This window comes from Pristiophorus japonicus, chromosome 10 (genome assembly GCF_044704955.1).
Source record: "Pristiophorus japonicus isolate sPriJap1 chromosome 10, sPriJap1.hap1, whole genome shotgun sequence".
In the NCBI taxonomy this organism is placed as follows: Eukaryota; Metazoa; Chordata; class Chondrichthyes; family Pristiophoridae; genus Pristiophorus; species Pristiophorus japonicus.
Window position 1 is genome coordinate 90,493,629 of NC_091986.1, and position 72,089 is coordinate 90,565,717.

General features: G+C 41.8%; 3 protein-coding genes across 8 annotated transcripts; 1 reads left to right on the forward strand and 2 right to left on the reverse strand.

The window, feature by feature from the left end:
* The first annotated feature begins 3,868 nt into the window (after positions 1-3,868).
* Positions 3,869-34,503, forward strand: slc10a2 (solute carrier family 10 member 2). The gene is made up of 6 exons (XM_070891451.1): positions 3,869-4,281; positions 13,028-13,146; positions 13,255-13,343; positions 26,457-26,632; positions 29,360-29,517; positions 34,253-34,503. Exons 1-6 carry the CDS (start codon positions 3,884-3,886, stop codon positions 34,501-34,503), a joined length of 1,191 nt encoding a protein of 396 aa, XP_070747552.1. The 5' UTR covers positions 3,869-3,883.
* Positions 34,504-36,087: 1,584 nt separating this feature from the next.
* Positions 36,088-54,954, reverse strand: nepro (nucleolus and neural progenitor protein). Of its 6 annotated transcripts, none has more exons than XM_070891882.1 (9): positions 54,855-54,954; positions 43,372-43,526; positions 43,014-43,090; positions 42,803-42,934; positions 40,006-40,083; positions 39,513-39,895; positions 39,288-39,352; positions 37,742-37,986; positions 36,088-36,738 (listed from the first exon to the last, which is right to left on the reverse strand). In XM_070891882.1, the coding sequence occupies exons 1-9, from the start codon at positions 54,937-54,939 to the stop codon at positions 36,279-36,281; spliced, it is 1,680 nt and encodes a 559-aa protein (XP_070747983.1). In that variant the 5' UTR covers positions 54,940-54,954; the 3' UTR covers positions 36,088-36,278. The 6 variants fall into 6 exon arrangements, with proteins under 6 accessions (XP_070747983.1, XP_070747987.1, XP_070747982.1 ...); XM_070891886.1 differs by having other exon boundaries at positions 43,372-43,408; positions 54,855-54,938; XM_070891881.1 differs by lacking the exon at positions 54,855-54,954 and adding an exon at positions 53,242-54,661.
* Positions 54,955-60,253: 5,299 nt separating this feature from the next.
* On the reverse strand, positions 60,254-68,419 carry tex30 (testis expressed 30). The gene is made up of 5 exons (XM_070891889.1): positions 68,315-68,419; positions 66,308-66,538; positions 65,715-65,766; positions 65,381-65,586; positions 60,254-60,916 (listed from the first exon to the last, which is right to left on the reverse strand). The coding sequence occupies exons 1-5, from the start codon at positions 68,348-68,350 to the stop codon at positions 60,749-60,751; spliced, it is 693 nt and encodes a 230-aa protein (XP_070747990.1). The 5' UTR covers positions 68,351-68,419; the 3' UTR covers positions 60,254-60,748.
* Positions 68,420-72,089: the final 3,670 nt, after the last annotated feature.

The following is a 72,089-nucleotide window of genomic DNA, read 5'->3' on the forward strand; positions in this document are numbered from 1 at the left end:
CAGAGGCGAGGGTGCCATTCACTAAGTCACGGCTGCCACGAGCAGTGGCGAGCTCCCTCTTGGAGGAGGGAATCCTGTCTGTTCTCTCAGGTGGATGTAAAAGATCTCACGGCACTATTTGAAGAGCAGGGAAATTCTCTCTGTCCTGGTTAACATTTGTCCTTCAACCAACATAATTAAAACAGCTTAATTGGTCATTTATCTTATTGCTGTTTTGGGAACTTGCTGTGCCCAAATTGGCTGCCACCTTGCCCCTCATTACAATAATAACTACATTTCAAAATTAAATCATTGGCTGTAAAGCGCTGTAATATTCTGTGGTGATGAAAGGCACTATATAACAACGTGTATTAATACAACTTGTATAAATACAAGTTCTTCTTTATACCATTCCTTAAATTGAAAAGCTGTTTGCCAATCAAAAAAAAATGTTCCTTTCCATCTGACCAACATTTGTGGCTGTACTCGTGTTTTTCATTTCATTTTCCCAAGTGAAGAACTATTTAAATATTTGGAGACATCTGCTGGATAAACCATGAACAGTAAAACTACCATTTCCTTATTATATGAAATACCTGTTGATATGGCTGAAATGAAAATGCACATAATGTTACTTTATAACATGCACTGGAATTGTGGGAATTGTGGGAAAGATTTGCACAGATTTGGGAGACAACGTTCAAGGACTTTGGAGAGGAAAGAGAGGTTGGAGATAGGGCGATTGTTTGCAAGGATGGAGGGGTCAAAGATTGTTTTTTTGAGGAGAGGGGCAATGACGGCAGATTTGAGGGAGAGAGAAACAGTACCTGAGAAGAGAGAACCGTTAACAATGTTAGCTAACATGGGAGCCAGAAAAGGAAGTTGGGTGGTCAGCAGTTTGGTGGGAACAGGGTCGAAGGAGCAGGAAGTGGGTCTCATGGACAAGATGAGCACGGAGAGGTCATGAGGGGAGATCGGAGTGGAACTGAAGAAAGATGCGAGTTCAAGGCTAGGGCAGGGGGGAACCTTAGAGGAAGTTTGGCCTGGTGGGCTAGGAAAGAAAGGACATGGCAGAGGCAGCTGAATGGAAGGTCTCAAACTTAGAGACAAAGAAGTCCATGAGCTCCTCACTCTTATTGTCGGAGGTGAGGGTGGAGGAGACAGGGGAGAGGGGTGTAAGAAGCAGTGGAGAATTGAAGCCGGGGTTTATCTTTGCATTCCAGAATGATTCTGAAATAGTGAGCACGTTGGCAGATGAATGTAAGACCCTCCAATCAATGGAAACAATCTGTTTCTATTTACATAATGTTAAACAACTCTATCAAATCACCTCATATCATCCTCTGTTGTAACAAAAACCCCAAGTCTTGCTTTATATTTGTATGTCCTCATACCCAGGCTGTATCCTAATGAAATTAAAACAGAAAATGCTGGAAATACTCAGCAGGTCAGGCAGCATCTGTGGAGAGAGAAACAGAGTTAACGTTTCAGATCAATGATCTTTCTTCAGAACTGTTGCTCTGCGCTGTATCCTCTCTATTACTTCAACATCCTTCCTAATGTGTGGAGCCCAAAACTGCACACATTACTCCAACTGTGGTTTTGCTAAGGTTTTATATATGTTCAGCATTACATTTTGACCAAGCTCCCTGGTGTTTCAAACAGATGGCACGTGTTATTTATCCTAGTCATGTATTTGTGAATTTAATCTCCCTATTGGTTTGTGCATCTGTCCCTGTTCAATCTGTTTGGTATTCTGGTGAGCTATTTCCCACAACTAAAATTATGGAATATTAATTTCAAGGAGTCCAAGACTGAACCTAAAATTAAAGTACAAAATAAATCTGAATGTTTGTCTTTTGTCTGAGCCATTCATCTGATCGGCACTAAAATACTGTTAGTATATCAATCTTGTTCGTCATACATGATAGACGTTGAAAAATTATCAAACTGAAGGACATTTCCTCATTTCAGGTGCTGGTACATTATGCTGTTATTACTTTAGTGTCCAATCAGCTGTATCTTTAGGTAATTCAACTCTGAGATGATATCACCTGATTATCATAGTTAAGCTATAAAAATAAAAAGGCAGTGCTAATTACACTTTACAGATGTAATGATATGTAACCCTTTAAGGACTGTAGTAACAGTTCTATATCAACATTTTAAAAATCTATTTTTGTATTTTATTGATATATGTAAATAAATGGAAATGTCTTGAAAATGTCACTGTGTGCTATTAATATAAAACATGCTAATGTGTTTGTCGGAAATTCCTTTTCTTACTATTTTAATAACCCCATTAAGCCATTTAAATTAATTAATGCCTTTGTTGGAGTAGCAAACAGAAGTTTAATTTGAACATATCTGCACTAAATCAAATTTATAATAAAAAAATGTATTCCTCTCCACTGGTATCAAACAAGGTTCCATTTTTTTTCAGGTTGTAATATTTCTGTTATGTCTTTTAAGTTGAGCTGAAGGATTTTTTGAAATGGAAGCTATGGTTGCTGCTTCTGTCAAAAAGTATTTTGTCTTTTTAGTTTGAGAGTCTAGAGGCATGACATGTTTGTTCATGACAGATTTAAAACTGATTTTTGCTGCCTGCTTTCTGTTCTGTGTGTATGTGATGGGCTGGGAAAGGTGAATATTTTGTTATCTGGTTCAGAACCCCAGTAGCTAAACAAGTTATGAATTCTTTACAGAACAATGGATGTTTTATTTGTAGTTCCTATCAGACAACCATCAACTGTGAGCTTTCAGAAGCAGTTATCATCCCTAATGCCTGGGTCATCAAAAGAATAGCCTTCATTTTATGACAAGAGCCCAGAGTGATTGATCTGGTAATCAAACGGATGGTGGGGTTGGGGGAAGAGAGGATGAAAAGTTACAGTCTATTGGCCTGGAAGATTTAACAAATTAAAAACTTGTTTATCGGGATGTTAAAAAAAGGATCCACAGCTTCTTCAAATAAATTTGATTAGTGATGAAAAATCTCTTTTGTTTTGAGATGTGAGAAACTTCTGAGCCAGATATATCTAAGCAGCAGCAGCAATTCACTAAGATCAATTGTATTTTCACGTTATTGTGGAAAAAAATATCTGATCCAAGTTTTATCCTTACATATAAGTGACTATAAAAATATAAAAATACTTACACACTAGGGTTAAGTATTGTATTGCTATTTTATCTGCTGATTTAACTTGGTCTGTATATATTTTTATTTTACTTTATCGTTTAACCTGAAATATATGGTCTGGCAGCACATAGTGTTTTCCCAACTATTGAAGAGATGAGTAGCATACAGTGGAATCATGCAATATTTCTGTTATAACCCACTAGTAAAAAAAATATCGCTTGCTGACTCTAAGGTATGCTAAATCTCATTCACTGGATGCGTAAGGTTAGTTCTGATCCATAAGGGGGCAGGGTCTGCTTATAGAAGCAGCCTTTTGCAATAAGCACAAATCTTAACACTTACTGTAAATTAAAACAGGTTATTTGATTCTGTACATTTCCCTATTACTACCATGCAATACTCAGCTGTATAAATAAATCAAAAAATAATTTTTCACCAATAATGCCTGCAGAGTACTTTGAAAGCTAAAATGCAGTACTCAAGAGGGTTAACAATTTATGATCGAACTCTCTCATATAATGATGACATTCATTTCTTTATATTTCTAATGACCAAACCTATAAAATATGAGTAGTGTTTATTACATTGTTTTATTACTGTCTAACTATATTAAAGGGGAAAGCACATTCAGCTCCTTCTCTTTATGTTGAGGATATTGAGCAGATTGCCTCCCAGCTCCTTGCGTCCTTCTGTTTCTCTCCTTTGTTTCTGATTAGAAACAACTATTCAAAGAGCTGTGGTCCCGAGAAGACAGAAGCTATAACTATGGAGACAGTGAGAAGCCTAACAAAGATTTATTCATTCTGTACTGAACATGCCACCAATTGCAAAGACGCATCGTGTCTGTTGCCCCTTGACAATTTTAACCAGTTTATGAGCCTTATTTTAAGTACTGTGCTGACAATCCTGTTGGCTTTGGTTATGTTTTCCATGGGTTGCAATGTCGAAGCAAAGAAACTTTGGGGTCACATTAAGAGACCATGGGGTATATGTATAGGCTTTATTTGTCAGTTTGGTATTATGCCCCTCACAGCCTTTCTGCTGTCAACGGCCTTCAACATTCACCCCGTTCAAGCAGTTGCAGTATTAATAATGGGATGCTGTCCTGGTGGAACAGGTTCAAACATTATGTCCTATTGGATGGATGGGGACATGGATCTTAGGTAAGAAGATAACTTCACTCTAGTGTTATTGTGCTATATTTTTGCAGTAAGACTAACTATGCTGCTGAGTAATCCATTGCATTGACGTGATGTTTTATCAACATATTAAATGCAGTAATTTTCAAAATGACATTGTTCTGCTTTTTGTACATTAATGGTATCTAATCCAAGATTTGCTTCTTCTGAGGGATTGTGTATTGTTAGATGACTGTATCGGTGCCGTTTCCTGTTCTCGCCCTGAACTAGAAAATTTCATTCACTTTGCATTCAATTTCCACCCTTCCCTCACCTTCACATGGCCCATCTCTGACTCTTCCCTTCCCTTCCTCGAATTTCCTGTCTCCATTTCTGGGTATAGTCTAGCCCACTGACTCACACAGCTACCTGGACTACACTTCCTCCCACCCCGCATCCTGCAAGGACTCCATTCCATTCTCCCAGTTTCTCCGCCTCCATCGCATCTGCTCTGATGACGCCGCCTTCCACATTAGTGCCTCTGATATGTCTTCCTTTTTCCACTCCACTGTGGTTAACATGGCCCTCAACCATGTCTGTTCTATATCCCGCACTTCTGCTCTCACCATTTCCCCTCCCAGAACCACGACAGGGTTCCCCTTGTTCTCACCTTTCACCCTACCATCCTCCACATTCATCATCCTCTGCTATTTCCGCCTCCACCAGCGTGATCCCACCACCAATCACATCTTGCCTTCCCCTCCCAGCATTCCAAAGGGACCGCTCCCTCCACAACACCTGGTCCACTCCGCAATCACCTCCAGCACCCCCTCCTCTTCGCACGGCACCTTCCCATGCAAGCGCAGGAGATGCCCTTTGACCTCCTCCCTACCCACTGTCCAGGGCCTCAAACACTCCTTCCAGATGAAAGAGCGATTTACTTGTACTTCTTTCAATTTAGTATACCGTATTCACTGCTCTCGATGTGGTCTCCTCTACACTGGGGAGACCAAACACAGATTGTGTGACCACTTTGCAGAACACCTTTCTTCAGTCCGTAAGTGTGACCCCGAGCTTCTGCTCGCCTGTCACTTTAATTCTCTGCTCCACTCCCACTCTGAGCTCTCCATCCTCGGCCTCGTCTGCTGTTCCAATGAAGTTCAACGCAAGCTCAAGGAACAGCACCTCATCTTTTGTTTAGGCACTTTACAGTCTTCTGGACTCAACATCGAGATCAACAATTTCAGACCATAACCTCTGCCCATATTTCTTTTGCCTTTCTTTTTATAAAAACAAACCCCAAACCCACCCCCTTTTTTTTTCCTTTTTCCCATGGCAGCTGGTGATGATTCTGCCATTCACACCCCATCTAGACTGATCTTTTGTTTCCTAACTTGTGCCTTTACCATCTCATTTTTGCCCATCATCCCTTTTGTCTCTTAAATCTCTCCTGCCTTCCACACTATCACAGACCTTCCCTTTTGTTCTTTCGTCCTCTCTCTCTTTCAGTGCCCCTGCACTTCCTTAAGAATCTGTTACATCTCGAACTTTGAGTTCTAACAAAGGGTCACAGACATGAAACATTAACTCTGTTTCTCTCCACAGATGCTGCCTGCCATGCTGAGATTTCCAGCATTTTCTGTTTTTATTGTATATTGTTAGAGATTGACATTAATGAGAAGACTGTCATAAAATCCAAATTTATTGTTTGATAGCTTATCTACTGTTCTCTTGCATATTGGCAATGGTCAATATGGTTCAAATTGCTGACAATTGTATTGGTCACAAAGTGTTTTAGGCCTTGTGGACCTAAAACTCATCAACTGAGGTTTTCTGTGCTCACCAGCCCATGTTTTTCTGCTCATTCACTTTACTGGATAGAGAATCGCAGGCTGATGAGTGCACAAAACCTCGGCCAGCATGTCAACTGTATCAGATATATTTGACACACTTCCACACGTATGACCCATACATACCTAATCCTCATGACAATAATAGTTTTATCCAGATTTATACTAACTTTCCACATAATTCATCTCTAATAATGATTCTATTCTGTATTAGACCTGCCTGTCATGTGAACTATTTACTATTAGTGGAGATAAAATTGTATTTTCACATTGCCTATGCATTAAAACTTCACTGAGGTACATTGTAGGGATCGACAGATTTTTACTGCACCCACTAAAATGAACAAAATAGTGCATGCAGAGTGAACAGATACCATTATACAGCTTCATTCCAAATAAACAGGTAAAACATAAATCACTTTAGTTTTAATGAGTTATTGCATGAATTTTATAGTTAAGTGCGGAACTTTAAAAAAACAATCAGAATATCATTATTATTTGTTTGTCTGCATTATGTGACACATTTCAGAAATCTCTTTGCGTCCTTTCTCTCCAGGAAGGCTCTGACTCACATGGAGACACAATTTCACAATTGCCGTTACCTTTCAGGACCTCACTCAGACTTCATGCGTGAGCTGAGACAGTATTAACAGCTATTTGCAACAAAGCTCAGTTCTTTGCTTATCTGACATCCACACAAGCAGATTTGCTATCAGGGGTCACTGGACAACAATCAACAATAGGAATACTTCCCTGGCCTGGAAACAAAACCAAATGTGGTCCTTGTTCAGTTGACGATTTCTGAATTACCTAAGAATAGAAGGATCCCAATCTGCTCATCCAGCCCTCTCTGTTTAGTTAGCCAGGGCAACCCAGTGGGTAGATTTTTAAACTTGTCACCTGGTTCTAAAACTGGTGTTGCAGATCGGACAAATGGAAATAAAAATCAGGTCATTTCTATAATGGGCCCTCGATCCAGAATTCAGGTTTTATGTCCAGGAAGCAAGTTGCAAATCTACCTCATCATTTTTTTAATTCAAATTTCTACCCTCACTCCATATCTTTAATACCCTTATCTCCTAAGTGCATATCTATATCCCTTTCCAAGACTTCAATACATTCTATGTCTATGCTCTTCTGGGCGCAATACATTCTACATTCTCACAATATTATGATCAGTTTTTCTGCACCTGTCACTTTAATTCTAATTCTAAGATTATGACCGTGTGTTGATTCGATTATTCTCGTGCCTGGCCAGAAACATTGACCCATATGTTCTCTCCATGTATACTGACCAACCTGCTGTGTGTTTCCAGCATTTTCTGCTTCTTTTTCAGATTCCTAGCATTTGTAATATTTTACATTTGTCTGTATTAAATTTCAATTACCATTTCCAGAAATGATCCAGATCACATGTTGCACCCTATGGGCCCAAGCTTGCCCAGGAGTTGCTCCGTTTTTTTTGGAGCAACTAGATTTTTTTTGAAGTATCTTAAAAATTGCAATTCTGCCCATTTAATTTGCTCCAGTGTAAGTGAGTTAGTTAGGTTTTTTTTAAGTTTCGTTTTTTTTCCAAAAGGGGGCATTACATTGAAACAAAGAACATAGGTGTAGGAGCAGGCCATTCGGCCCTTCGAGCCTGCACCATCATTCAATATGATCATGGCTGATCATGCAACTTCAGTACCCCACTCCTGCCTTCTCTCCATACCCCCTGATCCCTTTAGCCGTAAGCCGTAACAGCCACTTACGCCTGTTTTGGCCAAGAGGAAATTAATACAATAGTAAGGAAGGACATTAGCTTGGATGATGTGGAATCTGTATGGGTAGAGCTGCAGAATACCAAAGGGCAGAAAATACTAGTGGGAGTTGTGTACAGATCACCAAACAGTAGTAATGACATTGGGGACAGCATCAAACAAGAAATAAGGGATGCGTGCAATAAAGGTACAGCAGTTATCATGGGCGACTTTAATCTACATATATGTGCTAACCAAACTGGTAGTAGTACGGTGGAGGAGGATTTCCTGGAATGTATTAGGGATAGTTTTCTAGACCAATATGTCGAGGAACCAACTAGAGGGCTGGCCATCCTAGACTGGGTGATGTGTAACGAGAAAGGACTAATTAACAATCTTGTTGTGTGAGGGCCCCTTGGGGAAGAGTGACCATAATATGGTTAAATTCTTTATTAAGATGGAGAGTGACTAGGGTCCTGAATTTAAGGAAAGGTAACTTCGATGGTATGAGGCGTGAATTGGCTAGAATAGACTGGCGAATGATACTTAAAGGGTTGACGGTGATAAGCAATGGCAAACATTTAAAGATCACATGGATGAACTTCAACAATTGTACATCCCTGTCTGGAGTAAAAATAAAACAGGGAAGGTGGCTCAACCGTGGCTAACAAGGGAAAATAGGGATCGTGTTAAATCCAAGGAAGAGGCACATAAATTGGCCATAAAAAGCAGCAAACCTGAGGACTGGGACAAATTTATAATTCAGCAGAGGAGGACAAAGGGTTTAATTAAGAGGGGGAAAATAGAATACGAGAGGAAGCTTGCTGGGAACATAAAAACTGACTGCAAAAGCTTCTATAGATATGTGAAGAGAAAAAGATTAGTAAAGACAAACGTAGATCCCTTGCAGTCAGAATCAGGTGAATTTATAATGGGGAACAAAGAAATGGCAGACCAATTGAACAAATACTTTGGTTCTGTCTTCATGAAGGAAGACACAAATAACCTTCTGGAAACACTAGGGGACAGAGGGTCTAGCAAGAAGGAGGAACTGAAGGAAATCCTTATTAGTCAGGAAATTGTGTTAGCGAAATTGATGGGATTGAAAGCTGATAAATCCCCAAGACATGATAGTCTGCATCCCAGAGTACTTAAGGAAGTGGCCCTAGAAATAGTGGATGCATTGGTGATCATTTTCCAACAGTCTATCGACTCGGGATCCATTCCCATGGACTGGAGGGTAGCTAATGTAACACCACTTTTTAAAAAAGAAGGGAGAAAGAAAATGGGGAATTATAGACCGGTTAGCCTGACATCAGTAGTGGGGAAAATATTGGAATCAATTATTAAAGATGTAATGATAGCGCATTTGGAAAGCAGTGACAGGATTGGTCCAAGTCAACATGGATTTATGAAAGGGAAATCATGCTGGACAAATCTTCTAGAACTTTTTGAGGATGTAACTAGTAGAGTGGACAAGGGAGAACCAGTGGATGTGATGTATTTGGACTTTCAAAAGGCTTTTGACAAGATCCCACACAAGAGATTGGTGTGCAAAATTAAAGCACATGGTATTGGGGGTAATGTATTGACGTGGATAGAGAACTGGTTGGCAGACAGGAAGCAGAGAGTCGGGATAAATGGGTCCTTTTCAGAATGGCAGGCAGTGACTAGTGGGGTGCCGCAGGGCTCAGTGCTGGGACCCCAGCTATTTACAATATACATCAATGATTTAGATGAAGGAATTGAGAGTAATATCTCCAACTTTGCAGATGACACTAAGCTGGGTGGCAGTGTGAGCTGTGAGGAGGATGCTAAGAGGCTGCAGGGTGACTTGGGCAGGTTAGGCGAGTGGGCAAATGCATGGCAGATGCAGTATAATGTGGATAAATGTGAGGTTATCCACTTTGGTGGAAAAAAACAGGAAGGCAGAATATTATCTCAATGGCGGCAGATTAGGAAAAGTGGAGGTGCAACGAAATCTGGGTGTCATGGTTCATCAGTCATTGACAGTTGGCATACAGGTACAGCAGGCGGTGAAGGCGGCAAATGGCATGTTGGCTTTCATAGCTAGGGGATTTAAGTATAGGAGCAGGGAGATCTTACTGCAGCTGTACAAGCCTTGGTGAGGCCTTATCTTGAATATTGTGCTCAGTTTTTGTCTCCTCATCTGAGGAGGGACGTTCTTGCTATTGAGGGAGTGCAGCGAAGGTTCACCAGACTGATTCCCGGGATGGCAGAACTGACATCTGAGGAGAGACTGGATCGACTGGGCCTGTATTCACTGGAGTTTAGAAGAATGAGAGGGGATCTCATAGAAACATATAAAATTCTGACGGGACTGGACAGGTTAGATGCAGGAAGAATATTCCCGATGTTGGGGTAGTCCAGAACCAGGGGTCACAGTCTAACGATAAGGGGTAAGCCATTTAGGACTGAGATGAGGAGAAACTTCTTCATTCAGAGAGTTGTTAACCTGTGGAATTCCCTATCGCAGAGAGTTGTTGATGTCATTTCTTTAGATATATTCAAGAGGGAGTTGGATATGGCCCTTACGGCTAAAGGGATCAAGGCGTATGGAGAGAAAGCAGGAAAGGGGTACTGAGGTGAATGATCAGCCATGATCTTATTGAATGGTGGTGCAGGCTCGAATGGCCTACTCCTGCACCTATTTTCTATGTTTCTATTGAAGCAAGTTTAGACAGCTAAAAGTTACTCCAAACTAACTTAGACCAGCGTTGTGGCCACTTGTGGGAAGTGAGAGGACCTTGAAAAGCACTAAACACCTTCACAAAACACTAAAGAAGCATAAGTACATTTAAAGCACCAAGCACTAAACAAAGCAGTACATTTAAAGCACCAAGCACTAAACAAAGCAGTACAATTTAAAGCACCAAGCACTAAACAAAACACAAAAATAAGCCTTCAATAATAAAAAATACAAGGAAGCTGAGAGGACCGGCACCTAGCACCAAGACTTACAAAGCACTAAACAACTAGATTAAAAATGGATTGGTAAACTAGCAAATACACTATATCAAGTCCTGTAAATAAGAGTTTTCCAAAGGACATTTTGATGAGTGGGTTTATTCTATCCACTGAAGCACAATGTGTTTTACTTCCTTGCAGAATGTTTTTATATGGTATTCTTGTACCAACAAAGGCACCTTTATCAAAAGGTTGCAAGAATGTTTTATATGACATTTAAACTATTTATTTTTTTAGAATTTTATACTCTAAATCTCTGTTTGTTGTTTGTCTTGTTTAGTCTTTAGTTCCAGTCTGACAGGCTTTGCTGTTGGATTTGGCTTACACTACCTCTCCCAAGATCTAACAATAAAACTTTGTTTTTTTAAATATTTGCTGGTTTGTAATGTTAAAAAAAATGTTCATGGGGAGGGGAATTTAATTTATCCAGAGTAATGAAACTTTTCTTCTTAAATGTGAAACCATTGGGATAGATTTACATATTTATGATCTAGATTAGTTTTATTCCAATTCCATTTTTAACTCTCATCAATTATCTGAAAATATTATAACCCAACATTATGACTTGCTTGATTTGGGGGTTTTATTTTGAACTGAGCATTTATGTTAGACAAAATTATGCATATTCAAGAACTACATACTCTAGCAACTGTGCCAGAGGATTTCTGCCAGCATGCTGATAAAACACCTTAATGGCCATCCCTTAAGTACTTTGCAATCTGTCAACATAATTTCAATTTAATTACAAATAGATATTCTGGTAGCTGATCTGGCCTCCGATGAAGGAGCCCATTCAGCCAGGGCTAGGGGCAGCATGCTTCGGGCCCTTCCCACACAGCCTGCAGAGCACAAGCAGAGATTGTGGGGGCGAGGTGCTACTGCACATGCGCGCACACTCTAGCACGCATGTGCAGAGATCCCGGCACTGTTTTCAGCGCTGGACCTGGATCTGCCCCCCACTGCTTGTGTTGCCAAGGGCCTGCGATGTTCCAGGAGTGGGGAGAATACTGAGGTAAGTTTTCGGCACGGTTTTTCTTCTACAAAGTCGCCGCACCTCATGGAGGTGAGCCATTTTAATCAGGGGGGGGCATGGGGGTGGAAAACTTGAGTCCTATGTTTCTATTGCTTTCCCTATTTTAAGAAAAATATGTACCTTTGGAGCAATTAGAAAGGAAAATTCAGAATTACAATGAAATGCTTAAGAAATTGTAAATGATGTACTATGGGTTAAATTTGCACAGTAATGGAGATTTTTTTTACTCCATTTCAGTTATTGCCCAATGGTAATATTTAAATAAGTTTTCATAGATTTAATTTATATTTCTAACATCATGACTATTCACAGTCAAACTGAGCAAAACAAAGATGCATTAATGAAGGAAGTTTAAACACACACTACTATTTAAAATCAGTGACAACCCAACAGGGCAGATATAAAAGAAGGGCATTGGTCGTGGACAATAGTAGTTCAGTAGCCCATTTTACACTCTGCACGAAAATAAAAACAGAGTTGATGTAAAATGGGCTGCCGAATCGCTATCGCCCACTGTGCTCGATCAGCCAAAACCAATTTCACCTCAAAAAGCAGATCAACCTAGTTAGGAGACTATTGTTAGCAATTAACATGCTGATGAAGATGCAATTCTACATATTAATTTAATTACTACTATGTACTGCTTTTCAGTACACTGGTTAACCTTCCATTATTTTCCTGTCAGTTATTTCAAAATAAACAGATTAACGCCTATTTTTTCTAATGTGTTAACCAGCGCAATAAAACAACACACACAAAAAATAAAAGCTGCATAGTGATCTACTCTGACCTGTGAAACATACAGAACTGGATTGGCAATCTTCAGTTTTATCTGAAATAATCTTACTATAACTAAGTTAGAGCAGAAGATTTAAAGAAAAGCCATAACAACTGTTCAATTAAATATTGTTAGCAAATCAACTTTTTAACGGAAAGTGTTCAGTGAAGCATTGCCTTCAATTATGTCCTGTTATTTACAAAGTGTAAAGATTCAATTTTTCAAATGGAGCTTTAATGGAAACAACCTTCAATTTATTAGCAAATTCAAACGGTTCTTGTTTATTATAACACATTAAGTACTTGTCTGCTCATATACCACAACATAATTTCAAGGCCTAAAAATTCATTTTGCTGTTTAGTGTTACTTTCCACATTTATTTAAATATATATTTTTCTTTCAGCATAAGTATGACAACGTGCTCCACAATACTGGGGATGGGAATGATGCCTCTTTGCCTCTTCGTCTACACGAAAACCTGGGTTGACACAGATGCCATCGAAATCCCTTATGACAGCATAGGTAATTTATGTGTGAACACCAAATTTCACATTAATTGTCAGGCTAGGAGTCTGTGTTTTTGTGTGTTCAGTTAGGGACCTGAATAAAGCTGAAACTTATGTATTCCAGGTATCACCCTGGCAAGCCTACTCATTCCTGTTGCTTTTGGGATTTATGTGAACTACAGATGGCCACATAAGGCCAAGATAATATTGAAGGTAAGCAATTTCAAATAAACAGTTTTTAAAATTAGAGAAACATTTAAGAAAATTTCTGTGGGCCTTCTCCAAATCATCTGCCATAACTTTAGCAGGAGAACTGGCTTAAATGCTGTTTATGTCTTTGCTCTTGGATTTCCATTGATCTTTTGCTAAAGTTGCGCAAATGATCGAGAGGAGTCTCGCAAAAAATGACTCAATATTTTAAGGTTTGAAAATTGATGGACCTAAAATTGCTATGGGGGATTCTCCCATGTAATTTCAATGGAAACTCCAGAGAAATGGCATAAATGGCCATTTATGGCATTTCTGACAATTTCAGCCAAAGTTACAGTGGGAAATCAGGACAACTCCACAGAAATTATACCCTATGATTTCAAAAATGCCTTTTCCAAGACTATAAAATATTATATTAAAATAAATTTAAAAATTGTTTAACTATTGATTTACACAAGGTGAAGTAGAAAGTACTTGCCCTGGAATCACTCGGGGAGGTTCTCCCAGTCTCCTGCTGTGACTCCAGCCTGGCTGAAACTCAACCAGCTATTTATACTATATACAAAAGCCAAATACTGCGGACGCTGGAATATGAAATAAAAACAGAAAATGTTAGAAATCTCAGCGGGTCAGGCAGCACCTGTGGAGAGAGAAACAGAGTAAACAGTTCAGGTTGATGACTCTTCGTCAGAACTGGTGAATGTTCGAAAAGAATAGATTCTTAAGGAGCACTGAAAGGGGGAGGGAAAGAACGAACAAAAGGGAAGGTCTGTGATAGGGTGGCAGACAAAAGAAATTAGAGAGACAAAAGGGATGATGGGCCAACTTGAAATGGTAATGGAAGAAGTTAGAAAAAGGTTAGTCTCGATAGGGTGTGAATGACAGAATAATTAACAGCTGCTATTGGAGACAGATACTTTTTTTTTACATAAGAGGAGGGGGGAGGGGGGAAGGGAGCCAAAAATGGGCAGAGGTTATGGTCTGAAATTGTTAAACTCAATGTTGAGTCCAGAAGGCTGTAAAGTGCCTAAATGAAATATGAGGTGCTGTTTCTCGAGCTTCATTGGAACAATATAGGGTGGCGATGTCGGAGCGGGAGTGGAGCGGGGAAATAAAGTGACAGGTGACCGGAAGCTCAGGGTCACGCTTACGGACTGAACAGAGTGTTCTGCAAAGTGGTCACCCAATCTGGGTTTGGTCCCCAATGTAGAGACGACCACATCGTGAGCAGCGAATACAGTATACTAAATTGAAAGAAGAACAAGTAAATCGCTGTTTCACCTGGAAGAAGTATTTGGGACCCTGGATAGTGAGAAGAGAGGGGGGAAAAGGGCTATTTATACGGTTTACCTGGGGCTCTGCCCGTCTCTGGCCAAAGTTGTGGCAGGAGACCGGGAGTAACCCGTAGAATTTCAGGACCATTTACCTTCAAGTAGAAGACTAGGAATTTGTGTCGCTTTCGAGAGGAAGTTGATATACAGGAATTCCTCCTGGCTGGTTACCATCCTAGTAAAGCAATTTTTCCAGACAGGGAATCCAACAGAAACACTATACCAGTGGATCCTTGCTATTGTTCTGCTCCTCCATTCTTGCAATATTTAAACAATAACTTTCCATTCCCACTCCTCAGTTCAGTCCGAGCTCCTACTGCTAACTTAAAATCAGAGATAACCCAACAGGATAGATACAGAAAGAGGAGATTTAAAATCAGCAGGCATGATGTTGGGATTCATTTAAATGGGCTGGAATTTGCTGGAGCAGTGCATGCCCGGTTAGTTAGACATTTTCTTGCACCCCTCAGCTCAAAATGTCTTTTCTCTAAGTTGCTGAAAATGCGAGCTGATAACGGCATGGTGAGGGCAACAGGGCATCTGGAACCTTAGTGACCAATGGGACCAACAGTGTATCTCCTTAAACAATGAGATTTAAATATTGAGAAATAAACAGGAAGGACTGAGAAGGAGGATGAATTAGAGTGGGTGCATTTAATGTCAAATGTCATGAAAGACATCATGTACAGAAAGAGAAATAAAGAGACGGTGAGAAATATTGGATTTTTGGAGAGAGAGAGAGAGAGACAGAAAGGAAAAGTAAGAAAAAAGCACATTTAAAATTTGACGTCTTAAAAATCTCCAACAATTCACTACCTGAAGGAATGAGATGCCACACTTTTAATTTTTCCCTTCCTGGCAAGAAAGGTAGATTTGCAGTCATTAACAATTATCACGCTGTTAAAAGGGTACTTACATTATTAATTACTAGGCTTAATTTTCTGTGGCGAGTTTAATGGCAAGTTATTGTGCAAATGCACCAACTTCATGAAAGCTATGGGAAGGATAAGGATGAGATGCTGTTTTTGCAAAGCTAACAGCAGAGCGGTGCAAATCGTCCAGCAACTTGTGGTGATTCACAATTCACGGGGTATTTCTCCCTCACCACAAGTTGCTGGATGATTTGTACATTAATAATGACATGTGTCGTTAACACACCATTATTTTTTCAGCAAAGTCCGTCCCAATATTGTGGCAGTGGAGCAACAGCAGGTGAAAATTGTTGGTTGAAATGAGAAAAAGCAAAGAGAAACGCGAAGACAAGAAATTTGGAGAATAAAACAGTTGTAATGTAGGCCTTAATTTTAATGAGAGTTCTATCATTTTTCAGGTCTTTCAGCACAATTTGGAGAGGTTGCTTTGTATGTTGATCACTTTATAGGGTAATATTCCAACTTGTATTATATAAATACAAGTTATTGTTGGTGTATTAATGGTGGGCGCCTCGCATATCAAAAATTCTGCTGCACATGGCCCACAATTTTACCATTTAGCACCTTCCCAAATTACCAACATGCTTTTAGCAGGCAGCACTCCCCCACAGCAACATATCAGAACATGATTCATTACAATCAGTCTGGGTGGAGCCAAGGAGCACCAAGGGGCAGAAAACATTGGTGGGAGTTGTCTATAGGCCTCCAAACAATAGTGGCAATGTAGGGGATGGCATCAAATAGGAAATTAGAGATGCATGTAGCAAGGGTACTACAGTAATCGTAGGTGACTTTAATCTACATATAGACTGGCCAAACCAAATTAGTAATAATACTGTGGCAGATGAATTCCTGCAGTGTGTACGAGATGGGTTTTTTTAGACCAGTATGTTGAGGAGCCTACTAGGGAACAGGCTATCCTAGATTGGGTATTGTGTAATGAGAAGGGGTTAATTAACAGTCTTGTTGTGCAAGGTCCTTTAGGGAAGAGTGACCATAACATGATTGAATTCTTTATTAAGATGGAAAGTGAAGTAGTCCAATCTAAAACTAGGGTCCTAAATCTAAACAAAGGAAACTACGAAGGTATGAGGAATGAATTGGCTATGATAGATTGGGAAGATTCATTAAAAGGCATGACGGTGGATAGGCAATGGCTCATATTTAAGGAACGAATGCATAAATTGGAACAATTATACATTCCTTTCTGGCATAAAAACACAAAAGGAAAAGTGGCCCAACCATAGCTAACAAAAGAAATTAAGGATAGTATTAGATCCAAAGAGGAGTCATACAAAGTTGCCACAAAAAGTAGGAAGCCTGAGGATTGCGAGCAGTTTAGAATTCAGCAAAAAAGGACCAAGTGATTGAATAAGAAGGGAAAAATAGAGTACGAGAGTAAACTTGCAAGGAATATAAAAACCAACTGCAAAAGTTTCTACAAATACATAAAAAGAAAAAGATTAGTGAAGACAAATGTAGGTCCTTTACAGGCAGAAACGGGAGAATTTGTAATGGGGAACAAGGAAATGGCATGACAATTAAATAAATACTTTGGTTCTGTCTTCACGGAAGAGGACACAAATAACATCCCAGAAATGCCAGGGAGCCAAGGGTCTAGTGAGCAAGAGGAATTAAAGGAAATGATTATTAGTAAGAAAATAGTGCTGGAAAAACTAATGGGACTGAAGGCAGATAAATCCCCAGGGCCTGATGATCTGCATCCCAAAGTACTAAAAGAGGTAGCCATGGAAATAGTAAATGCATTGGTTGTCATCTTCCAAAATTCTATAGATTATGGAACAATTCCTGCAGATTGGAGGGTGGAAAATATAAGCCCACTATTTAAAAAAGGAGGGATAGAGAAAACGGGGAACTACAGACCGGTTAGCCTGACATCAGTAGTAGGGAAAATGCTGGAGTCTATTATAAAGGATGTGATAACAGTACACTTAGATAATATCAACGGGATTAAACAAAGTCAACATGGATTTAGGAAAGAAAAATCATGTTTGACAAACCTACTGGAGTTTTTTGAGGATGTAATTGATAGAATAGATAAGGGAGAACCAGTGGATATGGTGCATTTGGATTTTCAGAAGACCTTTGATAAAGTCTCATATAAGAGGTTAATGTGCAAAATTAAAGCACATAGGATTGGGGGTAATGTATTGGCATGGATTGAAAATTGGTTAACTGACAGGAAACAGAGAGTAGGAATAAACGGGTCTTTTTCGGGGTGGCGGGCAGTGACTAGTGGAGTGCCACAGAGATCAGTGCTCAAGCTATGTTGAGCTTCATTAAAACAGTGTAAGAAGCCGAGAAGAGAGGTTAGAATGGGAGTAGAGCGGAATGTAAGTCACAGGCGATCTGAAACTCGGTGTCATGCTTGCGGACTGAAACAATGTGTTCAGCAAAGCGGTCACCCAATCTGCGCTTGATCTCCCCAATGTAGAGGAGACCACATAGTGTGCAGCGAATACAGTATACTAAATTGAAAGAAGTACAAGTAAATCGCTGTTTCACCTGGAAGGAGTGTTTGCAGCCCTGGATGGTGGGACGGGAGGCAGTAAAAGGGCAGGTGTTGCATCTCCTGTGCTTGCACGAAAAGGTGTCGTGGGAAGGGGAGGGGTTGTTGGAGGTGACTGAGGTGTGGACCAGGGTGACGTGGAGGGAACGGTGCCTCAGAATGCTGAAAGAGGAGGAAGGGGGGCAAGATGTGTTTGATGATGGGATCATGTTGGAGGTGGCGGTTATGGCAGAGGATGATCCATTGACTGTGGAGGCTGGTGGGGAGGAAGGTGAGGACAAGGGGAACCCTATCGTGTTTCTGGGAGGGAGGGGAAAGGGTGAGAGAAGAAGTGTGGGCAATGGAACACACACAGTCAAGGGCCCTGTCAACCACAGTCAAGGGGAATCCTTGGTTGAGGAAAAACAAAGACATATCGGAAGCACTGGTATGGTAGATGGCGTCATCAGAACAAATGCGACAGAGACGGAGAAACTCGGAGAATGGAATAGAATCCTTAAAGGAAGTGGTGGGAGGAAGTGTAGTCGTGGGAGTCAGTAGGATTATAGTGGATACTGGTCGAAAGCCTACCTCCAGAGATGGAGACGGAAAAGTCGAGGAAGGGAAGGGAAGAGTAACGTCATCAAGCAGACAATTGGGGTGATGAAACAACGTTTCCACTGCGTTGACCACTCGGAAGGAGCCCTCCAGTACTCGCCAGAGCGGGTGTCCCATGTTGTGGTAGTCTGCTGCATCCTCCACAACTTGGCCATCATGAGGGCCCAGTCCTTGCCACAAGGGGCACCATGACCATCTCAGGAGGAGGGGGAGGAGGTGGGTGAAGAAAGAGAAGGAGGAGGAAGGGAGGAGGCAACCTGCATATCCATGTTCCAGATGGGCTGTCCATGAGTGCATCATCAGGCTCTGGTTCCACTGAATGAAACCCCACATCCCCATTGCTCAACAGTTCCCCACCTTACCACCTTCTGTCACAGAACAGTATCTTCTTGGACATGATGCTGAAATGCAGCAATCATGGTAATTAGCAGGCAACACGAAGGTCGCGTTCTGCCTGCAGCACTTTGAACGGGCGCGGGCCAATTGTGATCCCCATGCCCGTTTTCATGCCTAATTGAATTTTCAGGCCCAGAACCCAAGCCATGATCCTGCTTTGTCTATCCTGCTCTCTGCCCCGTTTTAAACTTGAGCAGAAGTGCAACTTTATGTAAGCTATATATTTAAAAAAACTCCCCTGAACATCACGTGTACTTAATATTACATAGCATTACATCGAATTTTACAGCACGGAAACAAGCCATTCTGCCCAACAGGTCTATGCCTGTGTTTATGCACCACATGAGCTTCCTCCCACCTTACTTAATAGAAGTAAGTTTCAGTGAAATCATCATCATCATAGGTAGTCTCTCGGAATCAAGGAAGACTTGCTTCCACTCTTACCATGAGTTCTTAGGTGGCTGTAAAGTCCAATACGAGAACCACAGTCTCTGTCACAGGTGGGACAGATAGTCATTGAGGGAAGGGATGGATGGGGTTGGTTTGCTGCACAGTCTTTCCGCTGCCTGCGCTTGATTTCAGCATGCTCTCGGTGAGTCGAGACTTGAGGTGCTCAGCGCCCTCCCGGATACGCTTCCTCCACTTAGGGCAGTCTTTGACCAGGGACTCACAGGTGTCAGTGGGGATGTTGCACTTTATCAGGGAGGCTTTGAGGGTGTCCTTGTAAAATTTCTGCTGCCCACCTCTGGCTCGTTTGCCATGAAGGAGGTGAGAGTAGAGCGCTTGCTTTGGGAGTCTCGCGTCTGGCATGCGAACTATGTGGCCTACCCAGCGGAGCTGATCAAATGTGGTCAGTTCTTCGATGCTGGGGATGTCGGCCTGGTCGAGGATGCTAATGTTGGTGTTTCTGTCCTCCCAGGGGATTTGTAGGATCTTGCGGAGACATAGTTGGTGGTATTTCTCCAGCGACTTGAGGTGTCTACTATACATGGTCCATGTTTCTGAGCCATACAAGAGGGCGGGTATGACTACAGCCCTGTAGACCATGAGCTTGGTGGCAGTTTTGAGGGCCTGGTCTTCAAACACTCTTTTCGCCAGGTGGCCGAAGGCTGCACTGGTGCACTGGAGGTGGTGCTGGATCATGTCGTCAATGCCTGCTCTTGTTGATAGGAGGCTCCCGAGATACAGGAAGTGGTCCACGTTGTCCAGGGCTGCACCGTAAATCTTGATGACTGGGGGACAGTGCTGTGCGGTGTGGACAGGCTGATGGAGGACCTTTGTCTTACTGATGTTTAGCGTAAGGCCTAGGCTTTCGTATGCCTCAGTAAATACGTCGACTGTGTCCTAGAGTTCAGCCTCTGTATGTGCGCAGGCGTCATCCGCGTGCCGTAGCTCGACGACAGAGGTTGGGGTGGTCTTGGACCTGGCCTGGAGATGGCGAAGTTTGAACAGGTTCCCACTAGTTCTGTAGTTTAGTTCCACTCCAGCGGGGGGCTTGTTGACTGTGAGGTGGAGCATGGCAGCGAGGAAGATTGAGAAGAGTGTTGGGGCGATGATGCAGCCCAGTTTGACCCCGGTCCAGATCTGGATTGGGTCTGTGATGGATCCATTGGTAAGGATCGTGGCCTGCATATCATCGTGGAGCAGGCGGAGGGTGGTGACGAACTTTGGGGGCATGCGAAATGGAGGAGGATGCTCCATAGACCCTCGCGGTTGACAGTGGAATAGAATAGGGAAAGATGTTGGCTTTTAAAAAACTATTCACTGAAGTGGTAAGGCGACTTGCCAATAAGAGAGCATTTGGTTTGAAGATGAATTTCTCTTGAAATTACACTAGTATTTGTCAAACAGGATATACTTCGCAACTTCAAAATCAAAGGCTGTGCGGTTTACAGCATCTGTTCACTAGATTGCATGAGAATTATGTAATTCCAGCATAAAATGGAAAAACAGAATATGTTTATATTGCAGAAAAAAAATCACATGATTGATACTTCTCAGAATTTGTGTTACCATGTCTCTATTATTTACATTCCACAGTAATAGTGCAACAGAAAAATACTCAATTATAAATATTAAACAGATGTCTCATTCATAATTATATTGTTAACTTGTAATAGTGGATAACCCATGGTATTGTTCATGGTAGAGGGCATAAATTGAAAATCACCAAGAACAACAAAGGGAGAGGTTAGTGTTGTGTATGCAATAACTCAATAGACTGAATACTGTGAACTCCGAGCAGGTACAAACCTGGCTCTACTTTATTCGGGCGCAAAGTGATTACATTACAAGATGGCTGGCCTTTTATACCTGGGCCGCACATACTTGTGCACAGCCCAATGACCTGAGACAGTGGCGCCACCTGATGGCAGATAAACCCAAGCATACATATATGTCAATACCCCTCTTTAAGATATTAGTAACGGTCCTTTTACAAATTGAGATAGTTTGGGGCTTTCCGCTCCCAAGTTGAATGTCTCAGTTCAACTCCAGCCTTGGGCGAGCGTTCTGAGTCTGTTATGACTGGGGGCTGAGTAGCCGATCTGATGGGAGTGGCAGTAACGACATCAGGGATCGAAAGTCCAGATTCATTGAACAGGTCAGTGATTGAAAGTCCAGATTCATTGATGACAGCGGAGTCCTCTGATGACTGAGGGTAGGTTGGTTGGCCACTGATTGTGTCTTCCTCAGACTGTTCCGGTTCATTCGTGTAACACAGCTTTATCTGATCAACATGTTTCCTGCATGTCTGCCCATTCTTCAGCTTAATGATAAACATTCTGTTACCCTCCTTGGCAGTAACAGTACCGGTGATCCATTTGGGACCTTGACCATAATTCAGTACATACACAGGATCACTGATAAAAATGTTGTATGACACAGTAGCGTGATCATGACACCCTGACTGACTTTGACATCTGTATTCGACATGATTATTCAAGTCATGGTGGACAAGAGAGAGCCTGGACTTGAGACCTCTCCATCAATAGTTCAGCAGGGGAGACCCCAGTAAGCGTATGGGGTCTTGCCCTGTAACTAAGCAATATACATGACAAGCGAGTTTGCAGTGAACCTTGAGGTTCATACTCTGCTTGATGGTTTGGACCGCATGCTCTGCTTGTCCATTGGATGCAGGTTTGAATGATGCTGACCTCACATGTTTGATACCATTGAGTTTCATGAACTCTTGAAACTCCATACTGATGAAGCAAGATCCATTGTTGCTTACAAAGATGTCAGTCAGACCATGCGTAGCAAACATGACACAAAGGCTCTCAGTGGTAGCTGTGGATGTGCTGGATGACATGATTGTACACTCTATCCACTTGGAATAAGCATCCAGCATAACTAAGAACATCTTTCCCAGGAAGGGACCTGAAAAGTCGATATGGATCCTGGACACGGTTTAGATGGCCACGACCACAGACTCAGTGGTGATTCTACTGGTGCTTTACTAAGCTGCATGCAAGTGTTGCACTGATGCACACATGATTCCAGATCCGAGTCAATTCCAGGCCACCATACATGAGACCTGGCAATGGCTTTCATCATGACAATACCGGGATGTGTGCTATGTAGATCATGCACAAATTTCTCTCTGCCTTTCTTGGGCATAACAACACGATTACCCCTCAGTATACAATCTGATTGAATGGATAGTTCATCTTTGCGATGGATGTAAGGTTTGGTCTCCTCACACATTTGCTTGGGTATGGCAGACAATCACCACTAAGAATACAACGTTTCACAACCGCGAATATCGGGTCCTGGCTGATCCAGATCTTAACTTGTTGGGCCGTGACAGGGGTTCCTTCGCTTTCAAAAGCATCCATGATTATTGGTAGGACTGCCGGTTGTGGCGTTTCTACCTCTGGTGTGGGCAACGGCAGACGGCTCAATGCATCGGCACAATTCTCAGTGCCAGGTCTATGGTGAATGACATAATCATAGGCAGATGTCAGCGCCCACCTGTGGATGTGGGACGATGCATTGGTATTGATTTCATTGTTTTTGGAAAACAAAGGTATGAGTGGCATGTGATCTGTTTCCAGTTCAAATTGAAGACCAAACAGGTACTGATGCATCTTTTTAACCCCATACACACAGGCTAGTGCTTCTTTCTCTACCATGCTGTGTGCTCTTTCCGCCTTTGAAAAACCTTTTGAAGCATATGCAACAGATTGTAATTTGCCCGACTCATTAGCTTATTGGAGCACACAACCAATTCCATATGATGAAGCATCACAGGCCAATACTAGATGCTTACACGGATCATAATGTACCAGCAGCTTGTGAGAGCAAAGCAGATTAGTAGCATTCTCAAAAGCTCTATCTTGAGACGCATGGCAAACCCAATTGTTGCCTTTTCTTAGCAGCATGTGCAGTGGCCCTAATAAGGTGCTCAATCTAGGTAAGAAATTACCGAAATAGTTGAGTAGACCAAGGAACGAACGCAGCTCAGTCTCATTCTGAGGCTTGGGTGCATTTTTGATGGCCTTGGTTTTCGAGTTCGTAGGCCTGATACTGTCAGCAGCAATTTTCCTCCCCAGGAATTTGACTTCCAGTGCCATGAAGACGCACTTTGAGCATTTCAGTCTGTGCCCCACTTTGTCCAGACGACGTCGAACTTCTTCCAGGCTGTTCAGATGTTCGGCGGAGTCACGACCTGTGACTACTATGTCATCTTGGAACACGACGGTTCTGGGGACAAACTTCAGTAGACTCTCCATGTTCCTCTGAAATATGGCTGCAGCTGAGCGAATTCCATAAGGACACCTGTTGTAGATAAACAGTCCTTTATGAGTGTTGATGCATGTAAGTTTCTTCGATGTGCTGGCCAGCTCCTTTGTCATGTAGGCCGATGTCAAATCCAGTGTTGCGAACTACTTCCTCCCCGGCTAGCATTGCAAACAGGTCATCAGCCTTCAGTAACGGGTATTGATCCTGTTTCGAAACTCGGTTGATCGTAACCTTGTAGTCTCCACAAATCCTGACAGTGCCATCACTTTTCAACACGGGAACAATGGGGCTGGCCCATTCGTTAAATTCGACCAGTGATATGATCCCTTCACGTTGGAGTCTGTCGATTTCGACCTTCTCCCTCATCATGTACAGAACTGCCCGAGCTTTATGAAGGACTGGTCATGCATCCGAGTCCACGTGGATCTGCACCTTGGCTCCCGTGAAATTGCCGATGCCTGGTTCAAACAGCGAGGGGAACTTGCTCAGCAGTTGAGCACATGGAGTATCCTCTGACGACGACAATGCTTTGATCTTGTTCCAGTTCCATTTGATTTCTTCTAACCATTTCCTGCCGAACAACGTTGGACCATTGCCTGGAACAATCCATAACGGTAAATCGTGAACCACACCATCATACGACACCTTGATTACTGCACTGCCAATCACCGTTATGAGTTCTTTAGTGTACGTACACAACTTAGCATTGACAACTCAGCTTAAGCCTCACAGCCTGTCAAACGTCCTCTGGCTCATTTTTGATTGACTCGCACCCATGTCCAATTTCATAGATATCGGCATGCCATTAGGTTTTACATTAATCATTATCGGTTGGCTCTTTGTTAGGAACGAATACAGTCCATACACTTCCTCCTCTGGTATCTTGGATTGCATATCCGGATCCGCGCTCAACTGCTCATCATCCTCCACGTGGTGTATCACAGCACACTTGCTCATTTGCGGACACTCTTGAACAGCCTTACAAATATACTGTTTAAACCGACACTGATGATGCCAATGATTTCCCCCACAATGCCAACACGGTGATATTGGATTCATTCCCGTTGGCGGATTTTGAGCGACCACAGGTTTCGCGTACGCAGTTGGGTAGGCCCTGCCATATGCAGCTCTGCCAAACGATGATACTATCTTGTTTACAGTACTTGCCAAGTTCCGATTTTTCAATTATATCTGCTTTAAGCTTTTGTCCATTGTCGTGCATGATTGGGCAATCGTGATGGCCTTGCTCAAATCCAGTGTCTCCGCCGCCAGTAGCTTACGCAGGATCATCTTGTGGTTGATGCCAATTACAAAGAAGTCCCGCAACATGTCTGCTAATGCAGTTTCAAACTTGCATGGTCCAGCTAGATGTTTTATGTCTGTAACGAATTCCGATACATCTCTGCCCTCAATGAATGTGCATATAGAATTGATATCTTGAGATGATGATGCCTTCATCTGGTTTGAGGTGATCACATACCAGAGCATACAATGTTTCATAGTCCTTGTCCGTTGGACTTAAGGGCGAGAGGAGATTCTTTATGAGTCCATAGATTTTCGGACCGCAAACCATGAGGACCACTGGCCGGCGCCGAACTGCGTCTGCCTCCTTCTCCATTTTGTTGGCCGTGAAGTACTGGTTCAAGCGGGCTACAAAGTCTGTCCAATCTTCTCCCTCCACAAATCGCTCCAGAATTCCAAGTGTGCTCATTTTTGCATGCAAAGGTTCTTGTTACCTTATCGCCAACTGTTGTGTATGCAATAACTCAATAGACTGAATATTGTAGACTCCGAGCAGGTACAAATCTGGCTCTACTTTATTAGGGCCCAAAGTGATTACATTACAAGATGGCTGGCCTTTTATACCTGGGCCGCACACATGTGCGCACAGCCCAATGACTTCCGACAGTGGTGCCTCCTGGTGGCTAGTAAACCCAAGCATACATACATGACAGTTGGATTGACTGGATGCGAGGAGGATGTTTTCCCTGGCTGGGAAGTCCAGAACAAGGGGTCACAGTCTCAGGATATGGGGTAGGAAGACTGTGAAAGCCAAGTCACTGAATATATTTGAGAGAGATAGATAGATTTCTAGAAACAAAAGGCATCAAGGGGTATGGGAGAAAAGCAGGAATATGGTGTTGAGATCAGCCACAATCATATTGAATGGCAGTGGAGACTCGAAGGGCCGAATGGCGTACTACTGCTCCTATTTTCTATGTTTCTATTATATGTGGTGATTAGTTTTGTCATGCTGCACTTGAAAGTTCCTAAGACAAGTTTGTAATCGTAGCTAAAGATCTAATGCAAGCGCATTTTTACTGAATTTTAGGCCAAGACAAAAATAAAACTCATAACAATCTTTATTATGACTATTAGCTATCAAATTGCAAGTGAAATATGCATACCACATTTTTTGTTGACAGACACTATTTTCAGGACACCTGATCCTGTCTTTCAGTGCCACTTCTAACTCCTACCTCCTGGTCTCAATGTGAAACAGTATTCAGAAAACAATTATTCACTTTTTTAAAATGTGTTTTGTACTGCTTTACTTTTCTAATTCCAAAATAATCTTTTCTCCTAGATTGGCTCCATCACTGGAGCATTCCTCATAGTTGGTATAGCTGTGACCGGAGCCTTGCTGTATAGAGGATCCTGGGTAACATCTCCTTCCCTGTGGATCATTGGAACTATTTATCCAGCTATTGGCTATGCATTAGGATTTATTTTGGCTCGTATTGCTGGCCAGCCTTGGTTTAGGTACAGATTTTTTGTAAAATCATAAATCAAATATGGCACACTGTTATAATTTGTAATCCAGCTTTTCAGAGGAGAAGCAACAGCTGGAAAGACAGTCAGCATCCGTGGGGAGAACAGCCAATGTTTCACATCCTTCTGCAAAACTGAAAAATAGGAGATGAACAAGCATATTAGAAGCAGAATAAGGGGGAGAGGAGAGAAAAACAGACAAAAAAAAAGTATCAATGATGGCTGGATGATATAACGGATCATCTCAGTCAAATAATGGATAGAATCATGAAAGACGTTAAATAAATATTAAATGTGAATAGCTGAGGCCTAAAGAAAAGGTAACAAAATGGGAGAAATGGAAAACATAGAAAATGTCAATCGGGGATCAAGCTTAATATTAAAACAGAGTTGAAATTAAAATAGAAGATGTACAGTGAGTCCACCAGAACTTTCTTCTTCAGTCCTGGTCGACCCACTGTACTTTCATCTCATTTTAATTTCCAATCTAAAATTATGTTTTCCTTCTCTTCCCTGTTAATTTTCCTTATACTCCCACCAGCTCAGCTATTCACAAGTCCTTTCATTGATTTCTTTGACGTTCTGTCTATTACACAAGATAATTATGTATGTGAGACACCATTTGGCCATCTTCATTTATCCATTCAGAAAGTTCTGACAATTCCTTCATTGGAGCATCCAATGGTTTCTTAAATGATTTGGGGTTTTGCATTCATTAATTTATCTGGAAGTCTATTCCACAAATTAATCATTCGCTTTGTAAAGAAGAATTTCCTAATTACAGTCCCAATTTACATTTTACCAGTTTGAACTTATGTTCCTTTATCCTATTCTCAAAATTTAACTTGAAGAGTTTAGGATCAAGTCTACTAAGACTCCTTGGTCTCTTTCAGCTTCCTCCTTATTTATTTCAATACCATTCATGGCATACATGTGTCATCTACTTAATCTTCCTATGTGCAGTACTTTGCACTTTTCTGCATTTCATCTCCCATTGTTCTGTCCACAAACATATTTTGTTCAACTTACTTTGCCTATGTACAGTACCCACCACTTAAAACATGCATGTTTAAAATGGTCAGTCGCTTATATTGGCTAAAAAGTAAAATCCATTAATATTAACGCCCTCTTTTTTTTCATCCACAAACTGCTGTGTTCACTCACCAAATCACACTTTGTTTACTGCACTGAAAGCAACAATCATATGTATCAATAAATAGCACCTCACTAATGTACCTCTTGCATTGAAGCAAGTAAATCATAAGGAAATACAGTAGAGCAAGTGTAATCCACAGGTAGTAACACACTATCAAAGCGCTGCCCCGCTATAACGCCCATCGCATATAGTGGGCAAATTGTGGCTGCATGAACGCACCTGCTATAAATGGCGGGGACTGTAATTTAAAATACATAGGTGTCAGCTGTGGCTCAACAGTCGCACTCTTACCTCTGAATCAGAAAGTCATGGAATCAAGCCCCACTCTACAGATTTAAGCACTGAGGGAGTGTTGCACTGTTGAAGCTGTCATCTTTTGGATGAGATGTTAAACCGTGGCCATGTCTGCTATCTCAAATAAAAGATCCAACAGCATTTTTTGAAAAAGAACGGACTTCTCCCTCAATCAGGGCCAATATTTAACCAACATCACAAAAACAGAATATCCAGTTATTTATCTTACTGCTATTTGTACAAATGAGTACTCACTGTTTTCTACTCGTCAGGTCCCTTCTTATCCAAGGTTTTCCATGAATTCAGAGAGTTCGGAGTTTAACCAATAGCCTTTCTGTAAAACTTCATCAAATGCCTTTTGGAAGTCTAGGTACACCATGTCACAGGGTTACTACAGTCCACTTAGGACGTCATTTCCTCATCAATACCCAGCAATCATTCCACTAAGTTTCTTTCAATGCTCGTTAGTCTGTTTTTCTCCACCTATCCCCTTTTTACTGGTTCTTTTAAGATGCTTATAGCTCTCATTTTTCAGTTCTTAAGGTACAAACCTATAAAATATATGGTTTACTCTTTCTACCTGATGTATGTTTTCAGATTTTTAAAAAAATTTCAGATTTCCATCTTTTGCAGTATTTGTTATTTATTTTTCAGAGGCAAATTCTGGATTAGTACAAGACATAACTACCAAAAACTAACCTAAGAAGCTGAAACAAATTCAACTTTTTTAAACTTATTGCTAAATCAAATTCCTCTGATGAAATCTTTACTCAATCTTGCTGAATGTAGTATTGAGTGCTAACTTGCTATTTAAAGGTCAGAGTTCATTATCTGATTAGCATGCTTATGATCCTTCTTATTAGCATTTTAATCACTATATATGGAACAACTACTTCATTTTATTTTAATGTTTGTATGATGCAATAACAAGGGAATGTTTGTGTTTTAATGATTAATTATCTTGCAAAAAAAGACATTCATGAACACTGTGTGTTGCTAAATCAGTATATAGTGCCTACCTGATTTTACATACATCACATTTAACAAAAACAGGAATTATAAGCAAATTTATAAACATTTGAACTGAAAATGTATTTTTGTAAAGGAATCTAATGGATGTAATCATCGAACTGAATTTAAGGGAGTGCAGTTTGGAGCATACTTCTCAATGATTCATGAATTCAGTGCAATGCTATGTAATGTGATGTCTCATTAGTCATTGGACAAAGGTCTTCAATTCAATTATTACAATTTTCTTTATCTTGCAGATGTCGTACCGTAGCTTTAGAGACTGGTGCACAGAACACTCAGCTCTGCACAACCATTGTCCAGCTCTCCTTTTCATCTGAACAGCTTGTGCTGATGTTCACCTTTCCACTCATCTACAGTGTTTTTCAAATATTGTTTGCAGCTATATTGATTGGATGTAAGTTTTTTGTTTTTCTATTGTCTTCATATAGACCACTGGATAGAATTAAAACAAGTCGGGGAGAAGTATAATAGACATATCAGCACATAGCTAGAAGGATGATGTAGACTTCAGATTCCCATTTGGACACGTGTTGGGCAAGGCAAAGCTGTACAGACAGGATTCAGCTGAATTGGACTGGTACCAGTGTCCTTGCCGAGAGGGTAATTAAGGCATGAGGAGAATTTAAATGAATAAAGTGGGTGGGAAGGGCAAACGGAGCAGATTCAGAATGAGGGATGTAAAAGGAAGTAGAAAAGATACAGAAGTTGCACGCTATGGTACAGAGAAAAACAAAGGTAACGTTTCATGTCGATGACTTTTCATCAGTTCTGTCTCATGACCTGAAATGTCATCGACCTGAAACGTTGACTTTGTTTCTCTCTCCACAGATGCTGCCTGAACTGCTGAGGTTTTCCAGAATTTTCTGTTTTTATTTCACATTTCTAGCATCTGCAGTATTTTGCTTTTGATTATAACAGAGATGGATTTATCTGGTCTGGGTGCATGTACGTTGGAAACTCTAGATAGGGATAGAAAACTAACTTTAAGCATCTGCTGTAGAACCCCCAGGTCAGGCGTAGACATTGGACCCGGAATTTAGTAGTTAAATAAGGGAGGTATGTACAGACACAAATGTAGTTATTATGGGTGACTTCAATTTTCATGGGGTGGATTGGGAAATCTATAAAGGATGCAGTAAAAGTGAGAACACAATCCTGGACATATTATTGGGATTTTTACATGTACAAATTTATAGAAATTTATGGCACAGGAGGCCATTCGACCCACTGTGTCTGTGCTGGCCAATGAGCTTTCCAGCCTAATCCAACTTTGCAGCTCTTTGTCCAAAGCCTTATAGGTTACGGCACTTCAAATGCATATCCAAGTACTTTTTAAATGTGCTGAGTGTTGCTGCCTCTACTACCCTTTCAGGCCATAAGTTCCAGACCCCCCAACACCCTCTGGGTGAAAAAGGTTCTCCTCTAATCCTTCTACCAATGACTTTAATCTATGCACTCTCGTTATTGACCTCTCTGCTAGGGGAGAAAGGTCCTTCCCATCCACTATCTGAGGCCCCTTATAATTTTATACACCTCAATTAAGTCTCCCCTCAGCCTCCTCTGTGCCAAAGAAAACAACTCCAGCCTATCCAATCTTTCCTCATAGCTAAAATTCTCCAGTCCTGGCAACATCATCATAAATCTCCTCTGTACCCTCTCTAGCACAATCACATCTCTCCTATATTGTGGTGACCAGATCTGTACGTCGTAATCTAGCTGTGGCCGAACTAATGTTTTATACAGTTCAAGCATAACCTCCCTGCTCTTAGATTCTATGCCTCGGCTAATAAAGGAAAGTATCCTCTATGCCTTCTTAACCACCTTATCTTCCTATCCTGCTACCTTCAGGGATCTGTGGACATGCACTCCAAGGTCCCTCTGCACTTTTCAGTATCATACCATTTATTGTGTATTCCCTTGCCTTGTTAGCCCTCCCCAAATGCATTAACTCACACTTCTCCAGATTGAATTCCATTTGCCACTGTTCTGCCCGCCCGATTAGTCCATTGATTTCTTCCTGCAGTATAGAGCTTTCTTCCTCACTATCAACCACTCGGGCAATTTTTGTATCATCTGCAAACTTCTTAATCATACCCCCTACATTGAAGTCTAAATCATTGATGTATACCACAAAAAGCGAGAGACCTATTACAGAGCCCTGCCGAACCCCACGGGAAACAGTCTTCCTGTCACAAATCGATTATTGCCCTTTACTTCCTGCCACTTAGCCAATTATGGATCCAATTTGCCACTTTTGCTTGGATCCCATGGGCTTTTACTTTTCTGACCAGTCTGCCATGTGGGACCTTATTAAAAGCCTTGTTAAAATCTATGTAGACTACATCAAAAGCTCTTTGCTCATCGACCCTCCTTGTTACCACCTCAAAAAATGCAATCGTTAGATGCAGCCTTCCCTAAACAAATCCATGCCGACTGTCCTTGGTTAATCCGTGCCTTTCTTAAATGATGATTAATACTGTTTCCTCAGAATTTTTTTGAACTATTTGCCCACCACCAAGATTAGGTTAACTGGCCTGTAATTATTCAGTCTATCCCTTTCTCCCTTTTTAAACAATGGTACAACATTAGCAGTCCTCCAGAACCACAGCTGCAGCCAGAAAGGTTGGAAAAATGATGGTCAGACCCTCCACTATTCCCTCCCTTGCTTTTCTTAACAGCCTGGGATACATTTCATCCAGACCTGCCGATTTATCTACTTTCAAAGATGCTAAACCCCTTAATATGCTTTTACTGTTTATCTCATTTAATATTTCACACTCCTCAACTACAATGTCTGCATCATCCCTCTCATGTAAAGACAGGTGCAAAGTATTCATTAAGAACCATACCCACATCTTCTGCCTCCACATACAAGTTTGCTTTTTGGTCTCTAATAGGCCCTACTCTTTTAGTTACACGCTTGGTCTTCTGTATTTATAAAACGTCTTCGGACTTTTTTTGATTTTACTTGCCAGTATTTTTTGCTTCACGTTCCTAATTTCCTTTTTAATTTCACCCCTGCATTTTCTGTACTCCTCTAGGCTTTTTGCAATATTTAGCTCGATATCTAACATAAGCTTCCCTTTTTTGCCTTATCCTACCCTGTATGCCCCTTGACATCCAGGGGGCTCTAGATTTTGGAGTCCCACCCTTTTTCTTTGTGGGAACATATTTGCTCTGAACCCTCACTATCTCTTCCTTCAATGCCTCCCACTGCTTGGACATGGATTCACTTTCAAGTAGCCGTTTCCGGTCCAAGTTTGCTAATTCACATTTCAGCTTAGTAAAATTGGTCTTTTCCCAATTGAGAACTTTTACTCCCGGTCTATCTTGGTCCTTTTCAATAACTACACTAAATGATCAAAGAATCCACATACGGGACACTTTTGGACCTGATGTTAAATAACAACCAGGAGACAGCAGCGCAGGTCAGAAGCAGAATACCTAAGCAGTAGTGCTGATAATATAATGGAATTTTAAAAAAAAATTCATTCATGGAATGTGTCGCTGGCCAGGCCAGCATTTATTGCCCATCCCTAATTGCCCCCGAGAAGGTGGTGATGAGCCACCTTCTTGAACCGCTGCAGTCCATGATGAAAATACTCCCACCCGTACCGTTAGGTAGGGAGTTCCACAATTTTGAGTTCGCGACAGTGATGATGTGTGACCTGAAGGTGGTGGTGTCCCATCCACCTGCTGCCCTTGTCCTTCTAGGTGGTAGCGGGCATGGGTTTAGGAACTGCTGTCGAAGAAGCCTTAGCGAGTTGGGGAAGTGCATCTTGTAGATTGTCGATGGAAAAGAGAGTGAGTACAATAGAAACATTCAACTTTAGAAAGGCAGGTTTTGAGGTGAAGTAAGCTACGGGAACTAGACTGGACAGTACCATTAGAAGGGAAAAACATGGAACAAAAGTGATGTTTAGAAATATTATACATAGACTACAAAACTGATACTATAAAGAAGGTAGCATAAAACCATTACTGATGTGGGCTACAATTGAGGTAATATGGGAATAAGTGCAAACAAGAGATTGCTGTTAAGTATAAAGCTACAGGTAGCACAGGGAACCAAGACACAAAAACATTGTAATGGTTAAAAATCTTGTCAGTAGAGCTTAAACAGAAACTGAGGGTATGCTAGCAGGGAATAGGCACAAACACGATGGGCGAAATGGCCTCCTTCTGTGACGTATATTTCTATGAATATGGAAATCCTTGGCATTTCATTTAAAGATATTTGCAGCAAGCAGGTGAAAAAGGAAATTGTTGGACCATTGAGACGACCAAAGGATGACACAGGGGTTAGAAAATATAAATGATTTTCTTTGGTTCCCCTCCCCAGCACAGAAGTTGCATTTCTGGGAGAGGGGGACCGAATACTAAAATAAATAGAACATTTACATAGGGCAGTTACTGATAGGCTAAAGAAGCTAACTGAGGACAAGGCATCAGATCTGGATGGACATCATACAAGAGTACTTAAAGTGACTACTGAAATCGGTCAGATCTTTAGGGAATCATTAGAAATAACCCTCCCTCCAGCCTCATCTTCTTTGTTAGGATACACGTTTGGGGTGGATAGAAGTTATAGCTGCTCCAGGCCATTTTGGATACTGACAACCTGGACAGGACCAGGCAAGATCAGGTAGTACCTGATCTTTCGGCCCCTCGACTGCTTTCCAGGCTCATTTCCATCTGGAGTAGGCCTCAGGCCCCTTGCTGACCTACACTGGCTCCCAGTCCCCCAACACCTCAAATTTAAAATGTTCTCAAGTTTAATCCTTCATGGCCTGGCCCCTCCCTCGAACTCTCCATTCTTTTGGCTCTGGCCTCTTGTGCATTCCGCATTCCCATCACACCATGTGGCTACGGCCTCAGCCATTTAGGCTCTTATACTCTGGCATCCCCAATCTAAACCCCTCTCCACCTCCAGCAAGACCCTCCTTAAAACACAACTATTTCACCAAATTTTGATTTCCCCTATCTCCTCCTTTTACTTGACATCCATTCTTGTCCGATTACGCCTGTGAAGTTTGTTGGAACGTTTTTCTATGATAAATGTGCTACATACATGCAAGTTATTATTGCCAATATTTCCAATTATCTTAACTTTTATGTATTTTACTCAGTATATCAACTTTACAAACGGTATGGCAAGAACGCCACAGATGATTCTGCAGAAGTTGCAAATGATGAAGAAAAAGCTGTCTATGCTTTAAAAAATGGAGGATTTCAAACAGATGAAAAATTACCAGGTGATGTCTTAACAAATGGGGGTCCCCACATAGAAGAGAAATTGCACAATGGCATCTTGAAGGGGGGGCTCCCAGCAGAAGAGAAGTCACCAAGTGATGTCTTGGACACAAGTACCAACCTATAAAGATTTTGCTTAATGTATACGTTTGATAATATGCTTGTTGCCGAGGTCATGTAGGTTTTACCATTATAGATGCTAATGGAGTGTTTTCTTTTTGAAAGAACTTAACAAAACCAAACGTCCTTATCATAGGTTAATCATGTGTCCTCTTTATATAACATACCTCCCTTTCTATTGTTGCATCCAAGAGTGAAGAATGGAACTGGAAATGTTTTATAGCAGTGGTTCCCAAACTACAGTATGACCTGGTCCAATCTAATACAGTGTGGGGCCCCAGCTTCCAACCTATTGCCACTCCCTGCTCAGTCATCATGCCTGCCCACTTCCGTTTCTTCCCGTGTACTAGTACAAAAAAGTGATGCAAGTAAAAATGAAAAGGGAAAGGAAAAACAGAATGGAAGGAGAAGGATAGTGAACAAGAATGATGACTGAAATAAAAACAAAAAATACTGGAAATACTCTGCAAGTCAGTCAATGATGACTGCCCTTTTTGCAGGTTTTTTTTGTTGCAGTTACCAGTATCCATAGTTAGTGGGGTGCGAGATGCTAAAATTATTTTGCAGGATGCACCCCAAATATGTTTGAGAACCATTCATTAACTTCACTTAAGATGAAGGCAATCCCATCAGCAATGTTTGTCCGAATATGTGAATAAGATACTGGCAGCTGATTGCGATTGCCTCCTGCTTTTCATATTTGTTTTAAAAATTGCATGCATGTATTTTTTTTAAACTGTAAGGACGTGTCACCCTATGAAAAGATTTGGTAAATTATATTTATTATGAAAACTTCAACTTATTGTGACATTACATAATCAATTCTTAAGCTATAATTTCCGAATGCTGGACTAAATGAAGGAGGGAAGGAAATAATAGTGTTATGAAGCAAAAGCTGCTCATTTCACTGCACATGGCACAGTCAGTTCACCACTCCTGACAGAGAAGCACATATCTGATGTAGAAAATGGTGAAAAACCTGTCTTTACACCAGTGCTGAAACAGAACTGCATGTTGCCGTGGTGAATTTTAGCCATGTCCAAGAGTTTGTACACTTTGGAGCTTAACATTTAAACTAAGAGGTACTACACTGCTGTTTTTGTTACTCATCCTCGCATAAAATTGCAAATAGGTGAAATACTGTATTATAATAAAATCAACTCAAAATAAAGTTGTATGTGTACAGAAAAACTAGGTAATGGTCCATTTTGTGCAGTAGAAAACTACTGTGGTAGATATCCGGATAAACAACTGCTGATGGCATCCTTTCAAATTTGTTCCTATCTTGCACAAAGTTTAAAAAAAAAATGATTTTGGGATTTGGAGCTAAATTACAAGAGGTAACTCACAGAACTGGACTTGTTTTCATCGGGGGAAACAAGATTTTGAGGGATATGATCCAGGTCTTGAAAATATAGCAATATATAACTTAAATATAACCCAGCTATTAAACTTATAACTACGATTGCAGAATCCAAATGATATGAATGCAAAACTGAAAACCTGAAGGAAAATTGGATATTTTTCTTCTTTGCCTCCTTAATAGATTCTTGTCAAATAGGCTTGGGAGAGGAAACATCCATAGAGCCACTTTCATTAGAACCAGGTTTCTTGTAATTTAATTTATTGGAATTGGAGAAAGTGGCACAAGTATAATGCAACATATAAAATAAGCATCCTATTTTCAAATTCATAGCAAGAGAATTGCACTTCTCCAAGTTTGCTTCCTGTTATCTTCCTTTGACAAACCTTTTCACTTGGTGGTTTTAAAATTTCAAGGAACTATACACCAATTGATGCAAAAATGTCATCAATATCATCCATGTTTGGCACTACTGCAGACCCTGCTCCCGAAGAACCCGGTGGGTGTGCCATATTGTTGAGATTCTGATACTGACCAATGCTTCCAACAAGTTCAGCAGGCATACCTCCAGTAACACACTGTGTTACAGCAGCTTGTGTATCAAATGCAAAACATGGAGTAGTTTGTAATGTCCTTTTGCTCTCTTTCTTTGCATCAAGTCTAACCCTTATCTTTATCTTCTTGAGTGAGGATTTCGTTCTCCGTGGCAGTATCTTGTATAACTTTGACTTTCTCTTGTGTCTCATCTTATACTTTTGGAGAAGAGTCACTGAGCTCTTACAAATGTTGAATATTTTATCATGATGCAATGTTCTCTGGGACCTTTTAGTAAGATATCTGCAGACAGCCATTTTTATGAAATAGATCTTCTTTGGAAAACTAAATTGTAAAAAAAAAGGAATACAGACATATTAACAATACATTATAAATCTTCAACATCAGTTAGTACACTTTTTTCAACTCTGGCTTGGATTTAAAATATAGCCCCGACTCTAATGGGATGAAAAGTCTCACCCTTTTGCCAGCGGAAAAGGTCTTAAATGCAAAGAATTAGGCCTTGTGCCCTTACCTTTACAGAACACAACTATCTTTATTTCAGTAGTGAATGGCCAGAAGGGTGGCTGGCATGGGAAATGGAAAAGGCACACTGGTGTGGTGGTAGCTGGATAAAAGACTCTTGTATGGTTGTGAGTTATAAAGTACTAGTTAGGCACTGCAGAAGATGTGACCAACTTTCAAAACAAGCAGTATTCCATCTCCCTTTCCCCAAGAAAAAACATAACTAGTTAATAAATGGAAAGTACGAGAGAAATTTTCAATATCCAATTGAGTCAGTAAGTGAGAATGACCTAACAACATGAAAGGAGTATTCCATTATTCCCAGTGGTTTTCTGATTACATGTTTAATGATTAATATATTTTATGATTACAAGCACAGAATGACTGAACATTCAACCCTCCCCAAAAGTGATGGTCTAACACCAGATGTATATCCTAGGCGGAGATTAATTAAAATTCATGGGATCTACATCTCATTTCAAATAGCAATTGCTCACTAAGTTCTGAAACTAGCATACTGTTTAGTTATGTTTTATTTGCATCACTACCTGCACAGAAAATGTTATAGTTTCAATTATATAAAACAAGCCACAAGTATAGATCTACTATTTTTGTCGGGTACAATGGCCAGATTACTCTACTGTTTTCAGTGCAGGTTTTGTACACACATGGCCAATTTTGTTATTTTGGCTGTAGAATACCTCTAGCCAGGACATCAAATTGTAGATCAAGTCTGCAGCTGAATGCTCCACCACCAGAACATTATCAGCAAGATTTTATTTTCCCTCTTCTCTAACCCTCTCCCATATACATACATACATACCTGTAGCCAAGAGCTTCCACCATTCTAAGTTTGCGACATCTGAGAAACTGATTTCCTAAATAGCAGCTTTCATGTTTTAGTTTCCTGTGCCTAAACCAAAGGAATATTGTCTTGAGCTCCCAAGACAATACACTAAAAGTTTGTGTTGCACTAATTCTCCTCACAAACTCATCGAGCAAAGGAAGTGGCTTCTCATTTTTCCTTGATCTTCTGAAGTTAAATTCCCTCACAAACTTTTGCATTATCTATAAAAACAAAACTAGTTTTTAAAAAAGGATGGTAGATATATAGAGATATACATATTATCACGTACGGTTATAGAACCAAAAGCAAAATACTGCAGATGCTAGTAATCTGAAATAAAAACTGAAAATGCTGGAAATGCTCAGCAGGTCAGGCAGCATCTGTGGAGAGAGAAACAGAGTTAAGGTTTCAGGTCGATGATCTGTCATCAGAACTGGAAAAAGTCAGAGATGTAACACATTTTAAGCAAGTAGAGGCAAGGAAAGGGGTTGAGGAGGAAAAAAACAAAAGGGAAGGTGGTCTGTGATGAGGTGGAAGGCAGAGAGATTAAATGACAAAAGGGATGATGGTGCATGGCAAAATGGGGTGGTAATGGGGCAATGGAATCTTGGCCTTTATTGCAAAGGGAATGGAGTATAAAAGCAGGAAGTCTTGCCACAATTATACAGGGTATTGGTGAGGCCACACCTGGAATACTGTGTGCAGTTTTGGTTTCCGTATTTACGAAAGGATATACTTGCTTTGGAGGCAGTTCAGAGAAGGTTCACTAGGTTGATTCCGGAGATGAGGGGGTTGACTTATGAGGAAAGGTTGAGTAGGTTGGGCCTCTACTCATTGGAATTCAGAAGAATGAGAAGTGATCTTATCGAAACGTATAAGATTATGATGGGGCTTGACAAGGTGGATGCAGAAAGGATGTTTCCACTGATAGGGGAGACGAGAACTAGAGGGCATAATCTTAGAATAAGGAGCCGCCCATTTAAAACTGTGATGAAGAGAAATTTCTTCTCTCGAGGGTTGTAAATAGAGGGATACAAATCGAGGGAATTCGCTGCCTCAGAGAGCTGTGGAAGCTGGGACATTGAATAAATTTAAGACAGAAATATACAGTTTCTTAAACGATAAGGGAATAAGGGGTTATGGGGAGCGGGCAGGGAAGTGGACCTGAATCCATGATCAGATCAGCCATGATCGTATTAAATGGCGGAGCAGGCTTGAGGGGCTGTATGGCCTACTCCTGCTCCTATTTCTTATGTTCTTATGAATAAAAACAAAAGATGGGTCTAGAGAAGCTGTAAATGACAACAGCAGAATCATTACCAGCAGCAGGGGTTATGATCTGAAATTGTTGGAACTCAATGTCGAGTCCAGAAGTGCCTAATTGAAAGATCAGGTGCTGTTCCTCAAACTTCCATTGAGTTTCGTTCAAACAGTGTGGAGGTTGAGGGGAGAGAGGTCAGAGGGGGAGAGAGGTCAGAGTGGGAGTGAGGTGGAGAATTAATAGTTATAGAGCCATACTGACCTCAGAACAGTTGTGACTGTGAGACTGCAGAGACTTCATTTCAAATCCAAACTGCATTCCAGTTTCTTCAACAGAGAGAACATTTGGTTCAATTCAATTCCAAAGCAATTCATATGTTTAAAGCAGTAAAACTCATATAACATTACATATCATTTTGGGTAAATAGCAGTTTAGATGTTATTAGACTGACAAAGCAATAATTTACTGCATCACACAAACGCTCACCAATTTCACACAGTCTTTGGTCCTGTACAGGTAGTCCGATATCCCGAGACTGATTTTCTTTAGGGATGATGTTGTCATTCATTTTAGTTCCTTCTAATGCTGCATATTGATCATCCTCCAATAATAAAGGCTCAGGCCCAGAGAATAATTTGTCAAGTAAACCTGGCTTTTCTGAAGGCATTCCACTCATCGGAGATGAAAGACTTGGCAATTTCATTTGTAAGACTTTGGAATAGGAAAGACCAAGCCATTGCCTGATACTAACAGGGAAGGAAAACTCCTTCACATAGGTCATATGTTGAATTTGAGTCATCTCATTTAGTAACAGAAACAGTTTGTCATACAAAACATCAAGGCTTATTAAAATACTTCTAAATAGGATCCTAGAAAGAAAAAGAAATTGTGAAATATCTGCTACAATTCTTATTAAAAAATAATCACTAAAATTTAGTGATTACAAATAAAGTTTCAATGGAATCGATTCTTCACTTACCACAGTCTGCTGAGCAATCCGGTAACAACCACATTTAGGACTATAAACTCTTCACAACGAAGATACTGAACAGTCAAACTGTCATACATTAGAATTAAGGTAAGCAACAGTTCAGACAGTTTTTAAACGAATGTTAGATTGGGACCAGAAAGGCTGCTAATCCCCATTCACTTGAATAGTAGCTTACCAAAGACAAACATGCTGGATACATAATTTCAAGTCTTTTTCTGAACAGGAGATTAAAACAGAAGTTCTCCATTTGGTAATTTTCCAGAAATATCCCAAGTTTAGTTTTCCAGAAACATATTCTTTCAGGGAAAAGTTTAATTTCTATTTTAAATCCTCCATTCTACTGCACAACCAGACATGGGTTCAGCTTCCACATATACATGAATGACACCCAACTGGCTCCACACTTCTCTCGACCCCTCTTACACTCTGTGCTGTCAAATTGCTTATCCAGCAACCACTCTTAGATGAACTCAATTTCCTCCAACACTTGAATGACTGAAGCCAACATCTTTGAGCCGTGCCACAAACGTCATACTCCACCCCTCTTCCCTGGTCACTGCCTCAGGTTGAACTGGACAGTTTGCCACCTGTTCAACCTCCAGCTGAGCTTCTGACCATATTCTCTCATAAAAAACATTGCATTTCATCACCTTAACATTGCCCAACTCCATCCCTACCTCAGCCCACTTGCCACTAAAACTTTCATTCATGGCTTACTCTAATGTGCTTCTGGCCGGCCTCCCGTTCTCCATAAACTTCAGCTCATCCAAACCTCTGCCACTTTTATCCTATCCCACAAAAAAATCCCACTTACCATACCACCTCAACTTTAAAATTCTCATCCTCATGTTTAAATTTCTGCATGACATTGCTTCTCCCTTCCCCCACCCCAGAACTCTCCATTCCATCTCCTTTTTCCCCACCATTGGCAGCTACCTGGACCCCATTCACTGGAATGCCTCACCAAAACCAACACTTTGCTCGCTTAAGTCCTTTCTCTTTGAACAATCTTTTGGCCGCCCTTCTTATTCTCTCCTTTTTGGCTTTGCATCAGTTTTTTCCCTGTATGCCTCGAAAATGTAGTCGGATTTTTTTTTCTACATTAAAAGGGACAATGAGCTCAATCTTTCCCAAGCCCATTTTCTGGTGTATTGCCAGAGTTGCACCGCTTATTTAGGTCAAGAAATGTGCCAGAAAAACATGTCCAAACTTTCCCCGATGTTTGTGCTGCAATCTGTAGCCGCGCAGCGTGGCCAGTCGCCGGGGGGGGTGGGGGTGGTGGAGCCTGCAGTCTGTGCTGGAAAAAGCAGCCGGGCCTTCTGCGGATGCGCGGGGGGAAAAAACTGACGTTCTTGACATCGCTGAAATGGCTGCGCATGCGCAGTAGAGCTCCAAGTTGCCAATCGGCAATCACCCAAGTGAGGTGCCTTCCTGGTCCACTGTGGCCCCAGGGTGCATGCCTTCCCGCTCTGTGACCCCCGAGTGAGTGCCAGTCAATTTGCTCCCTCCCCCACCAAGCCTCTCCGGTCCCGGGTGAGTGCCTTCCCGGTCCACTTCGCTTCCCGCCCCAGCCCAGGCCGAATGGCCTCCAATTTACTTACCTGCATCGATTTCTTTAACTCTCCGCAAATGTTTTCTCGAGAGGCCACATACGTTGGCCTAAGTAGAAATGGAGTAACTATCAGCTGGCCAAAGTTCCCTAAATGGCCAGAATTGGCTTAGGTGGCTAGTTACGCCCCCTTTTGGAGGATAAAAAAAAGTACCTAAAAAAAACGTAACTAAATGAGTTACGCTGGTTCAAATTGATTGGGGAAACTGGGGATTTTTAAGTTAGGCCAGAAAAGGCAGCCTGCTCCACAAAAAATGGCGCAAATACTGGAGAAAATTGAGCCCTATAACTGGTTGTTGTTAGATCAGTGATAAATTCCTTTTTTTTAAAAAAAGATTCTATTGCAACAAAATTTGACGACTTAAGAAGTTAAAAATAGTTATGAACCAATGATTTTTTTAAAATTAGAACCTTTAAATTTTATTTCATTGTTGAACTTAAATTTGGGAAATATTAAAGCACCCAATACTCAAACATCAATAACTCTAATTGCACATATGCACAATGCTTGGTATGACCAGCTTGTGGTTAGAAACATTGTATACATCAATAATAAGATGCAAACTGTGCATTTGTCTAAATATTTCACATAACCAAGTGATTAAACAGTTTTCAAAATATAATTTTGTTTCGCTCATGTCTGCCACAATTTTAGCCATTTGATCTTAAAAAAAATTCAAAATAAGATATCATATATCTACACCTTGTGCAATGCCAGTGGTTGAATGTAGATTTGATCATACGACTGAGCTCCTGATCTGAGCCATACAGCTGAAGAAGGGAGAGGGAATAAGAGAAGATCAAGAAACGAAGGGAAATAAATACCATGGCACGATATATACATCCCTCAGCAGCCATTTCAAAGCAGCTGTCAATTGGTTCACTCAAAAAGAAACAGCAATCAAGATACGGTGTACGATTTCTACAGACCACAACACATGATCAAATATCCTATAATTACTCACTAATTTTTTGTTGCCAAATTGCGCGCGCACACACGCATGAATATATATCACAGAACCGCAAAGCAGGACTTTAGCTGAGGCCCGCAGATGAAACACAGGTGGCTATGTTTTGAGTACCAATGGTCTATCCTATTAATACATCAGCAAATTTCAGATTAAAACACATTACGACATACGCAAGCAGTACAAAAATCACTAAATTCAAGGATACAGAAATGCTTTGGAGCACATATCCATCAGCCGCAGCATCAACTTACTGCCCCCTAACACTCTCAGCGATACCCACTCCAGGACCGGTTGGCTGGGGACACGTTGTGTGTCAGCATTTTGCATCTTAGACATTCTGATGTTTTAAAAGATCAAAGTTACAAAATAAAACAGTAGAATAATGCATGATTTTATACTTTTGCTTCATAGATTACCTTGGACACAATTTGATCAGATCTTGAATTGAACCTTCAAGTTGCATATTGTCTAAACGCTTCACACACTGTTCAACCTAATAAGGTAGATGATATTAAAATGTCATGAATTTAATGCACGAATAGAAATAAATAAAATATAGTAATTTATGTTTGGATGGGAATTAATTTCTGCTACATAAATTTCAAACTTGGAATTTGTACACTGCTCCATCTTATCCTTCATTTTCACACTAACAACCATCATTCTACAGTAAAGTTTTTAACAGCAACTGATTTTATTAAGTCATATTTTTGCACTCCAGTAATCATGAACTAGATCCAGTGTTAACACAAATCTTTGTACTAGCATACTAACCTGCTTCAACGCAAGGTAAGATTTGTGCTGACGTAGCCTGTTGTGGAAAACATACAACAGAGAACATAGGACATTAAGCTCTACAGTAAGAAGCTTACTCCTTAATGCTTTTAAGACATTTTCACAGGCTCTTACAAGATCTTCTATGCATCCACCTAGAATAAAATAAAAGGTCAATAGTCATTTATATTTACTTAAACCACTACAGATGCATGTCAAATGTTTTTAAACATTTTAGTTCAGTTTTTGTCGTTATTTGGTTTTTAACGTCATTTTTGGGAAAAAATAATAAAAATGTCAGCATTTTTTAAGGGGGTAAAATTGGCACAGAAATACACCCGTTGATAAAAATTGTTGGAAACTGCGATCGACAACTCTAGCCCGAGGCCTATCAATGCCAAAATTACAGGCTCTGGGAGGGGAGAAAACACAAAAAAAATTGCAAAAAATTTTTAAAAACAGAAAACATTCACAATACACTTAAGTAATGAATCGCTGAAAAAAATGTTTAAATAAAAGCTTCAACTTACCTTCTTTGTAGATCTTCCTACTTACCGACATTTGAGGCTGCGATGCCTGCTTTTCTCATGCGGTGTTTTTTCACCCGAGTATAGGTTCGCCGAACAGCCAAATTTAAGCGGTGTCTTTTTTTTTGGCATTGCACCTTGCCGATCTGCTTTTTGGCAAAACTTCGAAACCGCCATTATTAACCTTTAGGAAATTTTGGTAGATTTCTTTTAACAATAAAAAAGCATTTTAAACATAAAAAAAGCCACGTTAAAACATGCGTTAGGCTGGCTAATTTCTAGCCCTTCATTCCAATCCCCACGAATCAGCCCAGAAGTCAGATCATTTTCTTTTAAAATAAAAGAAATGCCCTCAATTCTAGAACTAAGGATTGAATCCTAAAGGAACACCAAAGATTTTCCCCACCACAGATTACTGAGTGTTTTTATACAAAAATATACTAGCAACTAAACACTGCCAGCTACACTTAACTCTAAGCATCCATCAGGATATGGAATCTCCACTTTTTTATTCGTTCATGGGATGTGGGCATCGCTGGCAAGACCAGTATTCATTGCCCAACCCTAATTGCCCTTCAGATGTTGGGCGGAGCTGCCTTCTCGAACCGTTGCAGTTCGTGTGGCGATACTTCTTTTAGTGGTTTGGTACAACTGAGTGCCTTGCTAAGCCATTTCCGAGGGCAATTAAGAGTCAACCACATTGCTGTGGGTCTGGAGTCACATATAGGCTAGACTGGGTAAGGACAGCAGATTTCCTTCCCTAAAGGACATTAGTGAACCAGATGGATTTACTACTCAGCTCATGATTTTCTTGCAAACTCTCAAAATTGGAGTACTGAAAGGAGGTGCAAAAAATGCTTTGGCAGACATTCATCTGGTGCATCATTAACTTATAGCCACCCCCCAAACACTTGGTGACACTCGTGTCACGTTTTGTGTCTGCATTGCAAATGATGCATGGAAACCATACCATCTATATTGTTTTTAATGGGAATTTTCTACCGTCATCTAAAGAGTACAGGACTTATACAAAACTGAAGGTGTTATAATTACTGAGGTCGAGAGTTGAAATCGTTTACAATTAGTAATAATTTAACAATAAAAAACCACAGGGATTAGTTTGTTGGTAACTCAATGGGGGTGAGGGGTGTCAGATGGCCACCAATCTACCATTTTGGCCTACATACTATATAGGGGTTTCATTTAATCACATGTACTTGTCTTAACTTTAACAAAATAACTCGGGCTGTGACTATATTGCAGTAAATGTAGATCTTCATTTGCAATGCAATAATTGAAGGGTTTTCTTTTGCAATTTTCTTGTTGCCATAGTATATATTTACAATACATTCTATTCAATTACTGCACATACAATTGGATTCTTTGCAATTCACTAAGTATCCATTATCAGCTATACCAGATCTGCCAAGTGCAACTCACTTTGTTTTAAAGATTGTGACCAGTTTTGATGTCACTCACTGACCAGCTATACTGTGGGTGTCATGTATCTTACATTATATATAACTGTATCCTAACATGCTATACATGACTGTAATAAGATATGACCTGTAACCACCAGCATACCTTACCACCAGGGGTGCACTTGCAAGAGAGAGGTATATAAGCACAGGTCTCAGGAAAGTGCAGCATTCCAGAGCTGTGAAATAAAGGTGCAGGTCCAGAGTGACCTTGACTTCACTACAAGCCTCGTGTGAATCTGTACTGAGGGGACAGGACTTTACAGTGGCGACGAGTTACGGGATTACAGAATCCACAGAATGGCGAACAACGGATCAGATGAAAAGTACAATGCGGGAGACAATTGGGAGGACTTTATAGAAAGGCTCCAGCAAAGCTTTGTAACCAAAGGCTGGTTAGGCGACGATAAGGCAGACAAGAGAAGAGCCCATCTCTTGACCAGCTGTGGCTCGAAAACATACGCTTTAATGAAGGATCTGTTGGCACCCGGGAAACCAGCAAGCAAGTCGTTTGAAGAATTGAGCACACTGGTAAGAGACCACCTGAAGCCAGCGAGCAGCCTACACATGGTCAGACACAGGTTCTACAACTACAGACGCTGTGTGGGCCAGAGCATACCCGACTTCATGGCGGAACTTCGGAGGTTGGCTAGTTTGTATGAGTTTTCCGATGAACTGAGGAGAGAAATGCTGAGAGACTTTTTCATTGAAGGAATAGGCCACGCAGGCATATTCCGAAAGCTCATAGAGACCAAGAGACAGCAGCACTGGTTGCACAGACATTCTTGGTAGGGGAAGAAGAAACGAGGTTGATTTACAATGCAGGTACGACAACCAACGAAATATCGGAACAAGAAGTTCACAGCACTAAACAAGCTGCTACCCCCACACACAGACAAAACCGGGAGAACAGGCTCTCTACAGCAGGCAGAAGCCATCAAGGGCCACAGGAACAGCCATTCACACCTCATCAACCCACAATGCGAGCAATCAACTACAAACTGAGAGAATCTCAAGAGAGATCAGCCAGACGCAGCTCATTCTTTGGGAACACTTTGAACAATGGAACAGGTCTGTGCTGGAGGTGTGGGGGTGGGCACTCGTCAAGGGGATGTCGATTTCAGCAGGCTGTTTGCAGAAATTGTGAATATACAGGGCATTTGGCCCGCATGTGCAAAAAAACGGCAGCTCTGCTGGTATACGAATCGGATGGGTCGGAAAGCGGACCAGAAGATGGTGGGGACAGTACCCGGGACACCGATGTACAGCAGGTCAACACGCTCAATGGCCGCTGCTCCTACAACAGGATGCCTCCAATAATGATGAGGGTCCGACTCAACGGGATATCTGTCAACATGGAGCTGGATACGGGAGCGAGTCAATCTCTCATGGGCGCTCAACAATTTGAACAACTGTGGCCGCATAAAAGAGACAGACCAAAACTCACAAGGGTCGACACCAAACTAAGGACCTATACCAAAGAAATCGTACCAGTCCTCGGCAGCGCCATGCTCTCTGTCACACACAAAGGGACAGTGAACCGACTTCCCCTGTGGATTGTCCCCGGGGAGACCCCCCAGCACTGCTGGGGAGAAGCTGGCTGGCAAAACTAAACTGGAAATGGGATGATGTCCATGCCATGTCATTAGAGGAACGGACCTCCTGCTCAACAGTTATAAAGCGATTTGAACATCTCTTTCAGTCAGGTGTGGACACTTTCAAAGGGGCCAAAGTCAAAATCTACATCACACAGGATGCTAGACCGGTCCATCACAAAGCCAGAGCTGTACCCTATGTGATGAGGGAAAAGATTGAACACGAACTAGACAGGCTTCTGCGGGAAGGCATTATATCACCTGTGAAATTTACCGACTGGGCAAGTCCCATCGTCCCAGTCATGAAGCCTGATGGATCCGTACGAATCTGTGGGGACTACAAATCTACAATAAACAGAGTCTCCCTGCAGGACCAGTACCCGCTGCCCAGAGCAGAGGACTTATTTGCCATATTGGCTGGAGGTAAACTTCTCAAAATTAGACCTCACATCTGCGTATACGACGCAAGAATTGACCGAGGAATCCAAGCTACTCACCACCATCAACAACATCGAGGCCTTTTCATGTACAATCGATGCCCATTCGGCATCAGGTCGGCAGCTGCCATATTCCAGCGCAACATGGAGAGTCTGCTCAAGTCCATCCCGGGGACGGTTGTATTTCAAGACGACATACTTATCACGGACAGGGACACCGACTCCCATCTCCGTAATTTAGAGGAAGTACTAAAGCGGTTGGATCGGGTCGGCCTGCGAGTCAAGAAATCCAAGTGCCTGTTTCTTGCACCCGAGGTTGAATTTTTGGGCAGAAGGATTGCCGCTGATGGAATCCGCCCAACAGAGTCCAAAACAGAAACAATTCGCCTGGCACCCAGGCCCCGGAATGTTTCAGAACTGCGCGCCTTTCTCGGGCTACTCCATTACTTTGGGAACTTTATGCAGAACTTAAGCACGCTGCTGGAGCCTCTCCACGTGCTACTCAGGAAGGGGTGGGATTGGTTTTGGGGGGACACCCAGGAACGCGCCTTCAATAAGGCACGCAAACTTGTGTGTTCCAACAGTGTTTTGACTTTCGTTGACCCAGGTAAAAAGCTAGTTCTCACATGCGATGCGTCAACGTATGGGGTCGGGTGCGTTTTGCAACACATCAATAGTGCGGGCAAATTACAACCCATAGCTTATGCCTCCAGGTCACTTTCGCGGGCGGAGCGCGGGTACGGAATGGTAGAGAAGGAGGTGCTCGCGTGCGTGTATGGTGTCAAAAAGATGCACCAATACCGACCACAAGCTCCTCACGTCCCTCCTATCCAAGAGCAAGGCAATAAACGCCAACGCCTCGGCCTCCAACGGCCAGGCGGAGAGAGCAGAGCAAATCATTAAACAAGGCATGCTTAAAATCCAAGGACAACTGTGCCGACGCGCTCCGCAGGCTACCCCTGGCGACCACGGAAGGGTCTGACAAACAGGACTGCGAGATAGTCATGGCAATCAATGCCTTTGAGTCCACAGGTTCGCCCATGATGGCTCGCCAAATCAGAGCCTGGACGGCCAGCGACCCCACGTTATCCTTAGTAAAAAGATGTGTCCTAACCGGTGACTGGGCAGAGGCTCGCGATGCCTGCCCCAAGGAATTAAAACCCTTTCACAGGCGCATGCATGAGCTAACACTACAAGCAGACTGCCTGATGTGGGGCAGCTGAGTAGTCATGCCTCTGCGAGGCAGAGAGACATTTGTCCGGGAGCTCCACCGCGAGCACCCGGGGATCGTTCTCATGAAGGCCATAGCCAAATCCCACGTCTGGTGGCCTGGTATTGACACGGACTTGGAGCTCTGCGTCCGAAGGTGCACCATTTGTGCCTAACTCAGCAATGCCCCCAGGGAGGCTCCACTGAGCCCCTGGCCCTGGGCCTACCAAACCGTGGTCGCGGGTGCACGTAGACTATCCGGGCCCATTCATGGGCAAAACGTTCCTCGTAGTTGTAGATGCATTTTCAAAGTGGATAGAATGCACCATTTTAAACTCGAGCACAACCTCCACCACTGTTTGCAACCCACGGAAGCCCTGACATATTGGTCAGTGACAATGGTCCATGCTTCACCAGCGCAGAATTCCAAGACTTTATAATTGACCACGGCATAAATCACGTCAAGACGGCACCGTTCAAGCCGGCCTCCAACGGCCAGGCGGAGAGAGCAGAGCAAATCATTAAACAAGGCATGCTTAAAATCCAAGGTCCCACGCTGCAGGGTCGCCTGTCGCGACTGCTGCTGGCATACAGATCTCATCCACACTCATTGACTGGGATCCCCCCCGCGCAACTGTTGATGAAAAGGACTTTAAAAACAAGGCTCTCATTAATCCTCCCAGACATGCACGAAATCGTTGAGGCAAAGTGCCGTAAGTTGACTGAGTACCATGACAGAAATTCGAGGGGGAGATGGAATGAGATAGGGGACAAAGTGTTTGTACTAAACTATGGCAGGGGTCCCAAATGGCTTGCAGGGACAGTAACGGGCAAGGAAGGAAACAGGCTACTGGTAGTAAAAATGGACAATGGCAAAACCTGCTGGAGGCATGTAGACCAAGTCAAAAGCAGATTTACCAACACTGCGGAAGCAGAGGCAGACTACAATGTGGAACTCGCACCACACCTGGTGGACAGACAGAGGGAACAACCTGAGGAAAGGGCAATCCCAACAGACAGACCAGGCGAGTCAACAACAATCACACCAATCGAAACAGACAGCCCAGGCGAGATACCAGCAACCACACCCAAAGAAAAACAGACACCAAGGCAAACAACTGAACCACAACTCAGATGTTCCACGCGAGAGCGTAGACCACCTGAGAGACTGAACCTATAAAGACAATAAGACCATGGGGGAGGGTGATGTCATGTATCTTTCATTATTATATATAACTGTATCCTAACGTGCTATACATGACTGTAATAAGATGTAGCCTGTAACCACCAGCATACCTTACCACCAGGGGTGCACTTGCAAGAGAGAGGTATATAAGCACAGGTCTCAGGCAAGTGCAGCATTCCAGAGCTGTGAAATAAAGATGCAGGTCCAGAGTGACCTTGACTTCACTACCTGCCTCGTGTGAATCTGTACTGAGGGGACAGGACTTTACAACAGGTACCAGTGAAACTGGGACCTATTCAGTGCAATCCAGGTTTAGCAGACAAAATTATTTTGCCAGTTCTCGTATCGCACACTCAACAGGAGTAAGGTTTTTTTCCCCCATAGCCAAAACTAAGCTCAGATATCCAACCATCAGTTTAATTTTTTTTATAAAAAAAGCAAAATACTGTGGATGCTGGAAATCTAAAATAAAAACAGATAATGTTGGAAATACTCAGGTCAGGCAGCATATGTGGAGAGAAATAAAGTTAACGTTTCAGGTCGCTGACTTTTTGTCAGAATTGGAAAAAGTTAAAGAGATGGAACAGATTTTAAGCAAGGGTGGGGGGTGGGGGGAAAGAGAGGAAAGAACAAAAGGAAAGATCTGTGATAGGATGGAAGGCAGGAGAGATTAAATGACAAACGATATGATTGTACAAAGCAAATGGAATTATCTCTGCCCCTACTTTTTTTCCCCCAGACGGCAGCTGTCGATTCTGTTATACCCATTTATACCTCTTCTGGACCCATCTTTTGTTTCTCTACTTGTCTCATTACCATCTCCTATTGCTTTGTACAATCATACTTTTGTCATTTAATCTCTTCTGCTTTCCACCCCATCATAGTCCTTCCTTTTTGTTTTCTCCCCCCCCCCCCCACCCACCCTCCCTCCTCCCTCCAGCACTTGCTTAAAAGCTGTACATCTCTAACTTTTTCCAGTTCTGACAAAAAGTCATCAACCTGAAATGTTAATTCTTGTTTCTCTCTCCACAGATGCTGCCTGACCTGCTGAGTAATTTCAGCATTTTCTGTTTTTAGTTAAATTTTTATGATAGGGTACAGCAGATTGCACCACTGGCTCGTAATATTAAAATTACATTTTAAAAGTTCTCACAGTGGACTTAAAAAAAAAACCTTAGTACTTGCATCTAACAAGAAATACCACAGTAAAGCTATATTTCTTCATGGTCTCACACCTCTTGCCATAATGGTCTGCAGTCAGATTGCTAACGGACTCCGATTCAATGTCCATTGAAAATTATTTGCACCGACACAAAACCAATAGCAAAACTGGCATAAGCACAGCTCCATGGTTAAATGGGTTTATCTATGGCACTCATTTTCCAAACATTCCCACTCATTCCCTATGCATACAAGAACCTGTCTTTGCAGCAATAACACATCTAAGGAGAGAAACTTCTGTACCCAGAGTGGCGAAAATGTGGAAATCACTACCACAAGGAGTAGTTGAGGTGAATAGCATAGATGCATTTCAGGGGAAGCTAGATAAACACACAAGGGAGAAAGGAATAGAAGGTTATGTCAATTGGTTGAGCTGAAGTGGGGTGGGAGGAGGCTTGTGTGGAGCATAAACACTGGCATAGACCTGTTGGGCCCAATGGCCTATACGTAATTCTATGCAAGATGCTCAAAAAAAAGAGTTTAGTTACCCAATATCTATGGCTATGCTACTGCTTTGAATAAGTTTAATAGAATTTTTAATTTAATGATAGTTTTCCCATTTCTTTCTTGCCATGTACGACTTCAGTTACTGGGTGATAAGAACTGCAAGAAACACATTAGCCCATTGCAAGATTGGCAACGTTCACCATAGATTTTGCCGTCTCGCGCACAAATCTCACTGTTGATTACTCCTTATTTTGCCGTTATTAAATTAGAATATGCCAGTGAGTACAGAGGCAAATCAGAAGCAGTGCAGCCAATGGTCGTTGAATGACAGTGTTCACAGGCACTCAAGGTTGCTTTCATCAGTTTCTAACGGCTAAAAAAAAATATACATTTTAACAATTTGTTTTTACTAGCAGCAGATATAACTCCAGTAACTGCAAGCGGATACTTTTGTGGACTTTAATTAATAAGGTACATGAATTCAATTTTAAATCCAATTGATAATGGGGTCGAGGACGTACCAAATGAGGGAGCATTGTGTGCTTTGACATTTAAATATTTTATTTCCCGGGCATCAACCGTCTTTCCAAGAATAACAGAGACAAAATTGTAAGTGATTACAAACTTGCCGATGATTTCAGCTAGGGACCCGTGTGAAATGTAACGGTGCCAGTTTAGGTTGAAACATTCCAAAAAACATGCTGGGGAAATGTAGAAACATAAATCCGCAACTGTTTTGTTTTGTTAGAATAATTGTACAAAAAATACGTACAATTAATTTAAGATGCACTTCACACGTTAAGTAACAATGTTTGCTAATTATTTATTCTTATCTATCCGGTCATAGCCAGAGAATCTCCTATAATGGGTTCTCTTCCCACTCCCATTCAGTTCCCTCTGAAGTACCTCAACGATCTATTCTTTGTCCCCTCCTATTTTCATCTGCATGCTGCCCCTTGGCGACATCATCCAAAAACACATCTGATTCCACATGTACAATGATGACACCCAGCTCTACCTCACCATCACCTCTCTCAACCCTTCCACTGCCTGATATGTCACGTTGCTTGTCCAACATCCAGTATTGGGTAAGCAGAAATTTCCTCCAATTGAATATTGGGAAGACCAATGCCAATGTCTTCTGACCGCGTCACAAACTCTGTTCACTAGCCACCGACTCCTTCACTCTCCTTGGCCACTATCGGAGACTGAATCACTGTAGCTGAGACGCTCATCCATGCTTGTTACCTCCAGACTCGACTATTCCAATGCTCTCCTGGCTGGCCATCTTTCACCCTCTGTAAACTTTAGCTCACAAAACTCTGCTTCCCAAATTCTCACCCGCACCCAGTCCCTTTCATTCATTTCTCCCCCCCCCCCCACCCCACCCTACAGTGGCTCCCGGTCCAGCAACACATTGAATTTAAAATTCTCATCCTTGTGTTCAAATCTCTCCATGGTCTTGCCCCTACTTACTTCTAATCTCCTGCAGTCCTACAATCCGCCAAAAACTCTGCATTCCTCCAGCTCTAGCCTTTACCGCTTCCCAGATTTTATTCACCCAATCATTGGCATCTATGCTTTCAGCTGTTTATGCCCCAAGCTCTGGAATTTCATTCCTAAATGTTTCTGCCTCCTCCTTTAAGATGCTCCTTAAATCCTACCTCTGACCAAGTTTTTGTTCATCTGTCCTAATATCTACTTTGTGACATTGTGTCAAATTTTGTCTGATTAATGCATCTGTTAAGTGGTTTGGGATGTTTTGCTCACCAAAGGCACTATATAAATACAAGTTGTCATTTTTAAGCTGTAGTGTCCCTTTTCGAGTTGAGATTTGTGTCCGTTTTACTGCTGGATCCTTAAAATCAAAACAAAGATCACACCCGTTTGAGGCAACCACCATCATTGGTCCAGAATTTGCTGGTGCAAACAATCTTGCGGCATGCCCCATTAAGACTTTTTTCTGCAGCCTTCAGCTTGAAAGAATTGTGCCCTGAGAGTTGATAAGGGCGTGGCGAGGGCAACGGGGCATCTGGGACCTTGGTGAACGAGACCAACTGTCTATCTTCTTAACCGATGAAATTTAGGACTGAGAAAGAAACGGCGGAGAATGAATTAGAGTCGAATCAGGTACAGAAAGAAAGAGAGGGGGAAAGAAAATGTTTTAATTTTAAAATTCTCAAACATTTTACTGCCTGTAGGAATGAGACTCCACAATTTCAATTGTTCCCTTCATGGGCTCGGAGAGGCTGAGTGGCATTACAGGAATATAAATCTAGTCATTAGAAAAGGTACCAGCCCTAACTTTCTGTAACGAGTCTAATTGGTAATTAATGCACAAATCCAGCAATTTCTCAAAACTCATGGGGTAATTGACAGCAAACTGCCATTTTCACCAGGCTATTGGAGGGGCTGCACAAATCGTCCAGCTATTTGTGGCGATTCGCAACACATAAGCTTCTGCTTCCTTGCCACAAATTAATAATGGCGTGCACATTAAACTCGTCGTCATTTTGCCAGCAAATTACCACCCATTATTTTTCTGTCAAAATGGTAGCAATGTAAAAATGTAGGAAAATAGTGACTGCCATTGAACTTAATGGGCAGTGGAGCTCGAGCTATAATTACTGTGTAACTGGTGAGGACATCAGAGTGACATAAAAGTCCCAAGTAAATATGGAGCGGCATAAATAATGCCGCAAGTCACTCACTCCAATAATAGCCCTTTTGTTTACCCTGTTCAAGGGTCCCTACCACATAGATGCAAGTCCTCATAAAATCTGGGCCACTATAATAGACCAGGATTGACAAGCCCACATACAGCAAATAGAGAGCTGCACATCACTTTTGTTCAGGAAAACAATCTTTATCCAAGATCTGGTTTAATAAACCTGTGCACGTGTATGTAAAAAGTTTACACTAACATGGAAATGCAAACAGCAAAATTTAAATCATGTGGGAGAAGGGGCATTAACAGGACTACCAAGAACTTACAGAAACAGCATCTGTAACAAACCTTGAAGAAACATCACAACTAATAAAACGAAGACGACTCTATAGACACGCACACATACACTTTCTCTACAGTATGACTACAACCAGACTAGGAAAATTGTTTCAACCCCACCATTCCCTCAATACGGTCAAAGCTTTCAAGTTTATTTTCAAATACATGGCTTCCACTGATCAGCGTTTTATCCGTGTACAAAACACCCCGATTACTGAACACAAACAAGCAACCGAACTGAACCACCCCCCACCCCCAAAAAAGTGTAAACACGTGAGTAATTTCTGAGCTATGCAGTGTGTCCCCCTGGCGTGCAGCGTTGTGCAGTTGGAGAGCAAAGCGCAGGCGGGCTGCGCTGAGCGTCCTGTGCCAGTACCTGGGCTACTGCCCACGGGCAGCGCAACGCTGCACTGAGTGCCCGGGAAAGCAACCGTCAGTGCGTTCCACCCGACCGCCGCCATCTTCCACAACCGGAAGTATCGCCCCGCGTGCGTGCGTGCGTACGCACCGAACTCAGTCAGCGCCTCGGCCAATCCCGAGCGTGAAAAGCTGCCCGACTGTACCGCGCGCACCAACTGCCGATCTGAATCAAAGCGTTAAATACCGATCAGCGTCTGCGGAAGGGAAAGATCGGCAACGTTCGGGTACGGACCCAGAAACCCGGGGGTGGGGGGAGGGAGGGAAGTGGACAGAAACAGGCCCCTTAAAAGGACTGAATAGTACAAGAGAGGCAGAGGAGATCAAGCAAAGGGCAAGTCAGAACCGCTGTTGCACAAACGAGTTAACGCAGTTTGTCCAAACTGCAGCACACGAGCCCTGGTAACTCAGTCCTGTTTATGCTTTTATTTCTTAATTGCTGCATTAATCATTTGTGAATTAGGAGGGCCTCAAAAATTAGTCCCATTTCGGTCGGGATAAATCCAAAACCATAACACCAATCTCTGTTAGTAACAGCATCTTGAGATATATGAAAGCCAATGGGAATATGGATTTTAAACACATTTGGCTGAACCCTTGTGGTATGTACCTAGACAGCCCTGAAAGAATTAATGAATTAAATGGTCTGCAAACATTTTTTAAAGCTGGAAATATGTGGAGTGGTACATGATTCAGGAAGATCATCTCAACGAAGCAATGAAAATGCTATAAATAATAGAAGGGTGAAAAAAGGGGTCAAAAAGCATAGCAAAGAAACAAGGGGAAAAAAATCAAATGAAGGTGAATAGGATAGGAGTTGGGAAACACAAGAAAATTGGAGTGGGGGAGAGAAAAAACTGCAAATCTGAAATATGGTTCCCTGAATTTGCGGTTGGAGGCTTCCCATGGGAAATGGCTCTGATCCGCAAATAAAATTCCTGCGTACCAAGAGGTACGGCAACTCGCAGTCCTGGGCCTCTCCAGGTACCCGTAGGTAGAGGCCTACGTATCCCAGGGGCGCAGGTGGTTCGCAAGCACCCCTGGGATCACCTGGGCCAGTCCAACCAATAAAAGGGGGATCCCCATTCATGCTTACTGGGTTTCCACCCATTCATTCAGTATGTGTGGAAACCCCGCAAGTATGAGAATACCCAAAAATGCACATCAAATAAATAAAAACATTACATATTTAAAAGTAATTAAAATGCCATTTAATTTAAATATTTTTGAAAAATAAATTTACATGTTTTAAATGGGCTAAAAATATTGTTATCCCTGGTGTCCAGGCCAATATTTATCCCTCAATCAACATAACAAAAAAGCATTATCTGGTCATTATCACATTGCTGTTTGTGGGATCTTGCTGTGCGCAAATTGCTGCCGCATTTCCCAGTGACTACACTCCAAAAGTACTTAATTAGCTGTGCAGTGGACATGAAAAGCACTATATAAATACAAGTTTTTCTTTCTAAAAAATAAACTTGCTTTATTGCACAGGTTTTCTAAATGTATAAATGTATAAATTTTATTCTTATGGTTTTTTTTAAAACTCTAGTTGGTAAAAGTAGGCCTTATGCCAGTTTTTCCTGGCATAAGAATTTCACGGGCATTCGCTTGACAGAAGTTTGGCAAATAACCCAACTCTCCGCCCGTGAATGCCCTTTTCCTGGGGATGCGGTGGATCTCTTGATAGATCGCAAGTTCCGGACTTTTGCGCATGAAAACCCGTAAGTTGCACGGACCCTATGGATATGTACATGCCCGTCAGGGCTGCAAATTATGACCCATAGTAAACACTCGAAGCACAGCAGGCCTGAAGGCACCAGAAGAGAGAAGTCAGGCCAAAACCTCACTGTAAACCAGCTGCCAAAACTGCATTCTGCCAAAGGATGCACATCCAAAATGCCTCCTCTCCCTCTAGGTGCATTCAGAGCTGTCATACATCACCACATCCCCTGCTTCAGAGAGAAAAAAAGGTCATAGCTTTAGTTTAAAATTGCTTAAGTCAATGTTCAGACAAGAGTACCCAAAGAAGACGAGATACTGTCCCTGAAGCTTGCACTGAGCTTCGCTGGAAAAGAGGTCAGTGAGAATGAGACAGGGTGTTGAAGTTGCCAGCCACAGGGAAATTAGGATCACAGTTGCAGACAGAATGAAGGGGTCGAAGAGGTCTCCCATTCTTCACTTGGTTTCCCCAATACAGTGGAGACTACCTTAATTACCAAATACCATCCAGTACAGTGCTGGCAAGTATCAAATCACTTTGGTTTGTAAAACTGATAAGTGATATATCACTCAAAAAATAAACATTTTCGTCATCATCATAGGCAGTCCCTCGGAATCTAGGAAGACTTGCTTCCACTCCCAAAGTGAGTTCTTTGATGGCCGAACAGTCCGATACAAGAGCCATAGGGAGATATGAAGGAGACCAAATGCAAACCTACTAAAAAGGCAAATGCTTTATGCGGAGCTCCTTCATGGCAAACGAGCCTAAGGAGGACAGCGGAAACGTTATAAGGACACCCGTAAAAGGTGGGACAGACATTTGTCGAGGGAAGGGGTCAGTGGGGCTGGTTTGCCACGTGCTCCTTCCGCTGCCTGCACCTGGCCTCTTCACGCTCTTTGCATTGAGACGTGAAGAGCTCAATGCCCTCCCCGATGCACTTTCTCCACCTCGGGCGGCCTTCGGCCAGGGTCTCCCAGGTGTCAGTGGTGATGTCGCACTTTACCAGGGATGCTTTGAGGGTGTCCTTGTAACGTTTCCGCTGTCCTCCTTTGGCTCGTTTATCATGAAGGAGCTCCGCAATATTGACAGGACTCTTAAGCACTTCATACAAGTTACTAATGCTGCAATTATGCTGCAGCTGCAGCTTAAATTATACTGCCCACTCACACTGTTCTGAAGTTAGGAAGTTCAGCTCTACATGAGTACTTAAATGTATGAGTAGAGTTCTCCATCAGCTTGTAGCTGTCCGTGAAATTTCAATACTGGTAAAGATCTATTGAGAAAGTCAGCCTTCGCCTAACATTGGAAAGATTTATTTACCATTAGGTCTGTAGATAAACACAAAGTTCACTGATGGCATGAATGTAATTTTTTTCTTAAGTCTTCATTTTCCCAAAAAACATTTTTTTTCTTTTGTACCTCGTTAAATATTGTGGATCATATGATACTGCATGCACAATCTGTTTTTGGATTTCACACATGACACACCAACGATGTATACTGAGGGATGTAGTTCTACAGAAACCTTACGATTTTGATTAATTTTGGAAGCTGCATGAAGTCTTCCACTTAGACTGGTACGTTTTGCAAATTCTAAAACTAGCCAAGATCACTGAGATTATGGTTTAAATGCAGATGTTTTGCTTGCTGGTGATCGTTCCCTGTACCCTAACTCTGCAAACTCCACCAGCCCAACAGGCAGAAGTTCCTCCTATAACCAGTTAAACCCAGGGCAGGGTCGTGTACTTTCTTGTGTATGACTTATTTTTTATTTGTGGTAATCGATCTTTGGCGTGAGCAATTATTTTCATATTCTTCTCCTTAAGGTCTTATTGGCTTTTGCCTTCATATGTAGATCATGGCTGGTTAGGGCAATTACAGCTTTGTGTCCAGTTTATTTTAGGAAGGATGTCAAGGTCACGGAAAGGACACAGAAGAGATTCATTAAGATGACACCAGGAATGGAAGACTTTAGTTATGAGGAGAGATTAGAGAAATTGGAGGTCTTTTCATTAGAATAAAAGGTTAAGAGGAGAAATGATAGAGATGTTCAAAATTATGAGGCATTTTTATAAGGTAAATAGGGAAAAGCTATTTCCACTGGTCAGTAACTAGAAGGCATACATTTAAATAATCACCATCTGAATGAAGGGAGAGGTTTGGAATGTTTTAAAATATAAATGTAGAGAGTTGTTCGGACATGCCTTACCAGAAACAGTAATGGAAACAGAATCCATAATTTCAAAGGATCGTAGATAAAAAAGTAAAATTTAGGCGGGTATATGGAAAGGGCAGGGAGATGGAATTTAGTGGATAGCTCTTTCAGAGAGTTAGCAGAGACATGATGGTCCAAATGGTCTTTTTCTGTGCTTTAAAATTTTAGGATTTGAGTCTGTTAAGTGGCCACATCTGATCAAAACAAAATTGAATTCAAAGAGATTATAGAAAACAATGAACGTCAAAAAACGAGTATGTGTCTAAGCAGCCCTAGTCAATCTACTGTACAAACACTAAAATAGTAGTACAGAATACACTTACTGGAGATAGCCAGATCTTTATTTATTTATGTATACACAGCGCACTTTAAAAACATCACATTATATCTTATGAAGGTATATGAAATAGAGTTTTCCACAAAAAAGTTACATCAGGCAATTTTTTCCCTACAACCACATCTAGTAGGACAAAACATTTAAATAATAATGTGTTCATCATGGATCTGAACAAAATCACGAACGATTTGGGCAAGAGGTGACTGCATGCTAAATGATCACATCTGAATTTATTATTGGAATTAGATTATGGGTAATTACTCTTTTAATTTTATTACTTTTAATTGTATTTTCCCACTGTTGTCTGTTTATTTAGATTTTCTAGCAGCAGATCTGACATTTAATAATGAAAGTTCTGAGGCTAAATGAAAGTTTTGTGTTTAACCTCAATCGCATTTTAATTATTTCACAGCATTTTTGGATCAAACAGCATGGAAGGAATTTTAATCTAAAATAACAGATGGGTCGGTGGTAATTAAATTGTTAAAAATGGGATTTCCGCCTCCAACCATCTTCTGGTTTTAACGGAGGCGGGACCTGGAGCAGGCGACCAACCCGCTCCCAGGAGGCGGGATGTCAATTTACGTATTATAATGAGACTGGAAGCGTCTTTTTTTTAACCTCCATTTTGTTCTTAACTGCGTTTGGACGGGTTTTACACAATTCATAAAATCTGGCACTTACAGCAAAGCAGGGACTGCTGTATCCAGGAGGTAAGTGCCTTTATGCATACCTCCTGGAGTCAGTGTCCCTACCAAACCCACCCCCTGCGATCGGAGACTCCTCACAAGGCCTCTGATCACCCCAATGATCTTCCAGTCGCCCACCTTAATCATCCAGCCCCGATCCTCTCGCTCCCCCCAATTCTTTTAACAGCATGGCCCAACCCCTGGCCAACCCCCTCCCCGATCCTTTTACCTGCCCGATCCCTGGCCAACTACCATTCCTCCCGCCCCCCCCAATCCTTTTATAGGCCCGATCCCCGATTGCTGCCCAATACTACCACCACCCCCCCTCCCCCCACCCGATCCCTGGCCGACCCCCCCCATCTCCCTTCCCATCCTTTTAATATCCCGGCCCAATCCCTCCCTCTCTCCTCTGTGCAGCCTACCACCACAGGCCTACCCGCCTGTAGCCAGCCAGCCTCTCAACCTGGCTGGCTGGGGGCAGGAAACCGAGACCTCGCTTCCAAATCAGGCCCAGCAGTTAAAAGTCGACAGGGCCTGTGGGAAACCCAGCCTCCCAGTTTTCCAGGCCACCTCGGAGCAACCCCCCCCACCACTTTAAAATCCAGCCCCATGAGTGAATAAGTTGTTAAAATATGCTTTTTTACATGCAGAAGCCCCTAAGTATAAATTGCAGAAGCATTTAGTTTAAGTGCTCAGATAGTGGAAAGTTTGTTTTACTTTAAGTAACAATGAACATTAAGATAAAACAATTCCTGTCCAATGTTTTGTGTTGGAGGTTTCACACCAGCTAGTTAATCAAAACCATTCAAAATACCCATATTGCTAGTTAGGTTTTTTAAAGTTTTACATGTTGACATCTATGACCACCAGACAAATCATTAAAATCTTATTTTTCTTGAAGGATTTCTCTAATCCATGAAAGGACTTCAGTATTAATCTCGGCCATGATGTCTTCTGTTGCTCGTCCTTTAACTTCCATTCCATGGCTAGCTCCTTCTACCCAGTGTACTTTGACAGCCAGTGGCATTTGTTTCAATATGCTTTCCAACAAATCCTACATGTGCAAATGGTTTTAAGATCATGATTAAATACAAATATTAATCTGAATTTAGTAGCCTACATGGATACAACAGTGCATTAAATAAAATTTGCATTTTACACTGAACCATTCATTCTAATTGCTTACCCAAACATTCATGCAATTTTGCACTCTTTATGATTACTTCCCTTTTCACTTTTACTTTATAAAATAGTTCATCTGGAAGGCATCATAGTGGAAGGCCGAATAAACAAAGGCAAGAAACAAAAAGGGCCACACTACATCATAATTCTAAAAGAACAAAGGGTGTTAAAAAAACAAGCCTGAAGTCTTTGTGTCTTAATGCAAGGAGTATCCGTAATAAGGTGGATGAATTTACTGTGCAAATAGATGTTAACAGATATGATGTGATTGGGATTACAGAGACATGGCTCCAGGATGATCAGGGCTGGGAACTCAACATCCAAGGGTATTCAACATTCAGGAAGGATAGAATAAAAGGAAAAGGAGGTGGGGTAGCATTGCTGGTTAAAGAGGAGATTAATGCAATTAATGCAAGAGGAAGGACATTAGCTTGGATGATGTGGAATCTATATGGGTAGAGCTGCAGAATATCAAAGGGCAAAAAACGTTAGTGGGAGTGTGTACAGACCTCCAAACAGTAGTAGTGATGTTGGGGAGGGCATCAAACAGGAAATTAGGGGTGCATGCAATAAAGGTGCAGCAGTTATCTTGGGTGACTTTAATATGCATATAGATTGGGCTAACCAAACTGGAAGCAATACGGTGGAGGAGGATTTCCTGGAGTGCATAAGGGATGGTTTTCTAGACCAATATGTCGAGGAACCAACAAGGGGGAGGCCATCTTAGACTGGGTGTTGTGTAATGAGAGAGGATTCATTAGCAATCTCGTTGTGCGAGGCCCCTTGGGGAAGAGTGACCATAATATGGTGGAATTCTACATTAGGATGGAGAATGAAACAGTTAATTCAGAGACCATGGTCCAGAACTTAAAGAAGGGTAACTTTGAAGGTGTGAGGCGTGAATTGGCTAGGATAGATTGGCGAATGATACGTAAGGGGTTGACTGTGGATGGGCAATGGCAGACATTTAGAGACCGCATGGATGAACTACAACAATTGTACATCCCTGTCTGGCGTAAAAATAAAAAAGGGAAGGTGGCTCAACCGTGGCTATCAAGGGAAATCAGGGATAGTATTAAAGCCAAGGAAGTGGCATACAAATTGGCCAGAAATAGCAGTGAACCCGGGGACTGGGAGAAATTTAGAACTCAGCAGAGGAGGACAAAGGATTTGATTAGGGCAGGGAAAATAGAGTACGAGAGGAAGTTTGCAGGGAACATTAAGATGGACTGCAAAAGTTTCGATAGATATGTAAAGAGAAAAAGGTTAGTAAAGACAAACGTAGGTCCCCTGCAGACAGAATCAGGGAAAGTCATAACGGGGAACAAAGAAATGGCAGACCAATTGAACAAGTACTTTGGTTCGGTATTCACTAAGGAGGACACAAACAACCTTCCGGATATAAAAGGGGTCAGAGGGTCTAATAAGAAGGAGGAACTGAGGGAAATCCTTATTAGTCGGGAAATTGTATTGGGGAAATTGATGGGATTGAAGGCTGATAAATCCCCAGGGCCTGATGGATTGCATCCCAGAGTACTTAAGGAGGTGGCCTTGGAAATAGCGGAAGCATTGACAGTCATTTTCCAACATTCCATAGACTCTGGATCAGTTCCTATGGAGTAGAGGGTAGCCAATGTAACCCCACTTTTTAAAAAAGGAGGGAGAGAGAAAACAGGGAATTATAGACCGGACAGCCTGATATCAGTAGTGGGTAAAATGATGGAATCAATTATTAAGGATGTCATAGCAGCGCATTTAGAAAGAGGTGACATGATAGGTCCAAGTCAGCATGGATTTGTGAAAGGGAAATCATGCTTGAAAAATCTTCCGGAATTTTTTGAGGATGTTTCCAGTAGAGTAGACAAGGGAGAACCAGTTGATGTGGAATATTTGGACTTTCAGAAGGCTTTCGACCAGGTCCCACACAAGAGATTAATGTGCAAAGTTAAAGCACATGGGATTGGGGGTAGTGTGCTGACGTGGATTGAGAACTGGTTGGCAGACAGGAAGCAAAGAGGAGTAGTAAATGGGTACTTTTCAGAATGGCAGGCAGTGACTAGTGGGGTACCGCAAGGTTCTGTGCTGGGGCCCCAGCTGTTTACATTGTACATTAATGATTTAGACAAGGGGATTAAATGTAGTATCTCCAAATTTGCGGATGACACTAAGTTGGGTGGCAGTGTGAGCTGCGAGGAGGATGCTATGAGGCTGCAGAGTAACTTGGATAGGTTAGGTGAGTGGGCAAATGCATGGCAGATGAAGTATAATGTGGATAAATGTGAGGTTATCCACTTTGGTGGTAAAAACAGAGAGGCAGACTATTATCTGAATGGTGACAGATTAGGAAAAGGGGAGGTGCAACGAGACCTGGGTGTCATGGTACATCAATCATTGAAGGTTGGCATGCACGTACAGCAGGCGGTTAAGAAAGCAAATGGCATGTTGGCCTTCATAGCGAGGGGATTTGAGTACAGGGGCAGGGAGGTGTTACTACAGTTGTACAGGGCCTTGGTGAGGCCACACCTGGAGTATTGTGTACAGTTTTGGTCTCCTAACTTGAGGAAGGACATTCTTGCTATTGAGGGAGTGCAGCGAAGGTTCACCAGACTGATTCCCGGGATGGTGGGACTGACATATCAAGAAAGATTGGATCAACTAGGCTTGTATTCACTGGAGTTCAGAAGAATGAGAGGGGATCTCATAGAAACGTTTAAAATTCTGACGGGTTTAGACAGGTTAGATGCAGGAAGAATTTTCCCAATGTTGGGGAAGTCCAGAACCAGGGGTCACAGTCTAAGGATAAGGGGTAAGCCATTTAGGACTGAGATGAGAAGAAAATTCTTCACCCAGAGAGTGGTGAACCTGTGGAATTCTCTACCACAGAAAGTTGTTGAGGCCAATTCACTAAATATATTCAAAAAGGAGTTAGATGAAGTCCTTACTACTAGGGGGATCAAGGGGTATGGCGAGAAAGCAGGAATGGGGTACTGAAGTTGCATGTTCAGCCATGAACTCATTGCAGGCTCAAAGGGCCGAATGGCCTACTCCTGCACCTATTTTCTATGTTTCTATCTACAGCAAATACTATAATTAAGTCTGTCTCATTAATTACTAAGTATAGTTGCCAGAATTAAGAGTCCATTATGTTCAGATTATGGTTAGTATTGACACTTGCAGTATCCCCAGACAAATCTCACATTAAGGCACTGAACATGCTCCAGACATTGCACATTAGAAAGGATGCCAGTGCTGGCATAAAAAATTAACAGCATGGAATTTGCGGTCAGCAGTGAAGCAAAGGACGCTGGCTCTGAAGTAAGCTTTGCACAAAGATCTCCCGATTTCTGTGTCACGAACTTCTGGTATTCCGATGGTCAATTCAAATCAATGGAGTATAGTGGGGATCCCATAGTGCAAGCTGCTGTGATATCAACAGGCTATCTAAGCAGCTAATCAAAACACAGAATTCTCACACAAGGCAAAAGGAAGTGAGTAAGCTCTTAAAATTCTAACTTTTAAAAAATGTTAGAGAGCAAAACAAAGATTGGGACTCTCACATGGAGAAAAGGCAAACTGAAATACAGATGAACAAACTTTTTAAAAAAGTTTTAAAAATGTTAACATTTCTTAAAAATGTTAAATTTTTATTAAAATGGATAAATTTCACACTGCACAAAATTAAAATTAGGTTTTCAGACCCATAACCTTTGTTTAACAGTCAATACACTTAAAACCCCAGTTACACCTAATCCGTTTGGGTCTAACGTTTAGTGGGGAATGTAACAGCAGTATTACTGCGGAAGTGCCGAAGTTTTCATCAGTTTACCTGATTTGAGTGATCACACAGATTGCTGGCTCTGTATGGCGGGGGGGGGGGGGGGGGGGTGCGGGGCTGAGGGGGGGAAGAGAGCTCAGCCTGTGTCGGAGCAGTGAAGGACAGACTTCAACTTCAGGATTTCCGGCGCATGTGCCAAATCTCAAAATTGTTGTCAGTTTCAAAGGCAGAATGACAGCGAACGCCGCAAATTCGAGGCCAACGTTTTTGCATGGATTTTGGACATTATTCAAAAGGTCTACATCTTGCAGTTCAATAGTGTTGCGCCAAAGAGATTGTGGATAATAGAGAAATAGAATAGCATTAAACTTTACTACTGCTACAAATATATCAGCTTATGTTACTAGCCTTGTGTCATCCTGTAAGGCATTTGATCAGCATATTTTAAGCCCATTTTTTCGAGTTCTATTTTCATAAAAAGAACCATAGGCATTGAATTAATGCACAGTATTCCGGTGGACATCCCTCACTACTTCTATTAGTCTTTTCCCTGTGACTCACTTTCTCACACATTTCATCTGCTGATCCGGAAACCAGAAGAACTGGGTGGCGTACAAGAAGCAGATCCTCTGATCGAAGCTTGCTCTGCTGCTTTGGTGGGTGCAGTGGATACGACAGGCAAATGAGACCTCGCACAAGGTCTTCATCGGAACTGCCTTTACACTGCTTGACAATACAGGCAGCAGCTCTCGATCCCATGGAACGACCTAGAAAACAAAGATTTCTTATATTTCTGTTAGTTTTTTTTTTAAGAAATTCACTTTTCATACACATTTTGTTTAATGTAGAAATAGTTAATGATAACGGGTTACTGATAAAGAAAGTTTTCACTTACCCCCAAGAAACCAGCTTTTCACTTCATATTCCTTTGATGATTTTAGATATTCCTGCAATAATTATTGTTGAGATGGCAAGTTACAATACTGAGTAATTCAAAGTGAGAAAGAAGTGTGACTTTAGAAAAGACTTAAGTGAACTGCCCCCCAAAAATAGTTCAGTGAGTAGTTGAGCTATGCAAACTGGAAAGTGTTCAAAGTTGATCACCAGCCTGTACCAAGTTAGCCGAACTCAGCCAGAGTGGCTGTTAACACCTCTGGATTAGGGAGGGGGAACTCAACCAAAGTCTCCATTCATGATCACCATCAGTGACAACTGCAACGTATGCATATGTGGACATTGTATGAAGACAACACTGGAGTAGTGGTAATGCCCATCCCAAATTCTGCTGACGTTTATTGTCAAGGTTCACATTCGAATAATGAGTGGGATAAGGTACTGGAGGGCTGGAGCCTGTGAAGTAGTACCCAGCAATGGATTAATATTTTTGAGAGAGGAGGGAGAAATGATAAGCAGAAGAAAAAAAAATACCGGAGCAGAAAATTGGACGGAATTTTTTTTTAAACAAGTACCAGAGTAACTTAATCTTACCATCACTGCCCTGTAAGCTCTAATTCTGTAGTCTAGGTTGAGACCTTTGCATGTGAATCTAAGACATAGGATCCCATTCGATGCAAGGAATTTTGTCATGGATACTAGCTGATGGAAGTTCATGTCTCCACCCGCACCGTGCGTGAGGATTACTCCATGTGTGAAAGGAGCATTTGGTATTGTATAGATTGCATTCAGAATTTTTTCCCCAAATGGTATTTTTAATTTAACCTGAAAAATCAAGAACATAATTACCATTTCTTGTGACATGCCATAATACAATAAAATATCTGAAAACAAAGCACCAAAACTAATGTATAATCTAACATGCCAGCAACTTTTATTCTTAAAATAATGCACATTACTGTTTTTGAATTGAAAGCCACAACACAAACATTAATTTACTACTACTGAAATGAGATGGAAGGGCAAGAAAATATTTTAAGAAAGTTGTCTTTCGTACAGAATTTGGGTTTTGGTTCAATATCTATCAGTTCACATTACCCTCCTACCTCGCCCCCCCCACCCCGCCCCAAATATTTATGCCTTGTCACAAAGTCTACCAAAGCATTCCATTATTAGATGCAGATCTATTTGCAACATCTGATAGATTACATCTATGTCACTACTGAACAATAAGTTTTTGAAGTTTAATAAACTGGCTATTCAAAAATGTTGATATCCGTTGTGTTATTTCTATGACATTTTCCGCTTTGCAGCCTGTACAGGTTGAAAATAACTCATTTGCGTACATTAGATGGTTCAGTCCAACTTGCTAGACCATTGAATCTACTTTTTGTGATGAATTTGAGTGGGGTGTCTTTTTCTGCCAGTGAAACATTTCTCTGCTAACAGAATTTTCAGTGTTACTAATATTGATATGATTGAGAATGGTAGATGTTTGTTTCTCAAAACTACTTGAAATCAAATCACCTGTTTACAAACACCACTGCTACAGGATCCTTAGTTTTCTTTGTCAACTGAGTATTTGATGTGTAAAAATCCACCTCCATGCTTAAACAAGGTATTAAGAAATCCACACAGAGTTGCCACTTGTTTGATATGGAGTGTACACTCCCTGCTGTAGGCACATATCCCACGTATATAAATGCAGGATGGCAAGAACAAACTTTACAGACTCCCAGCTATGGCTCAGATGGTAGCACCTTTGCCTCTGAGCCATGAAGGTTGTGGGTTCAAGTCCCACTGCAGAGACTTGTGCACAAAAATCTAGGCTGACACACCAGTGCTGCACTATCAAAAATGCTGTCTTTCAAATGAGACGTTAAACTATTTCTTATAAGAACAGGGGAGTTATCCTCGGTGTCCTGGCCAATATTTATCCCTCAATCAACATTACTAAAAAAAAGATAATCTGGTAATTACCACATTGCTGTTTGTGGGAGCTTGCTACCACATTCCTACTTTACAACAGTGACTATTACTAAATTGGTTGTAAAGCGCTATTTTTCCCTTTCATATATCTGTAGACCATATATATTGCTGGAATTTAATCAGCTAAAACTGTGCAGCTTACCAGTACAAAGTGCTGATAAGCTTCCTACAGCTTGTCCAGTCAGGACTACTTTACCCATTAGAGTATTGGCTCGCAGTATTATCTGTAATTGGTCTATCCGACTAGGTTCCATTAATAAGCCAAGCTGATTGGCCAATCAACAATGCCCTTGAGTACTGCGAACCGGCCTGGCTATGGAACTGGGTTACCAAATCTGCCATGGACAGTTGACTCAGTTTCAATCTTCCATCGCCAGTTGTGTCATCTTGGGACCAAAATGGTGCTGTGGCTCCTGCTGCTCGGAGTATACAGACCATTTAAACTACATTAAATATCAAAACTGAAAAGCCGGTCTCCCTGATAGTGAATAACGTGCTCACCCAACCCCCACCACTCCCGTTTAAAACCTCCTAACATCTCATTGCAAAAAAAAACAGAGCAGCAGTCCGAAACGTTCACGATATGTAGAGAACGATTAAGAAGAAACACACCGTTTCAAGTGACACCAAATCCTTCACCTCCTGCATTGTGATTGAACTTCAGCTCTGCCAAAAGTGCCTTCCCCCATCCAGAGCGGCGCACGCGCGTCCCACTCCCCGTCATTTGCCAATTCAGCTGTCAATCATATTCTCTGAACAAGGATTTTAATAATAAGAGGAACGCTGTCAAGTTTCAATCATTTCTAGTTTGTAATCTGTATCATTGATTCTCTTCTGTTTCCAACGGGTTAATATTGCAAAAAACAATGCGAAGTTAAATTAAATATTTGGCAACGTTATTTAATGTTGTGCTTGTGGTTTAAAAGTATGGACATTTGTTAAGGGAAAGTCGTGTCTGACTAACTTGATTGAATTTTTCGAGGAGGTAACCAGGAGAGTCGATTAAGGCAAAGCATATGATGTAGTGTATATGGATTTTAGAAAAGCTTTTGATAAGGTCCCACATGGCAGACTGGTCACAAAAGTAAAAATCCATGGAATCCAGGGCAAAGTGGCAAGCTGGATCCAAAATTGGCTCGGAGGCAGGAAGCAAAGGATAATGGTTGATGGGTGTTTTTGTTTCCAGTGGGGTTCCGCAGGGCTCAGTACTCGGACCCTTGCTTTTTGTGATATACATCAATGATCTAGACTTGAATATAGGGGATATGATTAAGAAGTTTGCAGATGTTACTAAAATCAGCTGTGTGATTGATAATGAAGAAGAAAGCTGCGGACTGCAGGAAGATATCAATCAACTGGTCAGGTGGGCAGAACAGTGGCAAATGGAATTTAATCCAGAGAAGTGTGAGGTAATGCATTTTGGAAGGGCTAACAAGGAAAGGGAATACGCATTAAATGGTAGGATACTGAGAACTGTAGAGGAACAAAGGGACCTTGGAGTGCATGTCCACAGATCCCTGAAAGTAGCAGGCCAGGTAGATAAGGTGGTTAAGAAGGCATACAGAATGCTTGCCATTATTAGCTGAGACATAGAACACAAGAGCAGGGGGGTTATGCTTGAATTGCATAAAACACTGGTTAGGCCACAGCTGGAGTACTGCATGCAGTTTTGGTCACCACATTACAGGAAGGATATGATTGCACTGGAGAGAGTACAGAGGAGATTTACGAGGATGTTGCTGGGAGTGGAGAATCTAAGCTATGAGGGCAGATTAGATAGGCTGGATTTGTTTTCATTGCAACAGAGGAGGTTGGGAGACCTCATTGAGGCGTATAAAATTATGAGGGGCCTAGATATAGTGGATAGAAAGGGCCTATTTCCCTTACCAGATGGGGTCAACAACCAACGGGGCATAAATTTAATCTAATTGGTAGAAGGTTTAGAGGGGATTTTAGGGGAAATTTCTTCACGCAGATGGTTGTGGGGGTCTGGAACTCACTACCTGAAAGGGTTATAGAGGCAGAAATCCTCACCACATTTAAAAAGTACTTAGATGTGCATCTGAAGTGCCATAACCTGCAGAGTTACGGACCCAGTGCTCGAAAGTGGGATTAGGCTGGATAGCCTCTTGTTGGCCGGCATAGACATGATGGGCCGAGATGGCCTCCTTCCGTGCTATAAACTTCTATGATTCTATGACATTATTTTATTAAATTGTGATGTCTGGCCCTCAATGTGACACTGTCTCTGCTCTATGCTTAACTTTCATCTTAAATATTTTAGTAATATATTTAATTTGGTTTTTGCTTTCTGAACTAATTTTTCATTACATTATATTCTGCATGCCTTAATTTGGTGCTTTTGTTAGTAAAATCATTAATATTGAGATTAAAATGTTTATGCTAACATTTAGTAAAGGATCGCTTTCGGAATGCAGGAAAAGATAGCCTTGGTTCTGAGTAGCAGAAAGGAGTAATTCTCACGTTTACATAAAGATGATTGGAACTGGGAGTCTTGAAATATTTTAAGAGGCTAGGGGGGACACCACGGTACATTGTGAGGAAACTTGGAGGTACTCTACAAGAAGGAAGTGAGGAAATTAAAATCAAACAATTAAAAGGCAGATTCAGGGACTGAAGGGTTTCAAAAATTCCAGATGTCTCCTCTTACTGGATTCAGTGTACAGTTTGAAAGCTCCCTCTTTACATCCCCACTTAACAATTTTGGCCTCAGTTTCCTTTTAATGTTAAGATCCAGCTGGAAGGAATTGTAGTTCACCTTTCTGTTGTAGATCTCCCAATCAATATTCTGCTCCAATTAACCTTTTTAAAACTAATTTTGTATTCCCTCAGTCTATATACTGATACTTGAGTAATTTTCTATACACAGTGAAATATAAGAAGTTTCCTGATTGTCCCCTTAAAAACTGAAAATATTTGTATGATTGGCAGATTCATGTAGTTTGCTAAAAACAAATATTGAGCAATGAAGAGCACGTTTGTAAGCTTTAAAGAGTTTTCTAGTTTGTTACCTATTTTGTCTGTAATGTACTTATGAATGACTCCACAAGGCAATGTGTTGTACTCAAGCTGTAGTGACCTTGGTCCTTTATTCCAAACTCTAGAGTGCGGCACAAGCATGGTGTGCAGCCTTTTATACTGGGCCCTGCCACCAGGGCAGGAAACCCCCGGTCTCCACCAGTTGCACCCTCTAATGGTGCCAGCATGTATATACACAGTGTAAACCTTATTGATGGTACATCAGGTAAACAAGTCTACATCTTATGCAACCACACAGTGACAACACAGAGAGTACATCCATAGTCTGCATATACAAAATCACTCTTCCCCCAAGTCCTTTGTGCCAATTACCTTTGCACTATGTGCTCTGGCTTAGCTCTCCATAGACTGAAGTGCCAATAGCCCTTGCACCTTTGCTGTGCTTTGGCTTGGCTCTCTCCCTGTTAACCCCCAAGTCCTTTTGCCACAACGTTGGGTAGTGGTTACCAGTTTGGATGGTTTGATGATGCAGTGGAGGTTTCAGAGGGTTCTGGGTGTGATCGATGTGTGTGTCCATGGTTACATACATTCATTTCCCCCACCCCCACCCCCACACAGTGAGGTCATGCAGCTGGCCCATTACATTAAAATACAGGGTCAGACACAGTGCAAGTACAAAGAAAGGAAGAAGAAAAATGTCTTACAGTTTGTATCGTGACACCTTGGTTCAGTGACTTACATTCGTTACGTTTAATGGTTGTGCGTCAGGATTGGGTAGATTGCATTCATGGTTCAGTCATGGTCAGTACTGAGGTAGCAGTATAGGTATGCGAGAACACTAGTTCCAGAGCAACCAGACGGGGTCCTAGTCATCTGATAGCGGCGCTGAACCCCCTGCTAGCGGGGTGGGCTTGGTTCGCTCATCTTGCCAGGACTCAGGGCCTTTGCCGTTGCCTAGTGGTGGGCAGAGCCACAGATGTGTGTGGCCTCCCTGTCCTCCTTTGAGGGCTGCAGAATCTTCTGCCTGCTCTCTAACGGTGTTGCAAACCTGGCTGTTCCAGGTCCCGTTTGCGGAACTCGTTGGTCTGACCTTTCGCTCCCGGACATGGCCGAGAAAGCGACTGGGTCTGGGGGCTGCGCCATCTTCACCCAGGTGGTGGGCAACGGCGGCCGACTGCGCGTATTGGCGCTGTTTTCGTTTCCAGGGCTGTGGCGAATAGTGCCATCGGGTGCCTGCAGCGTGGGATAGACCTGGGGCAGGGTATCAGGATCAGTGCCTTCACCCCCCTGAGGTCGCTCGCTTGCTACTTTTGGGGACACTATTCCCAACATCTCACAACGACATTTTGTTCTTTACATTAGGAATAGTACCGACAATTCGCAACAA

Bases quoted from the DNA above. Each gene is read 5' to 3' on its own strand.
- slc10a2 (XM_070891451.1), top strand. From the start codon at position 3,884: ATGGAGACAGTGAGAAGCCTAACAAAGATTTATTCATTCTGTACTGAA. The intron at 26,633-29,359 runs GTACAGATTTTT...TTTATCTTGCAG, and splicing joins GCTGGCCAGCCTTGGTTTAG to ATGTCGTACCGTAGCTTTAG. The intron at 29,518-34,252 runs GTAAGTTTTTTG...TATTTTACTCAG, and splicing joins TGCAGCTATATTGATTGGAT to TATATCAACTTTACAAACGG.
- nepro (XM_070891881.1), bottom strand. From the start codon at position 53,422: ATGGGGCATGCCGCAAGATTGTTTGCACCAGCAAATTCTGGACCAATG. The intron at 42,935-43,013 runs GTAATCTATGAA...TTAAAACATCAG, and splicing joins CTGATCAAATTGTGTCCAAG to AATGTCTAAGATGCAAAATG. The intron at 39,353-39,512 runs GTGAGCGTTTGT...TCTCTGTTGAAG, and splicing joins CCAAAGACTGTGTGAAATTG to AAACTGGAATGCAGTTTGGA.
- tex30 (XM_070891889.1), bottom strand. From the start codon at position 68,350: ATGCAGGAGGTGAAGGATTTGGTGTCACTTGAAACG. The intron at 65,587-65,714 runs GTAAGTGAAAAC...TTTGTTTTCTAG, and splicing joins GAAAAGCTGGTTTCTTGGGG to GTCGTTCCATGGGATCGAGA. The intron at 60,917-65,380 runs GTGAGTCACAGG...TTGCACATGTAG, and splicing joins CAGATGAAATGTGTGAGAAA to GATTTGTTGGAAAGCATATT.